Source organism: Furipterus horrens, unplaced genomic scaffold (genome assembly GCF_987537825.1).
Source record: "Furipterus horrens unplaced genomic scaffold, mFurHor1.1.pri manual_scaffold_5, whole genome shotgun sequence".
Lineage (NCBI taxonomy): Eukaryota > Metazoa > Chordata > Mammalia > Chiroptera > Furipteridae > Furipterus > Furipterus horrens.
The window spans coordinates 65,082,497-65,134,684 of NW_028327175.1; the positions used below are offsets into that span (position 1 = coordinate 65,082,497).

General features: G+C 37.2%; 2 protein-coding genes across 2 annotated transcripts; one reads left to right on the forward strand and one right to left on the reverse strand.

Moving 5' to 3' along the window:
* Window positions 1-552: 552 nt before the first annotated feature.
* ERAP2 (endoplasmic reticulum aminopeptidase 2) lies at window positions 553-40,964 on the forward strand. Its single transcript, XM_090276517.1, has 19 exons — window positions 553-830; window positions 2,719-3,414; window positions 6,238-6,376; window positions 9,841-9,975; window positions 11,569-11,689; window positions 13,759-13,913; window positions 18,349-18,462; window positions 19,353-19,484; window positions 19,722-19,853; window positions 22,087-22,155; window positions 25,091-25,266; window positions 27,417-27,496; window positions 28,713-28,896; window positions 33,258-33,414; window positions 33,899-34,083; window positions 36,537-36,698; window positions 37,207-37,347; window positions 39,654-39,735; window positions 40,442-40,964. Exons 2-19 carry the CDS (start codon window positions 2,858-2,860, stop codon window positions 40,583-40,585), a joined length of 2,865 nt encoding a protein of 954 aa, XP_090132643.1. The 5' UTR covers window positions 553-830; window positions 2,719-2,857; the 3' UTR covers window positions 40,586-40,964.
* On the reverse strand, window positions 15,992-16,742 carry LOC150008740 (high mobility group protein B1-like). The gene is given in 1 exon segment (XM_090279007.1): window positions 15,992-16,742. A coding segment is annotated over 1 exon segment (450 nt). The 3' UTR covers window positions 15,992-16,292.
* Window positions 40,965-52,188: the final 11,224 nt, after the last annotated feature.

Sequence of the window (52,188 nt, forward strand, 5' to 3'; positions counted from 1 at the left end):
TTAAAGCAACAGGCACCAATCTGGGGAAAGAAGACAGTGAGTTGTTGGCAACATGCCCATGTAAAGGTGGTCTGTCAGCCTGTTGCAACTGCACCAGCAGAACCCTGGGAGAAAAGACTGAGAGAGAGAAACATGGGATGAGTGAAGATAAATGAGAAATATCTGCACATAAACTATTCTCCCACGGGAAGAATAAAGAGAGAAAAGATCAGAGGACAGAGGTGCAGGGCCATATTCAGGGTGGTGAAGAAGAGGCCCGCCTCGACCTGGCAGATAAGGAAGAAGGGAGAGACAAGGGTGGGGTACAGCCCCTGAATGTCTGAGAGGTTATAGGCATGGGAAAGCTTAGGACGATCTCCTCAGAGAAAGGCCATGGAATCTGACTTGGAGGTCATTGGTAGGCAGGGGTCAGATTTCATAGCAATAAGGGCACAGCACAGGAATTCAAGATCATCTTAAAATAACTTGCTCTAAACACACACACACACACACACACACACACACACACACACACACACTACTTTCTGAAGACTTTACACGTGGAGATAAGAGATGGGGAAGATAAACACAGCAGGAGCCCAGCCACGGAGAGGCTGGAGTCCTACCCTGACTTGCTATGGTGTGGCTTTTGCTCTGAAGCCACTTGTTAATTTCTTGTGCTTTCTGAACTAAAGCTTCTGTGCTAAGCCCCATTTATACCTATATGATAATGAACCAGCTAGTGCTATGATCAGGAAGGAAGTAGGCAAAGTTCTTAGTCTTATACCAAATAGAAAGTGAAAGCAAAAAGAAATTCCCCTTCATTCAAATCTGCAACAACATGGATTAAGGTAACACATTAACATTTCTCTTGAATTTATCTTTAAGTCAGGATTTTTCAGCAGGTCTAATGGCCAGAGCTGTGGTATAAAACTGCTGTGTGTGTGGAGGTCTGGTAATCAAAGGAAAGTGGTGAATCTGTGTTGGAAAGTACGTGCTTGGGGATACGACTTGATTTAAGAATTTTCTGCTTAACTGACTCACTCTTTTAGCCTTTCCTAAATGTTTGTTGCAATACTCGTGTCTGCAATCCCAGGATGTTTTGTTCACTGCAATGGTATTGGAGGTACAGTGCAATATAATGAAAAAATCTCTAAGATCAAGGGCCAAACAGCTGTGTTTTTGTCTTAATTCTGCTTCTAGCTTCCTGTGTGATTTTAGGAAAGTCATGCCCTCCCTCAGTTTCTTTATCTGGACATTGAGGACTTATACTAGCTAGCATTTAGAATTGTTAGCAGTTCTAAAGCTAAAGGCTATATGAGTAAATATCAAGGCATTTCTCACCACTCTTATCAAAAAAGTACATCTTTCTTGGAGTGTGTCTGCTATGAGTTGGGGCAGAACTACTTCTTAATTTAGCTCAGATAATTCAAGTTACAATAACCACAATAATCATTTAACATTTAACATTCATTACATTCTTTTTACATGCTAGTTGCTGTACTGTGCCAAATTCTTCACGCAAGTTATTTAAGTTAATCCTCCCATCATGAAGATGGTATAATTATTACAATATATTATAGGTGAGGAAACTAATGCTCAAAAAATCAGAAAGTTGCCCCATACAGGTAAATGTGGCAGAGCTAGTATTAGAATCCAGGAACCCTGATTCCCAAACCTCAGACCTAACAAATAAGCAATATCATTTTTCACATCATCTGAAATTCAATGTAATAGGCCAGTTTTGGTTTTATGTATCAGAGGTTTCTGGAACATTGAAATTTGGTGTCCATAATATAATACTTGTCTAAAAAATAATTTAACCATTATTTTATTCTTTTTTGTCTTTGTTCCTTTAATAAGACCTGTTGACCCACATTAATATTGCAAATTGGAATATTGAAGGAATTGTTTAGATAATTAGTTCTAAAGAACTTGTTAATGATAAAAGAGAAAAGGAAAGAAACAGATTCACGGATTTAAGTTGGAGCAGGGTGGGAGTCAAAGTTGACTCACCAATGCTAACTATATTGTCCTAATTTTATATGTTTGGTAGCTTTGCCCTACTAATAAGAATAAATCATCTTAGTTCTATTTACAGAGGCAGTGAATTCAGCTTAATTTGTGCTTTCAGAGATAGCCTAAGATGAAGAGGACCAGACAATTTTTAAAGTAGTCAGTTAGAATATTATAAACCTGAATTTTATTTCCATAGCTTTTGATATATTGGAAATAATCTGAGTGTAAACATCTAGCTTGACCTGCATCCTTTATGCCAATATCCATAGACTAAAGCCATTCAGATGTGTTATTTACTGAAAGAGGTAAAGTTCAGTGTCTTAATAATAATATCTGGTATCCAAAAAATATATTCTTTGTGACTTAGGAAGACATCTGTGCAATTCACTTTTAGGTCTCCAGGATACTTGTAGAATTTTGTAGCCAAATGCTAGAAACATTCAACATGCAATGCATGTACACACCTGCCTTCTGCTCATCATACACAAATCAGAGGAGATTCCTTCCATGCAATTTGAAGGCAGAGTCCTTTCATTGGAGCTCTAAAAAATGTGTATTTGTAATAACCAGATGATATCCCAGTTTCTACTTTATTTTGTGGATATTTGGCCTGATTCTGATCGAGAGCAGGTGTTCCCCATTCACATATTACTTTATTTTTAAAAGGCTTTATTTGGAATTTAAATCTTTTAATTCATGCTTAATTTTTTTTTCTTCTAGATTAAATCAGCTTATTAAAACATTGTCCAGATCCTGAGAGACATAAATGGAGCCAAAACAGTGCTGTGAAGACCTATGAGAATTAGCCTGGATAGTAACTTATTTCCTAGAGAATAGATTTAGGGCTCATATTTCTGGAATGGTTAATTCATACAGAAAACTAATATTTAAAGTTTACATAGGGTTTTATTATGCAGCAATCATCCTACTCAGAATATGCTTTTGTTCTCAGTTCTCAATGCCATCTAGTGATCAGTTCAATAAGGACCCGGGGGCTTTCCCAGTAGCCATCAATGGGGAACCATTTCCTTGGCGTGAGCTAAGGCTCCCCAACATGGTCATTCCCCTCCACTATGACCTCTCTGTCCATCCAAATCTCACCTCCCTGGACTTTGCTGCATCTGAGCAGATTGAAGTCTTAGTCAGAAATACCACCCAATTTATCATATTACACAGCAAAGATCTTGAAATCATGAATGTCACCCTTCATTCGGAGGAAGATTTGAGATACAGGAAACCAGGGAAAAATCTGGATGTTTTGAGTTATCCTGCTCACCAACAAATTGCTCTGCTGGTTCCGGAGAAACTTACGGCTGGCCTGAGATACTATGTGGCTATTGACTTCCAGGCCAAGTTAGCTGATGGTTTTGAAGGGTTTTATAAAAGCACGTACAGAACTCTTGATGGTGAAATAAGGTAAGACATTGCTCCAGATGTTTACAGTCTTTTGTGATACTTTCTTTATGTGTTACATCTCTTTGCCAGGAGTATGCTTCAGCAACCCTTTATGGAAAGTGCAATAAACTGTGGGAAACTAGGAAGAAGAAGAAGCTCTACCATTTCTTAAGGAAATTGCAATAAAGCTGTGATAAGACATATGTTTATGTGCTACAGGAAAGGATGGTCAGTGCAGAGAGATTAGAAATAGGAAAGGCTTCTCAAAGGAGGTGAGCCTTGATCTGAGATTTGCATAGAGAAAGAGGAAACAAAAGTATGTAGATTGCCTAGGAAACAGCATGACTCAAATCCAGGAGGCCCGAGCAAGTCTGTTTGGAGAACTAAGAAACGCTGTTTATTCAATCAGCTCATGTTTATTGGGTGCATGCTTTATGCCTGTCACTACTCTAGACACTGAATGTATAGTGGTGAGATATGGACAAGGTAAATGGTAGGTGTTGTGAAGGAAGTAAAGCAAGGTGCTGTCATAGGAAGTGTAGCTGGGGTTTGAGTCTAAATTAGCTGAGTGGTCAGAGAGTCCTTGTCAAGGAGGTACATTTAAACTGAGACCTGACAATTTTTTTTAAAGGACACAATCATGAGGATGTATGAGGGCGAAGTGTCCCCAGAAAAGAGAGCATCAAATGTAAAGTCTGTAAGTTGGGACTGATTGAGAAAAGAAGGCCAGTGTGGCTTAAAAAGCATGAGCAAGAGAGAGAAGCAGAATCAAAAGGGGTCAGATCTCTGTAAGGAGCAGAGGCTTTTACTTCAGGGCAATGGGAAGTTATGAGAGGGTTCTGATCTGATCTATGCTTATCAAGATCAGGTGTATGTTGAGAATGAATCCATTATAGAGAGGAAAAAGAAGAAGAGTCATCATTTAGGAGGAGATTGCAGTAGTTCAGGCAAGTAATGGCGACTCAGGCCAGTCTAGTGGTGGTGCCTTATGGAATAAATGACTAAACTTGGCATTTCTTTTGGAGAGTAATACAGACAGAGTTTGTGGACATACTGGTCAGGTGAGGTGGGAGAAAGAGAGGATAATTTGGTTGTTCAGAGCTGGGGTGCATCTTGGAGGGAAAGGGAGCATGGTTTCAGTGCTCTACCACCTTTTATCAGTTGTGTTCAATTGCCAGTTAGAGACACCCAAATAGAATGGTTCAACACTTAGAGGCTAATTCACACGAGAAAAGAAGCCCAGGAGGAGGGCAGTTCAGACTTGCTACAGTGCTTCTCAGTGCTATACAGAACCAGACTTCTTCTATCTTTCTGCTCAGCCACCCTCGGCTCATATGGCTTTCTTTCTAATATAAGATGATTTGTGCACCTTTGGGCATCAAGTCCCATTCCAGGCAGGAAGAAAGGGGCAAATGGGGAAGAGAAGAAGGTAAAAAGAAACATTGCAGCAGAGTCTGACTCCTTTTACAAAGCTTTCCCACCCAATGACTTCAACTAGGCCATGAGTTATATGCCTATCAAGTTATAAGGGATTCTAACAATACACTGTCTTCCTCAACAAAATCTAAATTCTGTTGGAACTGAAGAAGGGGAATAGATGTTAGCAGGCAACTTTAGCAGCGTCTTCTACATACTTCCTCTTCCCTTCCCCACCTTAGGTACTATTGCCTCTGGGAGCTCATATACCCACCCTACAGCCCCAGCAGTCCATTCTGGACAGCCCTTCTCCAGGCCCATCTCTTTCCCCCTCCTGGTTGGGGATGCTTCCCCATATTGCAGCCTCAATTCTTGGGGCCCATTCTCAGGTCCAGCATAGCACTGGATACAAAATTTATCAACTTCTTTTCACTAAGGCACCATGTGACCTATGATGACTTTTCTTAATTTTTTTCAAGTGACAAAGGCTCTACCAAAAGGAAATACTTTTTAAGAGTATCATTTTGGGAGACATGGGAGAAATTTTTGGAGTAAGAGCTGGAGGACTTCCAGCATGCCTCCCATAATTAGCTGCAGGCTATTTCAGACTCTTTTTATGATTTTCCTGATAGCTTCTCTTTTCCAGTCTGAATTACATTATTTCAGGTATTATCAAGGTGATTTGATACAGAGATTTGTCTACCTGTTACAGTCTGAAGACTGGAGTGGCTTTGCTAGCAAGCAGAGGGAGCGAGAAGTATCTGGGGCCTTAGCCATGGAGACACTTAGCCAGTTATGGTACAGAAATATGAAAGCCCAGCTCCTTGCTTGCAGCAGGGGGAGACTTGAAGGTGTGGCTTCCATTCCAGAGCTCCTGGGGATCAGACTGAAGCTGGGACCTGGCCTAGCTTCTTCTTCTTCCCTGTCCTGCTTCCCTCACTCCCTTTTCTCTGGCAGCATGTTCTTAATAAATCAGCATCTGCTTCCTGGGAACACATTCTAAGGTGTGACCCACGATTATTCATGTCTCATTGAGATCCCCACAGGTTTAGAGATAATACTGACTTACTAATTTCCTAGTCAGTTTTGACCTCAAATTGACTGGACATGCCTACCTCAGCCAATTACTAGCTAAGGATCCTGGTAAGGTCACTCCAATTCTCTGAGTCTTAATATTCTTGTCTGCTGTGAGAATGAAGGAGATTGTGTAAGCAGAGTGCCCGGCATATGCATTATTCATGATTGGCAGCTACTAAACTAAAATTCAGCCACGTTTATTTCAAAAAAGGAAGCTTGAATTCTCTAAGATTATAGTTTGAGAAATCAACTATGTCACCTCCAGGATTTAGAAGCTGTGTTTTAAAGGTACAGATTCATGTCTTTCTTGGTCTCACTTATGTATTCTGGCTGGGGTGGTTCTTTCAACAGAACAATTGCAGTAACAGATTTTGAGCCAACGGAAGCACGAATGGCTTTCCCTTGCTTTGATGAACCATTGTTCAAAGCCAACTTTTCAATCAAGATAAGAAGAGAGAGCAGACACATTGCACTATCCAACATGCCAAAGGTATTGCCACTTTCAGAAATATTGGGGACTTGTTCTCAAGTTGAGCCTTTATCTTTGTTGTGTTGCTTCTAAAAATATCTTCTTTGTTGTTAAGGCTTAAGCCATTAATTTGTTTTATGCTACATATTATTTAATAACCCCAATCCTTCTAGATTTTTAACATCATTTTGTGTGGGGCATTGTTGTACCAGAAACTTTTTAAAAAACAAAACAAGGTAATTTACAGTCTCTTTGTGTTCATATGGAAACATTGTTCTTTTAGATCAGTGTCACTTGGCCAGAGATGAAATTCAGAATCATGAACAGTACTTCTCTAACTTTAATGTTCACATGAATCATCTGTGGATCTTGTTAAAATTCAGGTTCTGACTCAGTCAGTCTTAGGAAGAGGCGCCAAATCCTGTCTTTTTAACAAGTTCCCAGGCAATGGATGCCGTGGCTGCTTGTCCAGGGAGCACATGTGGAGCTGTAGGATCTAGAGCCCCGTCTGAGCCCCACCCCAGATGTGCTGATCTAATCTTCTGTGCTGGAACCTAGGAATCCTTTTTTGTTTTTTAATCCAGAGGTAGTTCTTCAATGTTTTATGAAAATTACTTATTGTGGTTATACAATTTTTTAATTGAAAGAAACATTTGAACCCTTTTATTTGGCTTGTATTCATACTCAAAATGCAGAGACTCTGAAAGACACAGTGGACCCTGAACTTCATTGGATATTTCCTCACTAAGGCTGTGCTTGCCATATGTGTTATTGAACAAAATGTAAAATGTCTCCTTACCATTACTTGTAAAGTAGGACAAAAGTAGACGCTCTCCCGACTGTGCTTCAGCAGGACCAGCAGCACAGAAAGCAGCCGATTCATCGTAAGCCAGCAAGTGGTCCTACCCCGCCCCCATCCTCTCTGTTCTGAAGTGACCGACTTCCAGGAGGCAGGGGAGAGAGGACTTGATGAATTAGACGCTGGATTTCCCAGATCTCTGTTTAACGTTGGAAAAGATATTTGCTATGAAATAGTGGCAGAGCAGATGGAGGCAAACAGTGACAACAGTCCATTTAACACACATCGTAGAGTTTTTCCAAGGTTGTAAACACAGCGATTTAATTAGCCCTATCATTTTCAGGTAAAAATGATCTACTACTTTAACTTTAAATCTTTGCAAAACGTAGTTCCATCTCTTACCTGGCAGTCTTTTATTAACATAATTTTTCATATGAATAACCCTGGAGGCTAAAGTAAAAATACAGTTCATAAAGTCTTTTAATTAAAGTGTGATGCAAACATAATTGCTGTTTTGTTATATTAGAGTTTAAATTTTCTATTTTTAGAAATCTCCAGTAACTTCTCATATTTAAGAAAAATAAGTGAATACTTTGAAAATATTTTACACAATTCTTGAATCTTTGCATTGCCTCAGCTGACTGGACCAATTCTCTGGACCATGTCATTCTCAGCAAATACTGGCTTGACATTCTGCTTCTAACTCACATGCCCTACCCAGGCTTTCATGGTTAGCCAAAAAAAAAAGATGAACTGAAGTGATGCTGCAATCATACTCTCTGGATTATAAGAATTGCAGCATTTAAGATGTACTATAGGCTGGTGGGAAGAAACAACACATACTTAGTTCTCAATTTGTTTAGTTAAGAATATAAGATTTAGGGGAAATGAGGTGGTCAGCCTAGCCCTGGTAGAGGCAGCATATCTTTTGGGCATTTCTTTGTGCCGTTCACTCTTTAAAGGAACACACACCTTCTGGTGACACTTGCTATGCAAATAGAGTCCTGCCAATATTGAGAGAACAGCCAAATCCTCATCTAGCAACAAGTGTTTTATACTTGGAGCTTACATCACCGTCCTGGATGAACTCATACTAACACGCCATACACTTCCATTTAAGGCAATGCTAATCCACGTGGGTCACTCCAGGTTCCTGAACAAAACTCAGCTTCCACGGGCTACATCTTTATCTGGGGTCAAAAATCAGAGGGAATGCCAACCTGTCTCCTACCCATCTTTGCCACCAGTTGTCTAGTGTCACAGACTCTCATTTTCCCCAAAGTACCACAGCCTCGCCTCCTTCTCCCCTGACCCCTCCACACACTGGACTAAATAGCTTTGCTGCCAAGTTTGGTTGGAAGACTACAATCAATGCCCTCTCCCTGATTCCCACCATAACCCTCCCTTCTGCTAGGAATGTACCCACAGAATCAGACTCATAAAAAAAGAGATTATTGTTGGACAAAATTAATTTACCCTATATAAACTGCTAACTTCCTTAGAGTATTTGGTCAATGCCCTTTGCTTTATTGGAACTTAAGAATTGAATCTTTTAGTAGAAATCTGTAGAATTAAATTCTGTAGAATAGCACAAACATTTGTCATTGAAGAAGGCTAGGCAGTTTATGGTAAAATTTCAAGCTATTGTTTCTTGCCAAAGCACATTGCCACCTTAACCAAACATATACACCATGCTCAGCACACCCTGGTTAGCACTGCCACAGGGCTGACACCTTGAAAAGGGGGGTGGGTGGGTGGAGGAAGTTATTACCAATTTGAAGAAAGTGATATTTTCAGATTACTGACTCTGATCCATTCAGTATTTAGGGGTATTGGAGATCATCTCTGGGACAAGCTCTCCAGAGCAAATAAAGATGGAATTCAGTAATTACTCAGTAAATTTGACAGCTACAGCTGAGGAGTCTGTAGGCTTAAAAGTTTTGCTTCATCAGTACATAGGCAGAAGCTTAAATTACTAATGACCTCCTTGGCCTGACTCCTTTCATTGTGGAATCAATGAAGAAAAGATAAAAATAAGACTATGACTAAACCTGTCACACAGCAAGTGTCACACAGCGAGTGAAAGAATGAGCAATGTCTTCAGAGTCACACGGTCACATCCACATCTTGGTCTTGCTGTGGAACTTTCCGTGTGATCTTGGGCAATCAGTTAACATTTCTCAGACTGTTTCTGTACCTGTGAAATAACACCTACCTCACACACAAATAATAAGAGGATTAAAAATTAACGCAAAGCATCTAGCACAGTTTTGCTTCCCTTTCCTTCTGCCACAGAAATTTATTTATTATATAACAAAGGGAATGGGGCCATTCACTGGTATTTTTCCTTAGAAGTGCAGACCTTGAATTAATGCCAATTTGGAGATTACTGCATTTCAAGAAAGTGGAAGCCTCTAAGATGTTTTTATGTTTTCAAGCAACAAAATAAGATGAGCATACACTTTGGGATCCCAGAAGTAATGCATTGTGTCTTCAGGAAAGTCCAGGGACAAGAAACATAAAGGAAGGCGAAGCTACAGAATGTTATGAGAGGCCACTGATCTCCTATAAGAGCATCAAGTGTCCTTGAGAATGTCAGGCTTTCCTCTACATTACCTGGCTTAAGTCATAGGCATTGTTGTAAAATACTCTGATTTTCAAATACTGATTCTTTTTCTTCCTGTAGGCTAAGACGATTGAACTTGAAGGAGGCCTCTTGGAAGATCATTTTGAAACAACTGTAAGAATGAGTACTTACCTTGTAGCCTACATAGTCTGTGATTTCAAGCCTGTGAGTGGGACAACCTCATCAGGGGTCAAGGTGAGACTGGGAGCTAATTTCATACACAGCACAGAACAGTGTCCTGAGGGCATTGAGCTTTGATTTTCTTAATCTTTTCATGTTATTATCAAAATATCGTGATCATTTTACAAACTTCAGATAAGTAAAAAATAAAATAAATTACCCATAATCCCAATACCAGGATATAATTTCTGATAATATTAGTATATACCTTCCAACTATTTTCTATGTATGTCAGTATATACAGAAACATTATATACTATATATATACACTATTGACAAAATAATATATGACTATGTTAACTCAATCTTCACTATAATATGCAATAAAAATTAAATGCAGTTAAATATTTTTCTGTAATACTATATTAATAATTGCTTAGCACTATATTGCATGGAAATATCACAAGGATTTTTAAATCAGCAACTTACTTTAGGACATTCACATTGTTTCCAATTGTTTTCCTCAATGAAAAGAGGTCTTGATAATTTTTAGTCTTCATTGTTTGCAAAAATTTATAATACCCAATAATTTTATAAATTTCTGAAAACACCAATAGAGACATTAAAAATAAAAAAGAACTCCTTACCCTAAGGAAGTAAATGATCAACATAAAAATGTATTCAAAGAACCATAAAATAATGCTTATGAAAAATAGCTATAAATGGTTATTATAATTTATATGCATATTATACCCAGGTGTATGTAGATATATACATATCATGGCACCTCTGCACATAAATCTGTATGTGCACAGCTATAGTTATGTGAGAGGTCAGGTGACACTTCACTTCAGAGGACAGGCTGCTGTCAGCTTCCTTAGATTCACATCCCAGATCTATAGTATTCCCCGTGGGTGACTTGGAGCAAGTTACTTAATCTCCATGAAGATAATAGCTACTTCATAATGCTGGTGAGAGAATTTAGATTTACATGTAAACTTTTAAAACAGTGCCTGGTACCATCCATCAAAACATGGTGGCCATTTACATAACCTTCCTATAAAAATTCTGAAGAACTTCAGTTAATTCAGACCATGCAAGCAGGTAATGAAATGAAAGCAACATTATACTTGAAACCCAAGAAAATTAAAATCTAACTTTATTTTTTCTACTTAATGGTTAGTTACTTTGAGGATAGTAAATGAACATATTTGGACATTTTTTAGTTTAAAGTAAACTAGACCAGGAAGGGGACAGGAAAGGTTGGATCCAATAAGTTTTGAGGAATTCCCCACCTCAGAAAACCATGTTTTATTTGAATCGTGCTAGCAGTCATAATTATGGAAGGGTAGTTCTCAAGTATACCTAATGCCAATGAGCTCAATTGGGCTCTCATGATATAATAGACTTATACACTGTAGCTTGAAAAGTATAATTAACACCTGGGAATAGATTGTAATAGAATATGCAGGGTTGTTTATAACTTCTGTGAGCAGCTTTTGCTTTAATACTTTACAGAGCATGCATATTCAACCACATGCTTTAGTAGCATCTCAACAATTTCTTGACAAATGCAGTCTGCCTTTCTCTGGGTGAGGGTTTTTAGGAACCATATTGTGACAAAGGACTGTCATTCAAATCCCACTTCTTCTGGTCACCATTTCACAGGTGTCTATCTATGCATCCCCCGAGAAATGGAGTCAAACTCATTATGCTTTGGAAGCATCATTGAAGCTACTCGATTTTTATGAAAATTACTTTGATATCAACTATCCACTCCCAAAACTGGGTAGGTACAAATTCCATGTCATTATCTTTATTTTTGCTTATATAATTTGCTTTAACTTTTTTCCTTTTATTTGTGATTTAAATGAGCACTGAAGAGGTTCACTTAGCACAGGAAGCAGTAATTTGTACCTTAGAGATGATCCTTGAGTGTAGAAAATAAGGTGTTTATGAAAAGCCCAAATAGTGTGGATTATTTTTCTATTCTTTTATTGCATTTAATATTAAAATAGGTGCACTGCATATTAGGATTAACTGGATGAGTTTTCTGGAGTACATTTTTTTTTTCTATACCATATCTGTACAAGACCAGCAATGTTTTATAGAAGTTGTCAAAGGTTTATGTAAACAGCTAAAAATTGTCCCTTCATCTTTATCTGTAGTGCAATTAAGGTTGGAAGATAAGAAAACTGTGGCAAAGATTTTAAAAAGAGTTGAAGAAAATAGACCATTTGAATATAGTAGAAGGCCTTTATATTAAAAAACACAGTCTATGTTGGTTTTAATTTTCTATCTTAAAAATAAAGCTTATGATTTTTACAATGTTTTTATAATATAAAAACTATGGCTTAAATTTATAAATTATGTAGATTACTTTTTAAGAGTTTCTGACAGTGACAAAACATTTATTTTCTTTTGGGATGTCAGGAAATACTTCTTATCATATCCTTCTTGCCCTTTTCCCCCAACCTCCATGCAATTTTTTTATTTTTATTTTTTTGCAGAAGGTAAAAGGAAACTTTAAAAGACATCAAGAGCTTATCCCTATAGTTCCTGAGTTTTACTGACTTATTAGGATGCCAGTTCTATATATTCAGCACAGATATACTACATTCAGTTTACCCACAATCCACTGCTGTCCTCTACATCAAAAGTCAAGGAAATGTCAAATAAGAGCCATCAACAAAATGCAACCTTGAAGAGTATATAAAATGCATTTTAAAAGTAACTGAAAATAAAGATGCAGTTTAAGAAAAAATAGAGCAGAGAAATGTCTCTAATGGCTTTGGGACATAATCCAACTAATGGAAAACCGTCAGTGCAATTTAGAAAAGGAGTCATTCCCACATTTGAAGTGCTAATGAATACTAATCTTTATTAGTGTCAATTTAGTTTTTTTATTTTGCAATAAGTATTTGCATTTATACATTATTATTAACCAGTACTAATTCCAGACAATGCAATTATAAGCCAAGTGACATGGTTCATTACAAACTGAAAAAAAATTATCTTCCTTTTTAGCCAAACAGTATTTCTTCCAAAATGGCCTGGAAGAATAATAAAAAAAACTCAAGATTAAATATTAGCCAGAAAATTTACTTTTCTAACCTGCATGAAATCACTGGCAAAGGATGTAAAACACATACACACATAAATGGATGCAAGTTAACATACATTATACCTAAGTTGGTTAAAGATTATTAAGTTTTACCCCCCTCCTGTGAAGACTTAGTTAAGGGGAAGAGGAAATATCAATGTTGAAAGGAAATTGAGGTAAGAAAGAATTGATGCTCACAGCTTTTTTCCTCTTTGCCTTAAACAACATTTGCTCATAAGAGAGGCCATATGCCTGAAATATTAATTGCAATATTAACTATAGAAATTGTTCCTTAAAGATGCTCTCCTGAAATTAAAATCCTATAACTTTCTATTTTTTGTAGAAATGAATTCATTATATTTTTTGGTGAATCTCAAACATATTAACAATTATCCGACACATTTTATTTTACAAGCTTTTAGTATACTAAATAAATTACTTTCTTAGCATTAATGCCTCCATGGTATTTTCAGAGTCCAGCACTTTTTGAAAAAAAAAAAAAAAAAAAAAAACCATGGTTAAATATCAATAGGTTACTTCAGCTACAACCAAAACTGTATTGACAGAATATATTCTACTTGACATACTGATTATTTTTAGTGCAACAAGACACAATGCCAATTGTAAGATATTCTTGATATTTTTAGAAAGTCTGCTATATACACTGCAAGGATCACAATATATTTGAGGAAGAAAGAAATCCCACTCTGGTATGGAAGCCATAATGATCAAGTGTGACTGTTCTTATATTTTAGATCTAGTTGCCATTCCTGACTTTGGACCTGGAGCCATGGAAAATTGGGGCCTCATCACATATAGAGAGACATCACTGCTCTTTGATCCCAAGACCTCTTCTGCTTCTGATAAACTCTGGGTCACCACAGTCATAGCCCATGAACTAGCACACCAGGTACTTGGTACTTGTGACATTTTCTTAGTATTAGTCCAAAAGAGCATTACACAGAACACCACCAATATTCCTGAAACAACATGAAAGTATTAAATTTCATTTTACCTCTAGAGGGGACCTTATGGATTACCAAACCAAACACAATATATCAAGTAGCAAAAGGCTCCAGCTCTAGACTATAGGATTCATACAGAAATTTTATCATGAGAGAACTGTCACTATATTCTCTAAAACTCTTCCAACGTAAAGTCTTCAAATGTGTTTTAGTAAAGAAGGGTAGGAACTATGCATATACATGAAACACAGAACTGGAAACCCTATAAAAAGGATTTGTATTACATATATTTCTTCTTATACCCCTTAGAACTGTGACATTCCAATCTAGGGCAAACTCAATCTCCCTTTGGTTGGGACCTGTGAATACATGGCCATAATGAAGGACCTCAAGGCTAAGTACCCACAGGCTGCTGATCCTGGACACATTACCTAACTCTCTAAACTCCAGCGTCCTCATCTATGTAATTAAGTTAATAATAGCTTCTGCTTCTTGAAACTGTTGTGAGGCCTTCAGATAAATATCGGTTTCTGTCATAGAGTAGGCACTCAGGAAGTGTTAGCTATTAATGATGATGACAGTGACCATTACCACTGCTACGATTTCTTGCAGAGTAAGATTTCCAAGGCCCACTTATCAACTCTGTCTTACATACTAATATAAAACTATAAAACTAGCACTATACATATCAGAGGCTATTTCTACTCTATTGCATTTCTGAAAATCCCCAGTGACACAGTGAATTATTAAGGGCCCTAAAAATCATCTTTCACCACGTAGGTAAATAGCATGCCAGTATAGAATCTGGTAATGTTTCTTATTTTTAAGTTTTAAGTTTATCTTTTATTATCACCATAGCAGTGAACTAAGTACCCAATTACATAGGAGTCATGTTCAGCACTGCACTATGAGAACATGTGGGCAGCTTTCTCTGATTTAGGATCTCCCCACTGGCCCATCTTGGGGATTTTGATTATTAGTCACTGGTATTTCTAAAGCACTTAACTTAGCCTAGGGATTCCTAATCTTTCTACCCAGTGTTTGTAGGGAAATCATCAGTGAGCTCTACCTCTAAAGCCTCATGCTCCCTCTGAGTCTTCCTTTAATAGCTTCTCTTTTGTGGAGATGCAGAGTCTAGGGCTGAAGCAGCAGGGTACACTGGGATTTTTGCCTTGACTATCTTGTCTCCATAGGTCCGTGTCACTCCTCTGTGTAAAACCCTGGCAAATACTCCCAATGCCAACTGGGTGAGTCAGGGGTCCATAGGATGGTATTCAAAACCCCCATGACATAACCCCTCTCCAATTCTCCAGCCTCGTCTCTTACTGATATGCTAAGCTTTAACCATCCCAGACCACTGCCATTTCCTGAATATGCCAGGTTGTGTTGCTCCTCTATGATTTTGCTTTTACTGATTTGCCCAGAGCACACACCAAACCCAACATACCTGAAGATCACTTGCAAGACTCAGGAAATGAGTTATTTCCTAAAAATCAATAGACTCTCTAAGGAGAACCTATTCTTTCCTCCTGGAATCCTCTCTGTCCCTTGTACAGATATTGATCATGGCACCAATAATACTTTATTGCATTTATGTCTACTTAAGGATCTCCATCATTTGTTTTGAGGCAGAGGCTGTAGTATATGCCTTTATATTTCTTTTCTTTTTTTTTAAATAAAAAAAATTGTATTTACTTAGAAGCATTCAGAATGTCAACAAAACAGCTGCAACTTTTTTTGCAATTACAGAGTGGTATTCAGTTAACAGAACAACAATTATTTTGTATAAGCTGCATCAGACAACTGAAGATGAAAAAACTACCATCCCCATATATAACTAATTTGTGCTGTGCACTAACAAGAACATGATTTAAACTTCCATGCCAATTTACAACCCCCTTACTGTACCAGGCAAGGTTAGTGGCTATTGAAAATACCACCAGGACAGGGCTACCTAAAGACCCATTCGGTAGTGTGTTGACTATACAAAAAAAGACACCGTACAGTTTAAAAACAAATCTTACACAGCCTTACATTTCAATTTTTTTCTCTAAAAGGAGTGAGTTGTGTACAGGGGGGTTAAATGCTTTATAGACAAGAAAAAAAAAAACTGCTCTAGAACCAACTTATTCATCATCATCATCTTCTTCTTCATCTTCATCTTCTTCATCTTCCTCCTCTTCCTCATCCTCCTCATCCTCTTCATCTTCCTCCTCTTCCTTCTTTTTCTTGCTTTTTTCAGCCTTGACAACTCCCTTTTTTGCAGCATCAGGCTTTCCTTTAGCTCGGTATGCAGCAATATCCTTTTCATATTTCTCCTTCAGCTAAGCAGCCTTCTTGTCATAAGGCTGCTTGTCATCTGCAGCAGTGTTATTCCACATCTCTCCCAGCTTCTTTGAAACATCACCAATGGATAGGCCAGGATGCTCTCCTTTGATTTTTGGGTGATACTCAGAACAAAACAAGAAAAAGGCCAAAGGAGGACTCTTGGGTGCATTGGGATCCTTGAACTTCTTTTTTGTTTCCCCTTTAGGAGGAATATAAGTTTTCATTTCTCGTTCATAACGGGCCTTGTCCGCCTTTGCCATGTCTTCAAATTTTCCTTTCTCGTTAGCAGACATGGTCTTTCACCTCTCTGAACACTTCTTAGAAAACTCTGAGAAGCTGACTGAAGCATCTGGGTGCTTCTTCTTGTGCTCCTTCCGGCAAGTTTGCACAAAGAAAGCATATGATGAAATTTTGCCTCTCGGCTTCTTAGGATCTCCTTTGCTCATGTTTGATTACTTTTCCTCAGTGAGCACAGAGTTGCCCAGTGCCCATCTGGCTCGCACTTGCCCTGGTGCTGTCTCTCCTTTATATTTCTAACATATGGCATGGTACCAGGAACATAGGTTCTCAATAGATATTTATTGAATGAAAGAATAAACAAACTGCTCTTACTAACTGGAAAAGTGATCAGAATCAGCTCAACCTGTGTTGCTCATGTTCACTTCTGATATTGAGGAAACAACTCCTGTCCCTTCTCACAGATGCCCTTGGGAAGATTGGTGCCCACTTGCAAGGTGCTCTGAGGGTCATCAAAAAAGGAATAGAGCTCACACATTTTCTAAAAGCTACAGATGTAGCTGTTCTGCTCTACTCGTAAAACTTTAACAAGGCTCTTCTGAATCTTAAAATCTTTTGAAGTTTCCCATCCTTCTGGAGATTACAATGCTAAAATAGATAAATTAGATGCACTATATTGGGCATATGGGCTAAATAAATAAAATAAAATATAAAATTACATGAAAAAATAGTAATATTTAAAATGTGTTATAGATCAAATATAGATAAATTTCTATTTAGATTATCCTTGTTCATTCTTTTTATTTTGTGTATATATAGCTAAAATCTCAGACCTTATTCACTTTAGTGGCCAAGTTAATCCCTGGAAATATCAAGGTAGAGATTAACAACAAAATTTGCTCATCAGTAATATTATGTAACAGTCTGAAAGTCCTAAGTGAATTCTAATAATTCTCTTAAGTACCTACTCATTAATATGAAGAGGTAAGTTCACCAAGGATATTTCGGCTTGTATTTTTCCTTAGACCATCACCATATATCAAGGATAAACTGAGATTATAGTATAATGCAAGAAATTAAAAAACCCACAAAATGTTTTATTTTCTTGTAGAATATTAAATCTAATAGCTAGGAAATATTCAGAGGATAAAATGAAAGTTGGAGAGCTGTGGGCAATGGGATTGCAAAAGAAAAGTGAAGGAAACAAAACTGTGGTGGTGAGATCAGAAGGCAGGGAACTCAGAACAATAATTTCTAACTGAGAAGGGAAGAGAGAGAGAGAGAGAGAGAGAGATGAGAGAGAAACATTGATCAGTTGCCTCCCTTACTTGCCCTGACCAAGGGTCGACCCGTAACTTTTTGGTGTAAGGGATGACGCTCCAACCAACTGAGTCACCTGGCCGGGACTGCAAGAATTTTTAAAACACACAATACCTCAATACTTCAGGCACTGACCTCTTTTCCTTTAGACTGTCAAAAAAAAAAAAAAAGATGACAACAGCGAACACAACAAGAGCTGTCCAATGTGAATGAATCAAAATCACACCTATTATTTTTTTTGTCAGGTTGGTAAAAATTATAATATATTTTTTGGTGTGCCACAGCATTTTAGTGATTATTTTATGTGTGCCATGAGATGAAAGAAGTTGAAAATCACTGTAACAGAAGGAATTGTCAAGAGAGAAAAGAGTAGAAAAGATCTAGAGGAAAGGCCTTCATTACTAAAAGGAAGTTAGCACCCATTATATTTTTTGCTATGATTATCAATTATCTATATTTTTAAACTTCCAATAACACTGAGTTTTTAACTCCTAGTGGTTTGGCAACCTGGTTACAATGGAATGGTGGAATGATATTTGGCTCAATGAAGGTTTTGCAACATACATGGAACTTATCTCTGTTACTGCTACATATCCAGAGCTACAATTTGTAAGTTCACAGTTTTGAATGTCATATCAGTTTGTATGTCATACCATATGCCCTAAGGAATCATCAATTTACTGTAAAAATTTTTAGTGAATGCTAAAGGGAAGACAATATTGCATGGTGATTCGAGCCTGTGGTGTTTTGTTTGCTATACAGAGCAAATTGTATTAGTTTGCTAGGCCTGCCATAATAAAATACCAAACTGGGTGGCTTAAAAGACAGAAACTTACTTTCTCATATTTCTGGAGAGGCTAGAAGTTAGAGATCAAGGTGTTGGTAGGTTTGCTCTAGAATTTACAAAGAGCCTATTATTTACTTCCCCAAAACGTGTAAAAAGATTTTTTTAAACATGGCTTTTTATAGGCATAAGGGTGTCTGAACACCACAGCAAGGTGGTTAATGAAGGTTAATTGGCTCTTTGGGGTAGGCATTTGGTCCAGTATGGTATAGAGAGACATGGATTCGAAGTCAGTGCCTTCTTATTTGCTATGTGCTGAATCCGTGTTTTAGTCCGAAGCTTCACATACTCTCATAAGTAAAATGAATATAATGCATCTCCCATGCAGGGTGTTAAAAGGATGGCAGATAATGGATATAAAGTCCTGGCACCCAGCAAGTGTTCACTAAATGGGAACCATTAATTTTGGTTCTATATCTAAAGGCTTGGTAGCTGGTAAACATTCATGACATATCTGAGGGAATGTTGGATATATACCTCTATGAAGTGGAAAACTGGAGAAAGGGCAATATACAAGGGAAAAGAAACCTATAATGAATTGTAAGAAACATTGATCAAATACTTACTTCTAAGAATATATTACTAAACGTAGCATGTTTTCTATTGCTTTAAGAGTGTCAAATTGAAAATGAAAAAATTGTTCTCTCCTGTTTAGGATGACTATTTTTTGGAAGTGTGTTTTGAAGTAATTAAAAGAGATTCATTAAATTCATCCCATCCTATCTCCAATCAAGCAGAAACTCCTATTCAAATACAGGAAATGTTTGATGCAGTTTCCTACAACAAGGTAGTAAATGCTGCGGGCAGTGGAAATGCTGCTTTCAGGAAAAATACAAGGAGGCCTGTGTAATGAACAGGTTAAGTGGTGCTGCCAGGTTACTGTTACCTGTTCCACTTTTTATTTTACTTGCTGTTCACTTTTCAGACATTATATGTGCTCTATAAAATTAAGCGTCCTTTAAGAACATATCATGCTACCTTTTCCTTTATACATTATTTTTCTTTGTTTTCTTTCTTTTTTTAGGGAGCTTGTATTTTGAATATGCTCAAGGATTTCCTAAGTGAGGAGAAATTTCAGAAAGGAATTGTTCAATACTTAAAGAAGTTCAGCTATAGAAATGCTAAGAATGATGATTTGTGGAGCAGTCTGTCAAATGTAAGTCATGTGGGATTACAGTAGCCTGTTGTTAAGCCTATCAGGTGACAGGCTAATTATGAAAGCTTATAAATAGTTATATCATCAGTCAACAAATATTTATTCCACTTGTCACACTACCAGGGTACTTAGAAGGTACCACCTTCCTTTTTCCTCTGGTTCCATGTTAAACCAGGATGCCACAATGGGTAAACCATAGAGGTTTATACTTGACCTCCTTCTCTTTGGTTTCCCTTCTGCTGTAAACCACACACTTCTATTCTCCCATTTTCCAAATCTTTAATGACTTTGTAATTCATATCATATTATACCTACTCTTCTCTGTCCAAATTTTAAGGCTGAGCTCTACTTGCTCAATCTGTGCTTGGTGTGTGGTGGGTGTAGGGGGAATTAAAGGACAAATTTGGCCAACAATAAGAGGATTTTTTTTAAAGCCAACTGTGAATACTGCTATGTTAATTTTTGTCACATTATGCTTAAAACCACATCAAGAAGGTAAGGTAGGAATTCTTACCCCATTTTTATAGATGGGAAAACTAATAATAAGGAAGAGATTTGCTTAAAATCATATAGCAAGTGAGGAATGAAGTCAGTGCTTAACATGTATTTTCTGACTCTAAATCCAGTAATTATTCTTTCAATTACATCATGGCTTCTTCCTAGTTACCAGGAAAGTCTCCCATTTAACGTTCACCTAAAGGTCCTATATTCTAGTTGACCCCTTTCTGATGCCAAATGAAACTGTGGTATGAAAATGATAAATTCATGAAAACATCTTACTCAGCATTGTGTCCCATAATGTCAATTCTAATTCGTGTCTTGAAAATCAGAAGAATTCTTTGTTGTTATTTTTCATAAAATAATTTAATAGCACTTGAGAGCTTTAGAGAGTGTATGTCATTTTTCCCATCTACAGTTGCCCTTGGAGCATTAACTTATAGTTATTCAAGGACTGATTGCCAAGTTGATGATTTTCTTAAGTCTTACACTAATTCTGAATTCAAAATTTATTGTGCATTCATTTTGCAGGGTAGGCAAAAGTATGTTTACAGTTGTTTGTATACAAAAATGAAAGTTATGATTATTACAATAGTTTTACTAACTCAAAAGAATGTCACAATGACACAGTAAACTACTTTTGCTCATCCCTGTATGCTACTGTGGAAGTCATTGGGAATAACCAGGTAAAAAATGTGTTTCCCCCAATGTCAAGAAATTTACAATATGATAGGAGAAAGTTAAAGTTACACAGTTGCCTAAATGTTAAATAGGGACATGAGTAACATGTAGAATAAAAGAATAAGGTAAGATATTTCCCAGGAGAAAGGAAATATTGAGTTGTCCAAAAAGTCCGCTTAGCTCTTCCATAAAATAAAATACATTTTTCATTTTCACCAATAACTTTATTGATTTGGATATTTTGAGTATGTCGACTATCTCCTGCATACAATAACACTGACTGTTCTAAATTAATGTTTCAATTTAATTGCTATCAACTTAAGCTGTTCTATTCTACCATGGAGCATTGTCCAAAGAGAAATCTCCAGCACAATACTTCACAAACCACTTTTGACACCTTGGATGAATCACAGCACCTTCTCCACACACTACACAAACCTTTTTTTGAATTTCAGTTGTGTTTTTACCTTTTTTGAAATAATAAAGCATAATATGCCAAAAATGTTGCATAATTTTCCATCTTCAATATTAAAATGGCTACACAAAAATTCACCAATTTGATGTTTTTTTTTAAATACACTCTGATATGTCAGCTGTCACAATACGATCTAACAAAATTGTTTCAAATGATGTTAAAGTCAACTAAGGCTACTACAGTCATCTTACAAAAAAAAAAAAGCAAAAAACCCCAAAACAAAAAACTTTTTGACTAACACAATAAAAGGAAAATTCAACAAAGTGATTTAACCCTAAAACAGTTATCCCACTACATTGAATTTTTTTACCAAACTTTAAATATATGCATATATGTGAAAACATAATTCACCTAGATATGATAAGAAGCATAGCAATTTATGAAGGAACTTTTGTGTATTTCCTATGGTCACTGAGAAGATGCCTTTTATTCATTTAATGATTGCTATGCTCATTTCCATGTCTAGATGAATTAAATTTTCATATAGTTATGCCAATAAATATCTGCATTCATGTCTAATATGCATATTCAGTCAACTGTCAGTGCCCAAATAACAATACTCTTTTATTCTTGTCTTAGAGTTGCTTAGAAGGTGATTTTACATCTGGTGGATTTTGTTATTCTGATTCCAAGAGGACAAGCAGCACAGTAAGTATAAAGAAATCAGAAGGGACTTCTGGCCAAGATGGAGGCATAGGTAGACACACTTGGCCTCCTTCCACAACCCTAAGAAGGATTATATCTACCTCAAAACAAAAAACAGCCAGAGCTACCAGAAAATCGAACTGCATGGAAGTCCAATGAACAAAGATATGAAGAAGCAATACTCATTCAGACAGGTAGGAGGGCAGAGCTGGGGTGGAGAGGACAGTGTGGTGGCTGTGGTGACAGCAGTGGTGGCAGCAAGGCAGTGGCTGTGGCTGGCCATCAGAAAGAGCAGTCATGCATTATAAAAGCTGGTAGAGACACCAGGGGAGTGATCCCAGTCTCAGGCCAGACCGCACAGCTCACAGTTCCATGATGGAAAAATAAAGCTGCATTGCTTCTGGCTGTGAAAACCAGTGTGGGCTGGGGTGGCGGAGGAAACTGCCTGTCCCTCATGAAAGCCTATTTAGAGGCCCCCTAGTCCTGTAACATCTAAAAATCCACCCACTCTGGGAACCATCACCAGGGAAGTGGGTGAAGTGATGGGAGAAGGGGCAATTGCTGAGCAAAAGACATTGTTCCCTCTCTGACACCTTCCTCACATACGTGCCACAAGGTGATGCCACAATGGGTCACCCTACACTGACAAATACCTACGGCTCTGACCCTTACAACATAACAGGTATGACAGCTTTACTTAAGACACAGAGGCAAACACAGGAGGCTGTCAAGTTGAAAAGACAGAGAAATATGGCCCAAAAGAGGGATCAGATCAAGGCTCCAGTGGGAGAACGAAGTGACGAAGAGATAGCCAACCTAACAGATGAAGAGTTCAAAACGCTGGTGATAATGATGCTCACAGACTTGACAGACATGATTGAGCATGGCAAATGTAAAAGGGAAGAAGTGAAGGCTATAGTAAGTGAAATAAAGAAAAATCCACACAAAGCCAATGGTGAAGGGAAAGAAGCTGGGGTTCAGACCAACAATTTGGAACATAAGGAAGAAATAAACAGTCAACCAGTACAGAATGAAGAAACAAGAATTGAAAAAAATGAGGAGAGGCTTAGGAACATCTGGGACAACTTTAAACATACCAACATCCAAATCATGGGGGTGCCAGAGGGAGAAGAGGAAGAGCAAGAAATTGAACACTTATTTGAAAAATAATGAAGGAAAACTTTCCTAATTTGGTGAGGGAAATAGACGTACAAGTCCAGGAAACACAGAGAATCCCAAACAAGATGGACCCAAAGACACACCAAGACGTATCATAATTAAAATGCCAAAGGTTAAAGATAAAGAGAGAATCTTAAAAGCAGTGAGAGAAAAGCAGAGAGTTACCTACAAAGGAATTCCCATAAGACTGTCAGCTGATTTCTCAAAAGGCACTTTGCAGGCAAGAAGGAACTGGCAAGAAGTAGTCAAAGGGCCTATAGCCAAGATTACTCTATCCAGCAAAGCTATCATTTAGAATGGAAGGGCAGATAAAGTGCTTCCCAAACAAGGTAAAGCTAAAGGAGTTCATCATCGCCAAGCCCTTATTATATGAAATCTTAAAGAGACACACATAGTAAAAGAAGAAAATCAAAACTATGAACAATAAAATGACAACAAACTCATAACTATCAACAAATGAATTTTTTTACAAAACTAAGCAAACGACTAGAACAGGAGCAGAACTATAGATATGGAGATCATATGGAGGGTTATCAGTGGGGACGGGGAAGGGGGAGAATATGCAAAAAGATGCAGGGATCAAGAAACATAACTGGAAGGTATAAAGTAAACAGAGGGACATTAAGAATAGTATAGGAAATGGAGAAGCCAAAGAACTTATATGCATGACCCATGGACATGACCTAAGAGGGTGTATTGCTGGAGGGAAGGGAGGTAGTGGGCAGAGGTGGGCAAAGCAGGAAAAATAGGGACAACAGTAATAGCATAATTAATAAAATATACTTTAAAAAAAAGAGGCCAGTAGAGCAGAACAGATCTGGCCCATCACCTGACTGGTGTAAGTATGAAAAATAGCCCAACTGTCCCTTTGAATAACTGGAGGGGAAGAGAGACTCCAGAATTTTCCTTGAAACAAAGCTGACTGAAAAAGGAATGTTCAGGCTATTCAGGGGGATGATGCTGTTACTACTATATTTTTGTTGTTACAAGTCAGCTTTCCCACAAACCCACTGCTAGCTAAAAATATCTTAGCTCCAAATTCCTCTGAGTGGTGATTGCTGCACTGGCATCCTCTAGAGTAGACTCTGAAAAATGCCAAACCCAATATGTTAGGTTTGGAAATAGAGTGAATGGCTTTTGGTTTTCGTGAGGGCCTGTCTTTTGTTTACTTATGGGAAGTTACTGAAGCACTGTAAGAGAGAGGAAACAAAATCATAATGGGAAAAAAAAAGGCAAACTCTTTTAAAAAGAGTCATGTCAATCCCATAAATTATGCTTTCTAAAGGAAGACTGAGCATCATCCAGTGATCAGAAATGCCTAGTAGAAGCTAGGAAGCTAGAGGCTTTGTTCTGCATTTAATATGCCTTTATTGATATACTGTTCTGTTGGAATATTTAAAGCTTCCCTTAAAGACAGCCCATTCTCTTCTAAGCCAACCACCCTGGATTCCACCATTACTAAATGGAGAGGTTCTTTTCTTTTTGTTTTGAAAGGAAGCAGGAGGAAGGCTCCAGTCTTAAGCCCTTCCTCTTGGCTTTTCCTGCCAAGCGTTCACCCTCAAGCTCCCACACACATACTTCCTTCAGGTAATTTGCAGAGAAGCCCTGTCCAGTTTCTACGTTGCTCTGCCCAGACCGCAGCCTGAGTCCGCCTCCCACCCCCAGCCTTGTTTCTGGCATCCCAGGGCCCCTAAGTTTCTCAGCTCTTTTCATTTTCTACACCCTGTCTTGACCTAACCACAGGCTCTTGTCATTTCAGCTCACCGTTCAGGGGGAAACTGTGGAAGTCAAAGAGATGACAGCTACCTGGACTCTGCAGAAAGGAATCCCCCTCGTGGTTGTTGAACAAGAAGGGCATTTGCTCAGATTGCGACAGGAGCGCTTCCTGAGCGGGGTGTTCAAAGAGGACCCTGGATGGGGGAACCTGCAGGAAAGGTGGCTACTTTTCTTCTAAGGGTTGAATTTACCTCATTTCAGTTTACTTGTATGGCATTAACTTTCAGCTTCTCGGGAGACTGTGCGATGCTATTCCTACACAGGAATCAAAGGCCTAAGCTAGCTTTGATCGCAGATTTAAAGAGCTGCAGGTGGCCCACTACGTGGTTCGTGGTTATGTTCCGATTCTGTTCGCAGCTGCGTTCTTAGTAATTCTGCAGCCACCTTTAGAAACTCAGTGCTGAGGCAGTGTGTGGTCGCTTCTATTTCTATTATAATATACCCTGACTCTTTTCAATACTAGACTTGTGGGCCCTAATAAGTTGTGTGTCTGGCCTATACCTAGGAAGTGTTGTGACAGCTCTACAAATTATCAGAGAGAAAAAGATAGTCCCTATGTAATAAATTAGATGCTAAGACCTCCTGTTGTCTTTTTATTTTCAGTAATAGACTATAAATGTAATGTCTTAAAAGATATGATGTCCTTGGTAATAATAAAAGCAAACCCAATTAACCACACTGTCTTATTCACCAGCCTATCCTGAGGAAACTTGTTAAAGGTTTTACCGAAATCAAGAAACACAATACTGTTCACATTAATCTATTAGCCCAACTAACGAGTGGAATTAGGTTATTTTAAAATGAAATAATCCAAGTGAATCTGTACTGACTCTTACAGTTATTACTTCTTTTTTCTAAAGATTTAGTTGTCTAATAACAAATTCTAGAATTTTCCTGAGAATCAGAACCAAATTCAAGGTCTTTAACACATAGAATATAAACATACTGTTTTCTCTTTTGGTTTCATCAGTTACCTATTTCCAATCCAACAGCTACTTCTCAATGTGAGACACAGCTTTCTATTTTTCTATATGTCCATCTGAAGTCTGAACCTCAAAGAGCTTAGACAATTTGTAGCTTGGCAACAAAGCCTGGAAAATTTAATCTTTGATTCATTATTAGGAAAGCAGGACTCACTATTTTATAACTTACCAAAATGTCATGAGAGAATTCAATAGTATGAATGGTCCAGAATAAGAAAGGTCTACAATGATCTGTATTTTTCTTCTAACCAAGGCAGTTTTTAGATTATTGTTATATAATTATTACTCTCTGATTTATGCCTATTCAAACTTATGAAATGCTACTATCCCTCTTCTTTGTTCCCGGATATGTTTAGCTGAAAAAAATCTGTTTCCTTCCAGAGCTAAGGTTTATCCAGGAATCTCATTCCATTGGCCGGGCAATATCTATGTGTCCATTTTTATCTTGTTGTGTAAATATTTCAGTTGCTTTGTTGATTATCTGTACCTTTGTGGTTAGCAGGTAGATAATCCCTTCTGACCCTTTACTAGATCGAGTCTGTATACATTGTTTCCTTTATGTATATATTTTTTGAGGACTAATGGTAACATCTTCTCTCTTCTTTCCATTGTACACATGTTGGTATTTTCAAGCACATAATTTTACATGTATAGAATTACTAGAGCTAATATGGCTTAATGTGATAGAAGAAATAAATTCTGGATACTGCTGGAAAGTTAGAAAAAACAGCCAATTTCTGTTACTTATCATAGTAGGGTCATTGAAAAGTAACTGAGGCCTTTTGCTCCCATCCATGCTGCTTTTCTGCTCTCTGGGCTTACTGACCTGCAGATCCTAAACTGTGGACCACTTACTCACAGCCAGCTAGTGGGCAGTTGGATGTGGCTAGCATTGTTGAACAAAAGGATAAGTGCAAAAATCACACTGGAATAAGATCTAGACTTCTTAAGGCTTTTTCCTACAGTTTTGATTCAGTTATGTGAATTCAGGCTGTCAGAGTTTTTGGAAACGTGAAAGGAAGATTGTATATTTTTCTCCTCCTTAAAAAAAAACAATTAACAGAACTTATTGTGGTATGAGATTTAGACAGCAAATGGCACAGGTGCTTGTGACAGAGTTCAACTAGGTATGTATTACTGCACCTTCATAATTATCATGGAAGAATTATTTCATACCCAGGGATCTGCTAGTATGAAATAATTTATAAGGCTACTGATAATGTAAAGGATGGGTAGTTAGGTGCCTTTTACAGTTTATCTGAATATGACAATGCGAAAATAAAATGACTTTATTTAATTTGTAACAGCTTTTACTTTCTAACATAGGTACCTTTGGCACATCCCGTTGACCTACTCCACGAGTTTCTCTAATGCGATTCACAAACACATTCTAAAATCAAAGACAGGTAATGAACTGATTAACCAAACCCATATTTCAATTCTGAAATTAAATATATTATGAACTATTTGGAGGAAAGATACTACTAATAAATAATTTAAATTTGGGGTAGTTCTCATTTATCCATATGTTATTACTAAAAGAACATTTAAGCTAGGAAATAAAACTTTCATTCAGTGTGTGGTTCTCTTGTGCTTTTAGTATTCAGAGATAGGTTTATTTATATCAAGGAAAGGTAGAATGCTCTCTTATGTCTTTGATATCTACTAATCTAGCTGTTAAGCCACAAGGCAAAAATGTATAGTGTAAAAAAGCATACTTAGGAATTTATTGTCTGTGAATTCATATCATCATTGTCATCTATTAGGTACATGGCCTTTAGAAAATTATTTTTAAATTTATTTTATTTTATTAAATAAAGGACATTTTTTTCATTGCTTTTAGAAAGAGAGAAAGGGAGAGAGAGAGAAAGAAAGATCGATTGGTTGCCTCCCATAAGCGCCCAGACCCGGGATTGTATGCTCTGGGACTGGGAATTAAACCTACAATCTTTTGGCTAGAGGACAACACTCCAACTAACTGATCCACATGGGCTAGGGCAAGAAAAAAATTTTAACTCTTCTTAGGCTTCAATTTTCTCATCTTATTTGAATGAGGACTAGACCTCACAGAGTTATTAAGAGAATATGATAATGTTATTTTCCACCTAATATCTGTTATATTAAAAACACTTAATATTTTAATTTCCCCTTACATGATTCCCTGAAATTTTAGAGGATTTCCATCATAGCACTATATTCAAACGGGGGTCATTATTTCACCCAAAATAAGGACTGGACAAATGAATCATCTATTTACGCATATATATTTCGATGACTAGTAACCAAACCTTGAGATAAAGCCACTAATAAATCAAGCCAAATTCCAGTCACACTCATCATCTAGCTCTCTGTGATCTTGCATGCCTCTTAGATCTGCATTCAGTATTTTTGAGAACAAATTTAGCAGTCTTTTTCATATGAATGAATGAATTAATTAATTTAATAAGACCATTATTCCCAAAAGAAACCACCCAGTGGGCTATGAAAATCAACATCATCTTGACTCTTTTGAATCTGCCTGCTCATTGATTTATTAATAATTATATAAAAACTATCAGTTTTGGAGATATTTCTGGTATGTATGTTGATAATGAAATGCCTATGCCAATTTCCTCCTCTTAGATACTCTGGATTTACCTGAAAATACCAGTTGGGTGAAATTCAATGTGAACTCAAATGGCTACTACGTTGTCCACTATGAGGGGCATGGATGGGACCAACTCATTACACAGCTGAATCAGAACCACACAGTTCTCAGACCTAAGGACAGAATAAGTCTGCTTCATGATGCATTTCAACTAGTGAGGTAATGTAAAATATCATCTTATTTCATAGTAAGTAACTGATCCATAACCAGATATGCCAGACTTCAAAATCAAACATTCAGTACTCGATCATTCATACAATGTGGATCTGAACAGAGGCCAAATACTGGCCACATGGCCAAAGCCTGCCCACTGATATGGTATTTTGACCCACAGAATGTTTAAAAATTTAATTGAACATTTTAAAATGTGAAGAATTTGATATAAAAATCCTGACTTCTGCCATCTCTTTAAAAATGAGAAGATCTGGGAACTTTGGGCTTTCATTTGCACAGGGAAACCATAGAGGAGGGTGCAGTTGGACGATCTCCCGGAAGCCAGGCCTGCACTCTTCCATGTGCCAAATCCCAGACAGTATACATGAATGGCTTGATTCATTCACTTAGGGTGGAACCTCTAGGCATGGTAGCTTTTAACCCCAGATTTTAAAAATATTTATGCTAGTAGCTTGCGCATTCACCAAATACCTTTGTAATCTGCTGAACAAAAAGTAAAAATAGTCTTAACCTTTACATTTTAAATGAACTCTTAGTCTAGTATATAATCCATTTATTATTTTGATCACATTGGAGAAACCATTATGAAATTGGAAGGAAAATGAAGGAAGAATTGGCTGCTTATGTTTATTCCTTTTTAGACTTTTCTGGAAAGAAAAGATATTTTCTTTCCCATTTATCATCAATAGAATTATATATAGAATAAATCAGGTTATAAGATGGCCAGTTTGGAGGGGGGTATTGTGAAGTACTGTGCATTGTAAGCTTTTCCTATTCTGAGAATTACTGTAATGCACTCATTTTATTCAGTGTGACATATTTCCTTTCCGATGCTTCCTTGGTTCAGCTTGAGTGAAAATAACTAACAGGACATTTCTGAGACAAAGCTTTTCTTCAGTACAACTGAACTCCCAAGCTAGAAATGGAAGAGGGTTGAGTTGTTTAAGCCTCAGCCCCATAGGTCTCAGGAACATCACAGGATCACAGCACATTGTACACTAGGATTAGAAAAAGGACCATCCTACATTTGAGTGGATGCATAATAGACTAGTATGCTATCTATTGTTAGTCAAAAGATGTTTGTCTGCTCAAAGGAGAAACTCACAGACGGCAGAGAAAGTAGATTAAAATTTAAGACTAGAAAGGATAAAAAATAGTAACAATTTGGCAAATGAAAACCAATCTTTCCATTAGTTGCAAAGTCTTTTTTGCTGTTTGTAGCCTATAAATAAATGTATGGGTAGCCTAAATTTAGCAGAAGAGACAGTACAGTTATTGATGCATTCGTGGAAAAACAATCATCTTTTCTTTACTAAATGGATAGGTTAATGACGTTAATTAAGGGTAAAATTTTGGAACAAAATTGAACAAGGAACAGAGTAACAGTTATCAGTGGGGAGTGGGGACGGAGAGAAGGAGGGTAAGTAGGGGAAGGGTTTGGTAAAGGAATTAGTATAAATAACCCATGGACATGGACAATGGGGTGTAGCTTGACTGTGTTAGAAGGGGTGGGCTGGGTGGGTAGAGGAACAATGGGGGGAAAAGTGGGACAACTCTAATAGAAAAACAATAAAAATAAATTAAAAAAATAAAATTAAAAATAAAGAGTAAAAATTTTGGTTTAAAACAGATGAGTTCAAGTACTACCTTTTCATTTATTGTTTACCCTGGGGCAAATTATTTAACTGTTTAAAGCCTAAATTTTCTAGTCTTTAAAATTTTGCTAGTCTTTAAAACTCCAGTTTTAAATAGTAAATATCCTACAGGGGTGTTTTGAAGATTGCATAAGATAAGGCAGATAAAACACCAAGTACTATACCTGCCCAATAAATGTCAACTGTTAGCATTATTAGTATTATCTAATATATAAGTTTAAAAGATCATGTGTTGAATAGGAGGAGGAGGTGACAGTGTAGAAAAAATGCATTTTAAATAATGTGAGCTTGAAAAAATGCCTTTAAAATAATGTACATTTTCATATTGTTATACTTTCAACTACATAAAAAAAAATTAAGCTCAACATGAAAAAATAAAAACAGAAGGATATATTTCAAATATGGAGGGTAGTGAAACTATGAGTATTTTTCCCTTCTTCTTTAATTTCCAATTCTTTTATAATTTGTTTGTATTACTTTTATAGTAAAAGTAATTGTATAAGGAAACTATTGAAAACTCTCACTGTCAGTTTAAGTAATTTTGCTTGCTAGAGTCCCTTAATAATATAATATATATCTCTTCCTTCCCTGCCCTATGAAATATCTATTTCAGAGTTAAAGGAAGTAATCAGTGATCACATTTAGTTTGGAGACAAAATTTGACTCAGGAATGGATATTTATTTTCATACTTTTAAAATATAATTCAAGACTTGGATCTCATCTGAATTGAGTGGAGTTAAAATGACAACTTTAATTTCCTTACAGAAAAACTATTTGTTTCTTTTAGTCCCACACCTTAAAAAGAAGCCCTAAATTGTTTCCATAGGAATATGGTTTTAGTGCACAGAGGTACTATTTAGCTGAAACTATATACAAATAAGTAGATACAGATTTTTTCCTGTTGGACTGAAGTTATGCTTATATATGTGTTTAATCTTTAAGGTAAACAAACATTCAGATAACATTTTGTGCAGATGGTGAAGAGCTGACTTTTTATTAAACAATTACTGTATAAAAAGAAAAACAATCCCTTTTAAATGAATGTTAAGATTAAAAATGTTTCAAGTAGGCATATATAAAGTTTTTAAATAATGTCAGCATTTGTTTTAGTAAGAAATAAATTAGTCTGGGTCAAAAAGAAAAACAAGATTAATATCAAGTAATTACATAAAATTACACATTCTTTTTAAAATTGTGACCATAGAATATAATACCCAGTTTCTTTCTGTTGCTGATGCTCATGGGTTTCAACTGCATTACATATTCCCATACTTACACATGTGAAAAGGAATAGTGACATTTTGTGGATTTGTGTTTTATAAAACACAGTAGACCATATGGTTCAGCCCTCTGTCTTAAGATGAAATTTTTGGAAAATTTCCCATTAGTCTGTTTAAAGCAGTATGCCATCGTGACTGAGAAGAGTAAAGTCACAACAGAAGTTGGTTCTTTTTAATCTCATTTCTCTCTAGTTCCAGTTCCCTCTTTTTAGATTAGAATTAAAAATTTTTAAGGCCCCATGGAAGTAGAGCATTATGCTAATAAAAAATTCAATAACACATCCTTTGTTCTAGAATCTGTTACTATATCAAACTATTAAAACACCAAGTACTATACCTGCCCAATAAATGTCAGCTGTTAGCATTAACAGTATTATCTAATATATTTTGTTCAAAAGGTCATGTGTTGAATAGGAGGAGGAGGTGACAGCATAGAAAAATGCATTTTAAATAATGTGAACTTGAAAAAGTGCCTTTAAAATAATGTACATTTTCATATTGTTATACTTTCAACTACGTAGGGAAAAAAACTAAGTTAAACGTGAAGAAGAAAAAAAACAAAAACCCAGAAGGATATATTTCAAAGTGCTAGTAGTAAATATGGAGGGTATTGTAACTATGAATATTTTTCATAGCAGCCTGGGAGTCTGAGGCTGGCAAAATGGCCTATAGACCCTGTGAGGACACATTTCCTCTCAGAAACATATGTGAGAACCACTATACAAAAGTGACATTCCAATGATATATTTCCTCCACGGAAAAGACCCTACCACTTTAGTATTCAGAATAATAGTTTTGTTGTTTGTTTTTCTCATTTAAAGGAAAATATAGAGAAGGTCTCTAACTTTATAGTCTAAATAGATTATCAATATAAGATGGAAATATTTGTTTTGTACCACTTACAATAATTATGGCTTCTCTGTTAGGCTCTGGGAGGACTATCAAAAAAAGAAAAGTTCTGACACCTGTCCTCAAAGTTCCAAATTCACTTGGAGGAACAATTCAAAGCCACAAGTTAAACAGTTACAATGACATAATATATGAATGCTTTGATGTTATTTGGTACTAAATACTAATGTCAGCTAATATTTATCTCATTTATAAAGCTCTACTATATGCTATAATCACTTTTCTAAGTGCTTTACATATAGCAACTTATTTAATCCTTAAAATAAAAGACAATACTACTATTCTCCCCATGTATAGGGAGGCAACTGAGGCCCAGAGAGGTTAGGTAATTTTTCCAAGATCACACGGCTAGTGAGTAGCCCAGCTAGGATTAAAAACAAATGGTCTGGCTATAATGAACTTCTCCTGTTATTGTTCCCTGTATCATAGTTAATATGAATATTAAGAATATTAAAAACTGTAAGGTATGAACAAACCACCAACATTTGTTTTATACTTCAGTGCAGGAAGGTTGACCATAGACAAAGCCCTCGACCTGACTCGCTATCTCCAGCATGAAACAAGCAGCCTTGCACTTCTCAAAGGTCTGGGATACTTAGAATTGTTTTACCACATGATGGACAGAAGGAATATTTCAGATGTCACTGAAAACCTCAAGGTTTGTGCTATGTTCAGGAAATTCATTAAGTATATACACAGTGTCTGGAGGATCAGTGAGACTTGGTCTGTTTTGTGTGGAGTCTTGGAGGTAAATTTTTGAGAATCTGAGGAAACTGGCTGACAGTGCAGTTAACTATGCAGTACCTAATGGGTGGATGCCCCCTTTTCCTTGTCGTCACCATCCTAAGAGCCGTACCAGGATCATGAGCAAAACGTTCCTTCTAAGGTGATTCTATCATATGTCAATTGATAGTCCCCTCTCAGGTAGGAAACTAAATCATGTCTTTAATGAAGACACTAACTCTGTTTCTTAGGCATGGTGGGCTGGGGCCAGAAAAAAGAGAAGAGAAATATAAAGATAAGTAGTTCTGTGTTTTGGGAATGGTTTATGCAGATAGTTTGAAGTTGAGCCTTTAAAGGGGTCAGAGCTGTCTTAAGAACTAAATTTAGCCTCTTTGTAAACCATCCTGTGCTTTCTGCAGCATTACCTTCTCCAGTATTTTAAGCCAGTGATTGACAGGCAAAGCTGGAGTGACGAGGGCTCGGTCTCAGACAGGATGCTCCGCTCAGCCCTCCTGAAGCTGGCCTGTGACCTGAACTATGCTCCTTGCATCCAGAAGGCAGCTGAACTCTTCTCTAAGTGGACAGAATCCAGTGGAAAATTAAAGTATGTCTAGACTTCTGTCCTATTCTTTGTTCCTTTCACTTTAATATCCAAGTCTTTGATCATGCACGACAATAGAGCTAAAACCTTTTAGTAAGGATAGGAAAAAAAAAAAAAAAACCTCACTGGGAATTATGTACCTGTATTTCATGCTCTCACATAGTAAGTGCTCAATAGATTTTGTAGGAAGTGAGGTTTAAGTCCCTACAGGAGAGAGCTAACTAAATAAACATTGGCATGGTAACAGAAAGATAGCCAGGGGGTGGAAGCAGAAGGGTACCTACCTCCAAAAGTGATGCCCTTTAAAGATAAAAATCAATGTACACGTAGTTAAAACATCAGTGATCATCTGATGAAACTTGCGAGAAAAGGGGAGGTGGTGCCTTTTTAAAAAATGTACTTACTTCCTCATTAACCAATACCACAGGCCAAGCCTTGGCCCCAACTTCCAATTTTGATGGGAAACTGATGATTTGAGCCATTTAAAAAAAGTATGTGGTAGCAAAATTGATTCCATGGTTAATATAATCAGAAAGATGCCCAGTGAACAAATGAATTATGCTGCTATTCAGTTTAGTGGCTGCAACCCATAGACACTAACAGACCCCATGATCATTTCAATATAAGCCTTTATTTCTGTCCAACACATGATTTTATGTTATTGTTAAAGCTCTGACTCTAGAGTTGGATGTCTTGAGAAATCAAATCTGTATGTGAATCAAGGAAGATTTATTTTTTAAAATAGAAGAAAAACATTCACAACTTTAGTTCCGTGTAATGAAATGGTGTCAATTTTTCCTGTGTAAAATTGCTATAATATGCTATCATAACTCTTTTTCCCACATAACTAAATCTCAGTGATCTTTTGAAATTTCTTCTTGAATTCTTCCTTTAAACAAAAGCAATTCCAGTTTCCTTTTTTTCTTTCTTTCTTTTGGATGCTCTTTCTGCTCTTTAAGCCTAAAATCAGTTTTAGGGGAAAAAAAAGTCTTTAGGTCTATTTTCTTCTTCCTTTTCATTGGGTTGTTATAAGTAATGCTAACATATAAACATCCTGCTGCCCCATAACTTAATGGAATACTATCCTTTGTTTATGCTAGCCACGAGAGGGATGACCTTACCTGCAGTAATTCATGTACAATAGATATGATGGTTCAACATGTTGAATAGAATGCTATGTCTGTGAAAATATTCTCAGTAAAGCTCTTTAATGCTTGTAATAAAAAATACATAATTAAATATTATTGTGTTTTTCTAAACTTCAACACCATTAGTATTAATCCTAATGAAGAATTTCCTTACATAGATTGATTGATTACTTTATTCACTTATGAACTCAAAATGTAATTTTTTGCATGTCACCTATGTGCCAGGCACTAATGTAAGAGCTAAAGATAAAATAGTGAACGAAGCAGCCACGTGTCCTACCTGCAACGAACTTATGTATTCAGTACCAATTTTTATAAAATACACTAAAACCAAAACAATGTAATTATTGTATTACTTAGGATATTTAAGTACTTATAGTGTGTATAGTGGAAATAGCACAAGAATCAGAATCACAGGTTTAAATCCTGTCTCCAAAATGACTAGTTATGTCACCTCAGAGTAAGTTACTTACCTTTCTGAGATTTATTTCTACTTATTAAAAATCAGGATAACTATCTCACTGGGTAGCTTTGACATTTACATAAAACAGACAGAGATTAATGCAATCCCTACCATATGGTTGCTGCATGATAAATTCAAGTTCCTGCCCCATCCCCACTTTTCTGTGTGTGGTTTTTGCAAGCCATCAATATGAATATCAGTTATTATTCATGTAACCATATTTGAGATTAAAAATCCTAGACCGAATTAGAGTCAAAGCTAGTTAAATATAAAACCCAAAAATTGTAGTGTTTTCTTTAGGTGTACAGAAAATATTATTGCATCTTACCACTTTTATAGAATTATAAAATGATTGAATGGTAACCAATTGTGCTAAATTACAATTCCCTAGATCTACAGAGTCAGATGACCTTAAGCTAGGCCTGTTAGAATATACTCTTAGTGTGACTTTAAAGCAGCAGGTAATCATCTTTAAAAAAGTATATAGCAGCAATACAGGTTACTTAATGACAGAATTATGTATAAACCAGTGCTTTTATATTTCAGAAGGCATCTCTTTTATTTATTGATTCTATATACTTCCTATATTTATCTCTGTGCAGGTTAATTTTTTATGATTATTCTCCTTGCTAATACTTTATCATCAGTAGGAAAAATACAAATAATTTGCAAAGTAAAATTGCATAAAATAATTTTATGAAATTTTGGCAGAAAAAGGCTTTATATGCCAGATACTGGAAATAAGTCAGGGGTGATTCTGTTATAGCAATTTAAAGCATAATAAGAAAAAAATAGGGTTTTTTTTCATGAAAATTTTTTCTTTGCTTCTATGCTTAATATCACAGCATCCCAACAGATGTTTTGAAGATTGTCTATTCTGTGGGTGCTCAGACAACAGCAGGATGGAATTACCTTTTAGAGAAATATGAACTGTCAATGTCAGGTGCTGAAAAAAACAAAATTTTGTATGCATTGACAACCAGCAAACAGCAGGAAAAGTTAATGAAGTAAGTGCATTAATTTAACTAACTGGTTAAAAGTAGACTAATTTTAATTCAGTGAAGTCACTAAAATTTTAGTCACCAATTTCAAAGGCATATAATTGGATCAGTATTTGAATTGCTTTAATTTTAAAAAACCATTGTCAAAATGTAAATAGCAAAAATGAATATTCCTTAGTTATTAATCATGTGATTGATACTAGACAAATAGCTAAGTTTTACTTTTAGAACATTAAAGGAAAATTATTGCAAAAGTACATTCTTGTATAGAAGATACTGTATAAGATCTTATCAGTTCTTTGAAATAATAAGTGAATAAAATTACTTCTAGAAAAATGTAGCAGTTTAACTAGAAGATTTTAAAAGTTAGCCTGTAGAGAATTCATTACTGTTTTTTGTAAATTATATTTTATCATGCTTCTTTCTCTCCTATTCTTTTAATATACTGGTAATTGAGTTAATTTTCATTACATAACACATACCATGAAAAATCATATGGTTTTTATTTCTTCAGATTAATCGAACTAGGAATGGAAGGAAAGATTATTAAGACACAGGACTTGGCAGCTCTTCTTCATGCAATTGCTAGAAATCCAAAGGGGCAGCAATTAGCCTGGAATTTTGTAAGAGAAAATTGGACCCATCTCCTTAAAAAGTTGGTATTCACTTATCTCCATTGTGTGTTCTTCCACCCAACTATCTCAGTTACCTAAAACCAGCTGTAATCAAGTGTCCCCTGTAGCGTACAATTGAGACATACCATTTCACCCAAATGGTTCGATGAAGTCTCTTGGTTTTAAAACTAACTAGTGTAAATTACTCTGTCCAGGTATAAGGGAGAGAAATGAACAGAAGGGAATGGGGAACAGATTTCTCTTACTCATCTCAGGCAAAGAATTGCTGGGAACAAGTACTGTACTACTTGAGTTCAATCCAGTCATCTACCCCATCCCCCCCAACTCCCCCTGGCACTCTCACCAGCCCAGAGGATTTCGGTGAAGTCATGTATAGTGAGTGCATCAAACATATTTGGCTTGCTTTTTGTTCTGAGGGACACTAAAGGAATTGTGATGAGAGCTAATCCCTACTCCCAGTAGAGGTGGCACGGCAGGGAACGTAGAGTGGCTGAAAGAGATCTGCTAAGAAGTGTTGTGGGAGCTCTCCTTCAAAACTGGATTGGTTCTGAGTCTGTTCTGGGGTTTCAACTTTTGGGAGAACCAGAGCTCACTTCAGTATGCTCCTGGGCCTAAAATATCCCCAGGAGGAAATGAAAAAAACAGTAATGATTAGATTTCATTGGAATGTACAGAGTGGCATTGCTTTCTCTTACAACATACCTCTGCTAAAGCATTCAGCCATTTCCTCAACCAAATCCAAAAATGTCACTTATGGAATACTGTATGAAAAATATCCTGAATGAGAGAGCTGTGTAATTTTCTGTTTATCTTAGTGCCGGTTAGCATCTTTGCGGTTAGTTACCCCCATTTCCTCTTACTTCTCCTTTATTAGCCATAAAGGACTCAGAGTCCTCACAGACAGCTCTGTGTAAGCAAAAAGCACACTTTCGTCTCCTCTCCCAGACCTTCAAGAGGTTGACATATGAAACCAGTTAGAAACTGCTTTTAAAAAATATGTTTTCTTAGAAACCTTACTGGAACCATTGGTTTTGATTGCGTGCATGACTCTCAGTTCCCTCCTGAAATGATCTGACTTTTTCTACAATGTTGTAGATTTCCTTCGTAATTGGAAGTTTTCCTGCTGCCTGACCATGTGCGGAGCCTAGACGTAGAACCATTTTCTAGCTGTATCTGTGCTCTGCTTTTCAGTATGAATCCTTTTGACACTGGGGTGAAGGATGCAGCCTGTGGCTGCCAGTGAGAGCTCAGCCAAGTAACATGGCCCTGATAAATACAATGTTTAAACACAATGGTGCCCAGATAGGATGGGAAAGTGTGTAAGATAATACATTAGAGTGCAAGAAGAAAATATTACCACACGTATTATCTATTATACTCTTTAGATTTTTTAACCTATAACATATGTGTATAATTAATAAATAAAAAGAGGTAATTTGGGAAGTTATTGGTCAAAAAACCTTTACCGATGGGGTGCATAATAAAAAAAAGTAGAGAGTGATGCTTTAAACATAAACATAAATTTAAATGTAAACATTGCTGAATAACGTAGTCATAGTACCAGCCCCTGGCTGGTTTGGCTCAGTGGATTGAGCGTCGGCCTGCGAGCTAAGTGTCGCTGGTTCGATCTTCCAGTCAGGGCACATCAGAGAAGGAAAACTCTGACTCCAAAAAACCTCCGCTGCCTTGCGGCATACCTCTTCAGGGGAAAGGCTAAGGGAGTAAACCCTGACAGAAAATCCGGAGCCGGAGTCCCTAAGGCGGTTTGACGTTGTAGTCAACACCGGCAACTCCTGCGGCGCACCTGAAGCCAAGCTGTATTGACTCCGTCTTTCCCTTGGACCCTTCAGCTGCGAAGAGAGGGGGGGTCTGCTGCATGGGCAACAGCAGACCCTCCATATCACCCTGCCCAGGCTCTGTAGCTTCAGCTTCACTGGAGAGGACACTCCAGCGTCATCGCAAGATGTCGATTCAACACGGGAGGAGACAGATACCGTGTCACTCCCGAGTCGGACTGCACAGCCATTCTCGGCGGTGCAGATAGACTCTTAAGAAGCTACACCATCGTCTCTCGAGACGGACGGCTGCCGACGATGACGAGTACCTAAAATAGCTTACCTACATTTACTTTTATGCGTAAAGTAGATCAATTTCATAGCTTTGGGATTTTATTGGATGAATATCAGATATTCTTATGGTAATTAATACTATCAGTTATAATACACGAGCTTATCATATAGTTATTAACATTATATATTTTAAAAACTTATGACTTAATAAACATAAAATCAATGTTTCTATTGCTTAAATTTCTTTTTATTTTCAGATTTGACGTGGGTTCATTTGCCATTAGAATGATCATCTCTGGCACAACATCTCATTTTTCTTCCAAGGATGAGTTGCAAGAGGTTTGTGACTCTCTGTTGCTAACAATTTAAAAATAAATGTTCAAGTGAAGTGCTGGAATTGAAAGTAAATTTAGGTGCAGTCTGGTTTGAAGTTCTCAAATAAGTTATTTGTCCAATGTCACATAGCAAGTAGATGCAAGGCAAAGTACTAGAACCTTTTAAAATATATAGCATTCAAAATGAAGCTTGCCCTTGTGAGATGAGCCCTTTTGTGTAATTTTGTTCATATTCTATCATCACGAATGATTATATTAAAGTTTGAAAGAATTCTTAAAGGCTTTTTAAAAGACTATTATTGGTAATTCTACTTGTCTTTTTCTTTTTTTTTAAGCATTCTAGTGTTTTACATCTTCTTTCCACGATAAATCTGGAACTTATTGACACTTGAAGCAAATTCAGAATTCTCGAACTTAAATCTGGCTCACTACTAATTCTATGACTTGGCCTAATCACAGTTTCTTTACCCATAGTTTGCTCACTTGTAAGATGAGGATTTATGATTCCTGTCTTACTTTATTTATTCTTTGAAGATAAAGTGAAGTAATAATTATGCAAAAAAGAAGAGAAGAAGAAAATAACCTTTTAGAGGTTGGCAGAGAAACGTGTGCACCTGTGTTTGGATAGTTTGCAAGCTGTTTTGAAACCCTTTGAAAGAGACAGTGTTTTTCGAACCATGTCAGTAATTCTTTTCTTGCTTATTTTTCAGGTGAAACTGTTCTTTGAATCTCTTAAAGCCCAAGGATCCCATCTGAATGTTTTTCAAATTGTTCTGGAAACCATATCCAAAAATATTAAGTGGCTGGACAAGAATCTTCCCACTCTGAGGACCTGGCTATTGGTTAGGACTTAAATGGTGAACAGAAAGAGCTCATCAGATGCAGGTTATATTTGCATGAAATTGGCAAAGATCAAGTCAGAATTCCAGATATTTTGTCTAATCGGTAAGAAGGCTCAGGAAACCAGCCAGCTCTGGCCAGTGTGACTGAATCGGTTGGAGCATCGTCCTGCATCTGAAAGGTTGTGGGTTGGATTCCCGTTCAGGGCACATAACTAGATTGTGGATTTAATCCCCAGTCTGGGTGTGTAGGAGAGGCAACCAATCAATGTTTCTTTCTCAGATTGATGTTTCTTTCTCTTTCCCTTCCCCTCTCTCTAAAAAGCAGCGAAAAAATGTCTTCAGGGGAGGATAAAAATAATAATAATAATAAAAGAAATGAAAAGAAAAGAAAAAGGAAGCCAGCTCAGCTGCCTGCTCTAAACTATGGGCTTTAGTGAACTGATGTATGATCCTGGCAGTGGGGTGAGGCCAGTTCAGTAGCCTATTTAAAAGAAAACTTTTTGAGTAATGGATATATGTGGAGATATAGCTGTAGACATACAGATGTAGCTGTAATAGTTCAGCCACAACAGAAACCATCTACATGGCCTCACATTATGCCGCCACTCTTTTGCTCCTTTGCTCCTTTTTAACCTTGCTTAGTATCCTGGAGTTTGTCCAACCAGTTTTACCTCCTGCCATCTTCTCATTCTCCCCCTGCTGCTACTCAGCCTTAATAATTTAATTATTACCACTTATGGAAAATCTGAATCAAATATAAAGTAAATATCAGAAAAACAGAGACTTTGTCACCAACTCTCAGATTATTAGAAAAGAGATGTCAGGGTTTACCAGGAGGCTAGGAGAGCCTCTTGGCTTGAGCCTCACATTCATGAAAAGCCTCAAGGATAAACTTTGAGATCATCTTCAAATGAAGTAAAATCTGTAGTCACAGAGGTATAAGAGAGAAAGATGATACCACACCATTTAAATCTGTACATTGTTGCATTTTTAATAAATCTTTTGGAAGTTGCAGAATTAGATTATATTGTATATATTTGGGTTAAATTGTTGTTTAAGTGTAAATGTTTAAATGTAGTATCATATTTTGTAGCCAGTTTTAGCATGTCTTCATATTTTAAGGGAAACTCTTGATCTCTGAAATGCTTTTCTTAATGCTTCTCTTAATTGTTTAAATAAGGTATTTGATATAAAGAAACCACCCCTCTAAATATAGTAATACATTTAATAAATTCATGATCCCACATATGAATCAATATGTAAGTATAAATAAGTTCTAGAAAGATATGAATCAATACACAAATGATTCCCTTATCTGGATTATTAAGGGAAACTGGGCTCTCGGGGCAGGAGGCATGTTGGGGGATTCTTATCCAATCCCTTTTGGAGTGATATCATGAAGGTTTTTAGACCTTTCTCAGTCAGAGAGAGAATACAGTTTGGATGCACCATGGGTACAAACCAGTACATGTTTTGTTAACTTTGTTTTTAAATTATTTCTTGGAATATCTGAAGCATCTTTGACTCTAGATTTGATCTGGTCAGGGTTCTATCAAGGTCTGTATAACATCATAGTGATATCCCTCTAGAATTAGTCATACTTTTGTTAAGGAAACTGCAAGAGAAAAAGAATACTGTTTTTCCCCCAATCAAGCTAATATGTAAATGAACAATAAAATGTGTATGACTTTCTGTGGCACTGTGTCATCAACATTTCCATAAATAATCAAAGTTCTTTCCTTTGTTATGGTACCTTAACTACCATACATTTCTGTTGTTAATTCTCTTCTTTTTAGTTCCTTATTTAAGTACATTTGTAATTTCTCAGATTCTTAAGGACTGAGTACAGGAAGAAGTGATTTTGTTATTTAATGAGAATTAATGTACCAATAATATTTTAAAAAATAGTTTTTTAAAAGGAAACGTATTATACTTACTAATGTGGTATTTCAAAAGTTTCATGGTTGAAGCCAGACCCCCAACACCAACTAAGACTTGGCTAAAGTTAGTTTTACATTTTTTTCCCCCAAATGAACAAAGAAGTTGTAGAAAATTATATACATCATCATGAACAGATGATGAGTGAGCAGACACAACTTCTCTGTGCCTCCCTGATTCCCCACAGAGCCCCTGGGGAGAATTATGTGGTCTCTACAGGCTTCTCAGAGTGAGAAACCTTCTAGATCAGGGTGGGGGCCCAGAACCAATGACCTGCTCCCTTTTCAGGCTTTGTGTGGGGAGAATAGGCACTTCAGCCCTCTAGAGCCCAAGTTACCTCTCTGACCGGAATATGTCCTATCTCATGTACACACTTCTGTATTCCATTCCTTGCAGTGTCATTGGGTCTATTTGAGGTTCCAGAGAAGCAAGCCTGGCCAGGAACTACTCCTACAAAGGAACCTTGGTTTTCTGAGGGAAGTTCCTGGTGGGGATGGGGGTGGGGGTTATTTTGTTTTGGTTTTGGAGTTGGGGAAACCACAAGAGGGACTTTCATGTAGTCATAGGAGCTAGTTTTCCACTTGAACATAATATCTACCAAACACAAGTTTGTTTAAAGTGGCCACATTTTTACTCTGCAACCTTCCTTTACTTATATTCATTATGGACCTGCTTTCTTCCACTTCACCATGTGCCACTATATTTTATTTAAACATATAACGGTTTACAACTTTTATATTTACAGACTTTACATCAATCATGTATCATATTGTTTGCTTCCTGAAATCTTAATCTCATTAAAATCATGTCTTCAAGTCATAAGAGAAAAAGGCGAAGAAGATTATGAAAGACTTGGGTTTGTGGGGCGGAAGCAAATGTGTATTTTATATCACCTAATAGTTTAATACATAGTACCAGGTTATTTATATGAAAGGGGGTGTTAATTCACTTTCCTTTTACCTTTATATCCTGTACTTGTTAGTACCAAATGTTAATCTCTCATATCTAGTAATACTTCTCATGGCAAAGTACAGTTTCCTCATATGTTTATATAATAATGCCACTAGTTTTTCTTGATTGGTATCTGCTTGATAAGTCTTTTTGTATCCTGTTACTTTGAATTTTTCTGTATCCTTTAGTTTCAGATGAGTTTTTTATAAACAAATGATACCTGAATCTTGTTTCCAATTATATTCCCCAGCTTGGGCAGGTTGGGCTTTGTCATCGCTCTCACCTGACCCTGGCCACTCTCAAAGGCATAAAAATGGAAGCTTCAGATGCCTTCAAGGTGAATGTTGATTCAGCCTCTACTTACCACTCAGAGTTCCTGCCTTCACTTCATTTTTGATCGATGAACATTCCTTAGTAACTTTCCAGAACTTTAATGCATTAAAACAATTTTAAATATAGAGTTTATTCTATAGTTTAATTTTTATCAAGAAGGTCAGTCAGGGTACCTAGTCTATCATATTCTCAGAAGCCATAATAATTTATTTTCCAATATGCAAATACCTAACACTTTTAAGCATTGAGGCTCCTTAATATTGACATTTGTTTGCTGTATTGAATATGTAGCATTGATTTCTGATAAATGAAGCTATGGGTTGCCTAACACTGTATCATACTTAGAAAGCTAGCAGTATAAACAGATCATTTATTCAGAACTTAAATCAAAAAAATTTTCCGATATTCGTAGAGAGAAATGGTTTAGAAGGTTTAAGAAATGCAGGCTTAGCTAACAAGATAGAGAAACATTTATATGTCTCAATCACTTCTGCAAACTTTACTTTGCAGCTATAACTTCAAGATCTCTTAGTAATTTGTTTTTCTTTTCCCAAATCTTCATCTTCTACCATGCTCCCAGATAAAGTAAAAAAAACTAGTTTTCTATTCTCAGTACATGACTCATTAATTCTCATCTTTAGGTATTTAGACACATGATATCCCACACTTCAAAGTTCATGCCTCCTTCTGTTGAATTATGCCATATTTCTTTCTTTTACTACAGTTAGATCTGACAGGGTAAGAGGAGAAAAATTCCATGCAAGCTCTGAGAAGAGGGAAGGAGTATCTGGGCTTTAAGCTCAGCTAGAATGTCTCATCCAAGTATTGGCATCAGACAGTGAGGAAGGACTAGAAATGAGTGGGCAAAAACATGTTCTTCTAAGGAGTGTGGAAGAAGGCGAGTAGTTGATGGTTGGGAGACTATGCTGTCAACTTCCACAGTCAAGATTTAGGAACTGGTAAGTGGCCTGATGTATTCAGGAAGAGCAGAGTAAGTGGCCTTTGTATTGATGAGAAAAGATATTGGCTTACCTGCTACGAAAAGAATTACCTGAGGTTCCATCCTTGAGACAGACATGGGGACCCGTATAGTCCTTGGGCATCTTCAGTCCTCTGTGGTGAGTCCAGGAGTTCAGGGAGGTCGAAGCCTGAGGCTTGGTCTGATTGGGTAACCAATGTCCCTTTGCCTTGAAGGGCCCAGGGACAGTTGCATTTCCAATGTCCCAACTGCTTACACAGCGGGCGGGGCATTGTGGGAGGTCAAGGATTTGGGCATCACTTAGCCCAATGTACAGGCTTGCTACATTTGAAGCATTTCCCCGGAGGGGTTTGACTTTTACCTCTTGACAGGTTAGATTTACAGGACTCTTTTAGAGCAGAAGCCAGCAATTGGAAAGTCTGAGTTCATGACTGGGCATGTTCCTTGTCTCGATTGTTGAAGACCTTGGAGGCCAAATTCACTAATTCAGTCTGACTGGTTTGAGGGCCTGCCTCTAATTTTTGGAGTTTGCAGTGTATGTTGGGAGCTGACTGGGAAATAAAATGCATATGAAGTATCAGAGTGCCTTCAAGGGAGTTGGGATTGAGGTTAGTGAAAAGCTGGAGAGCCTCTTGCAACCTAGTGAGGAAGGCAGCAGGATTCTCATTAGATTCCTGGTAGAGCTCTTTTAGCTTATCATTCTTAACTGCCTTCAGAGATGCATTCTGCATTCCAGCAATTAGGCATGTTACCATATGGTCACAGGCTAGACAGCTGGGACTTCCCTCTTGGCATTCCCAATAAGGTTCTCCCCAGGGGACAGCAGTGGCCCCTACAGGACTATGGTTTGGGTTTTGTCTGTTGAGCATGTCAGCATGCTTCTGGGCAGCCGTCCAAACACATTCCCTCTCCTCAGTGGACATGCAGGTGGAAAGAATGACATAAAGGTCTCACCAGGTAAGGTCATAGGAAATAGTTAAATATTGGAATTCTTTGAGAAAGTGGGTGGGATCAGAAGAATAAGATTGGAGACGCTGTTCCATCTGGGAGAGATCAGACAGAGAAAGATACACGAACCTGAACAGTTCACCCCCTCCCCACCTCCCATCCCCCACCCCCAGCTCCGGGTACTTCTCGGAGAAGGACACGTTGTGGTCTCCTCCAGGTTCTATGGGAAGGAGTGGAAAGGTCTTCTGATGGTGAGTCAGGGGAGGGAGAGAGATCTTCCTCAGATTGAGGGGCAGCTGCTGCCTGTTCCTGGTATACTGGGGCTGTGTATGGAGGTGGGGGAGTGGAGAGGAGGGAATCCTTAATAGGATCTGAAGGGGTCTCGAGGGTCGGGAAGTGAGCAATTGGAGAAGAGGTTGGGGGCTTAGGCATGGGCAAATGTAAGAGCAGAATTTGACGAGTAGAGTAGAATTGACAGAGAGAGGGGAGACTGTGCAGCTCAAAAAAAAGGCCTGTACATATGGAACCTCACTTCATTTGCCCAGATGGCAACACTAATTGTGAAGGTCAGTCAGGATTTGTACTGTGCCCAAGCTGTATTACAGAAGATTATTTGCTTAAGCCTGAGTTCTTTGTTAATGTCTTTTAAGTTTCTGAGGGGACATCCAAGGAGAGTGTTTCACGGAGGCTTAGACAGATCACTCCATATGATTGATAGGGAGTCAGAGAGTAGGAGATCCTCTCCTGGCCAAAAGAGACTCACTGGGGGCGTCCCACCCAAGAGGTCCTTAAGCCAGACAGGGGTGTGGGAGGAAGAGGAAGGAGGCGTCCCACCTTCCTCAGTTCACAAGGGTCCAGGACCTGGCAGCAACTCTCACCCAGTGCTGGGATTGTCAGATGGAGGTGTCCTGAGACAGGTAAACTGCATGGAATGGAAAGAGAGTGCTATTGAAAGAGGCAAGCTCCTTACCCAGTAAGTTTCATCGGTGTTGATGCAAGGGTCAGGCAAAGGAAGGCAGGCACCAGCTCCTTAGCTGCTCCTTCTCAGTCTCCTGGGTTTTGGCACCAAATGTTAGGTTTAGGTTCAGGTTCGAAAGAGTGAGAGGAGAAAGGACAGGGGAAGAGGCCATGAGTTTAAAAGGTTTTATTTGGCCAGCTGCAACAGGGGAGCTCAGACCAAAAATGGCGTCACCAGCAATAGGGCAGCGGTTTTCAAGGGGAGCGAGTGTTGATTAGGAGTGGGAGTTGGCTTGACCCTCTGCAGTTGGCTCTGATGGGGCAGGAAAGTTGATTTTGAGAGCAGAGAAGTTGCTAAATTCCTGTCTGCAGATAAGGATACTTTTGAAGGACAAAGGGCACAAGCAGTCCCTGACACCAGCAGTTACTTTGGAGACTTGCTAAAACCAGATCTGAATTTCTGGAACCCAGGTCTTATGCCGAAGAAATACAACATTTCTCTGTAAGGAATTGTCATGTTAATACAACCTGGCATGTCCCTTAGTCATCCAAAAAAGGATTTAGTTATAATTACAAACCTCATTTTAAAGTAGGCATAATAAATTGTCTAAGACTTAAAAGATACAAAATATATTATTTAAGTTTTGAAACCTTACTCACCTTTAAAATTGTTTTCTAGTAAACCAAGTTTGAAAATTCTCACTCATTTTTAATATGATGAGTTGGAGTTGAAAAAAGGTTAGATAAAACATTCTAAAGACTTAAATAGAGAAATAGGTGAGATGGGGAGGGGGAACTTTTTCTAAAACAGAAACAATTGTTTCCGTGGCATAAGGCTGTTGGCATATAATTTTATTTTTTTTCTATTCACACCTCTAAATATAGACCCAAAGACTAAAAGCAGGAATCTTACAAGAACAAACAGAACATTTTAGCTGGTAAGTGGTAAACAGGCTATGATAAGGATCAAAGAAAAGGTCTGGTCTTAAGCAACAATGCACAATCTCTGAGAACCTGAGAGAGTCCATAGGAGTCAGACCTTCAGTACTGGGTGAGTTAATTCAAGGCACACTCAGGGACTGAATTTGGGTCACCGAAGCAATAATGAATAGGTTGTTCCTTAATGAGAGAGTTTGTATTTGTTTATTTTTGTCCTAAGTTGTGCCTTATCTATGCATAGACAATAGTCATGATGCTACTGATCAAAGCACTGTTTAAAATATAATGTTCTATATTCTAAAAAGCCGTTACCAAAGAGGAAAATTATATTATTCTTCTAGTTTCAGATAACTGTTCCTTTGGGAATCCTACCTGTTTGTATTTTAAGGCCAGGGGGAATATACTGTTAGCTCCTCTGTCTCACTTGAAGACCTAGAAAGAAATAACACCGGTGCTGTTGGCCTTGCAATTCCAAATCTAAAAAGAGCTGTATAAAAAAACAAAACAAAACAAAACAACAACAACAACAAAAAAAACCTCATAAATTTTTATTTCAAAATACATCTCTCCTTATCCAGTTCCCCTTTCTTCTACCATTTATCATTACAGAGTCATTCCTTTGGGCTAAAAGAGATGAAATATTAAATTACAACTCAGTCATGCTTTAGTGTGACTTAAAAAAATTAATAGTATTTCTTTACAGTTAGCTGAGAAAAGGACCCTAAGGAGAGAGATAGGACCCTGAAGCTGGGGGAAACAACTGGGGTAGGAGTGAGGTGGGGGTGGGTTCTGGGATGGGGGCAATACCCCAAAAAATACTGGTTGGGTAAGAAGTTATGGAGGGTGGTATCTGTTCCTTATTCCAGGGTGTTGCATACAGGTGACATTTAACAAATATTTGCTGGTTGTGTGAGGCAGCACCTAGAAATGAGGGAGGAAAATTTTTAAAAACGGGGGGTGGGAGGGACCTAAGAGATCTTGGAGATAAGCCTATTGGGCAATCTGGCCCAGGCTGGTCCTGCTAGTACATGATTGCATGCTTCTGTGGCATGTATTATGCATTATGTATATTTCCAGTGAGCTTGTCCTTATTGGCCCAATGTATTATAGGTGCCTTAAAAGCAAAACTTCAGTCCTGTTTTGTTGTTATTGTTGTTCTCTTTGGTGCTCTGCACACTGCAGGCATGTCACAAATGCTACTGATTGAATGACAGCCTGTGCTGGCAGCTATCAGCCAGAGGGAGGAAAAAGCATCTGAGTCAGCCTGGCGTCAGCCAAGAATCACAGCCAAGTGTAATTTTCTGCATAAATATTGCAGAACCTTCTTATGCTAAAAAACAAACAAAAACCTGAAGGACCCATTTTATGGGAATGAACCTTAGGCTCTATTTCAGCACAGAAGCAAGAAATAAAGGAAGATGAAAACTGAATCAGTAGCTTCAGGAGTGTAAACATCTCCCCAGAAGAAGCAAGTCAATCAAAAATTCCAGCTAGATATCATTTCTAAAATTAACTTTCATGTCTTCTGGCTTTTATATAAGAGGGCCTATGATTGGTTCTCATGGCTGGAGGAGGGCCCGCCATCCCTGCCACTTCCTGGACCAGCTAGGCCCCTTTGACATGGGGCTTACATAGCCACTTGACACCAATAACTTGGTTTTCTCAGGACAGCATTATTTTAAATGATCAGGTTGGAGTATGTCAGCATTTTATAAATTTGTTTGCTTTTACATTATACTTTGTGAGTCTAAATTTTTTTACATGCAATCCACATGGTATTAAAGTTTACAATACTCATTTAAAAGTAATATCAAATATATTTTTAGTGCTCATTTTGTGCCAGTCTCTTACAAGCACTTTTAGTGTGTTCATTCCTCTTTTCCTCACAATAACCCTAAGAATGGAGCCCTTGTCCTTAGTTTATAAAGGAAAAAAATAAAACCCAGGGAGATTAAGCAACTTGCCCAGTCACAGAGGTAATGGTTTTTAATATATTCAATTGACCTATAATCATGGTCAGTTTTAGAACATTTTCATCACCTTAACAAGAAACCTTGTACCCATTAGCAGACATTTTCCATTCCTCCCTCCCTTCAGTTTTAGGTAACCACTAATATTTCTGTCTCTATAGATTTGCCTGGTCTGGGGATTTCATATAAATGGAATACTGCCATATATGGTCTTCTGTAACTGGCTTCTTTGATGAACATTTGTGTTGTTTGCACTTTTTGGCTATTATAAATAGTGCTTCTATGAACATTATTGTATAAGTTTTTGTGTGGACAGAAATTTTTAATTCATTGGGTATATACCTACTCAGGAGTGGAATTGGAGGATCCAACCGCAACTCTATGTTGAGCCTTTAGAGGAACTGCCAGACTATTTCCAGGACAGCTATACCATTTTATATTTCCACCAGCAGTGTATAAAGGTTCCAATTTCTATACATCTTTCCCAACATTTATTAGTTTCTGGCTTTTTTATTCTACCCATCCTATGACTGTGCCTAGCTATACTGTCAAGTGGTGCCTCACTGTGGTTTTGATATGCATTTCCCTCATAGCTAATAATATTGAACATCTTTTCATGTGTTTACTGGCCATTTGTATATTTTGTATTGAGAAATATCTATTCTGATCCTTTCCCCATTTTGATTGGATTATTTGTCTTTAATTATTGAGTTGTAGGTGTTCTTTATATATTCTAGATTCAAATCTCCTGTCATTCTGTGGGCTGTATTTTCATTTCTTGATGTCATACATGAAAATAAAATCTTTTTTTGATACTTATCTTCAACCTTATTTCTTTTAGAAAGATGCTGTTATGATGAGTTTAATTATGTCTATGCAAAATCTATATGTTGAAGTTGTAACTTCCAGCACCTCAGAATGGGACTTTATTTGGAAATAGGGTTGTTGCAGTGTGATCAGTTAGGATGAAGTGATACTGGAGTAGGGTAGGCCCCTCAGCCAATATGACTTGTGTTCTTATTAAAAGGGGAAATATGAACACTGACACACATACAGGAAGAATGCCATATGAAATTGAAGTTATGCTGCCACAAGCCAAGGAGCTACTAGAATCCAGGAGAGAAGCCTGGTGCCTTCAGAGTAAAGACCCTGCTGACACCTTGATCTTGGGTTCTAGCCTCCAGAACTATGAGACAAAAAATTTCTGCTGTTTAAAACATTCAAACTGTCATAGATTTTTTTTTTTTACAGCAGCCCTAGCCTAAGATTTATTTTTCCATTTTAGTAGTTACTTCCAGACCAAAGTTCAAGGTTTAATAATATATCATTTTTTGGCTTGTTATCCTATTTATATTGATCAATTATATAAAAAATTGCACTGAATTGGGCTTTATTTTTACTTTTCTTGTACAATGGCTTAGGGTTTAAAAATATTATTAAAATATCAGTGTTTATAACTTTTAGTGAACATTTAGGTTGCCTACTCGATATTTTGGTTGCTTAACCCCCTTTTACCCTTCTGAATAAGAAAAATAATTTTGTTCAATTTCTCCCCCCACCCCACCCCGCCCATATGAAATAGAGGAACTCATCCTAAACTCAGCACTCCTAAACTGCTTTGTCTAAGAAACTGATCATGATAACCTTGTTTTCATTTCTAGTGTTTGCTTAGAAATATAAACAGTACAGTTTTGGCAAATAAAACTTAAAGAAAATTCTAATGGGACATTTCTGAGAAAAATTTCCTTGTTCTTAAGAAAGGCAAACCAGAGAAAAGGTTCCTTCTTCCTCCCTGAGGCAGCTTTTGACCTCATGGCAATCAGCCTTTCAGAAAATTGCTCACAGAGCGGACAGAGTGAGAAGTTGAGTTTTTGATGAGGCTGGAGAGCTGTGACTGAAGACTGCCTTATCTCTGGGCTTGTTATGTGAGATGATAATTTTCCTTATTATTTAAAATTGTTCATCAGCACTTTGCGTTTGTACTCCAAAGCATCTGAACTCATCTAGAACTGTTCTTTCCTAATAACCTTTCACTTTATTTGACTGAATCTTCTTTTGTAATGTCTAAGCTCTATAAGAACGCTGTTGGACAATTATTCACTTTTTTTTGTTAGTGCTCTAAACATTGCCTAATGTGGTATAATTTCAAACATCACTAATTGATGCCGAGCATATATGTTACTAAAGGGTTACAAGGGTAATGAGATATTGACACCTTTGGTTCTTGGGATAGCTGAGTCGAGTCTAGAGCAGCTGGAAACCTCATAGTGGTCATTTTGTCCTGGCAGCAAACAGCGTTCTCCATTTATTTGAGTCCTGAACAAATATTTTCTAATGTATACACTGAATTAATGTATTGTTTCATGCTTATTTCAGGATAATTAGAACATTTAATAATGCTAAACCTAAAGTTGACACAGAATATCAATAAATTAAGTAGGAATTTCAATTAAATAGTTAATGGAATAGCTTTCTAACAGCCTGAAGTTAGCTGTATTCTGTTGATGCCAAATGCTTTTCTCAGATTATTGTTATTTCCCTGTGGGAACAGGGAAGCAACAGCAAATTTCAGGGCATTGGTTTAGAACACATACCACTTG

Bases quoted from the DNA above. Each gene is read 5' to 3' on its own strand.
- ERAP2 (XM_090276517.1), top strand. From the start codon at position 2,858: ATGGTTAATTCATACAGAAAACTAATATTTAAAGTTTACATAGGGTTT. The intron at 9,976-11,568 runs GTGAGACTGGGA...ACCATTTCACAG, and splicing joins CAACCTCATCAGGGGTCAAG to GTGTCTATCTATGCATCCCC. The intron at 13,914-18,348 runs GTACTTGGTACT...TTTAACTCCTAG, and splicing joins CCCATGAACTAGCACACCAG to TGGTTTGGCAACCTGGTTAC.